This window comes from Hakea prostrata, chromosome 6, assembly GCF_041222555.1.
Source record: "Hakea prostrata isolate BN-2017 chromosome 6, UWA_Hpros_2, whole genome shotgun sequence".
Classification (NCBI taxonomy): Eukaryota; Viridiplantae; Streptophyta; class Magnoliopsida; order Proteales; family Proteaceae; genus Hakea; species Hakea prostrata.
Genome location: NC_142605.1, coordinates 3,206 through 68,569, shown reverse-complemented (window position 1 = coordinate 68,569; position 65,364 = coordinate 3,206). Strand labels below are relative to the sequence as shown.

General features: G+C 39.7%; 3 protein-coding genes and 1 long non-coding RNA gene across 7 annotated transcripts in view; 3 read left to right on the top strand and 1 right to left on the bottom strand.

Moving 5' to 3' along the window:
• The first annotated feature begins 17 nt into the window (after positions 1 to 17).
• Positions 18 to 1,024, top strand: LOC149012061 (uncharacterized). The gene is made up of 2 exons (XM_089158970.1): positions 18 to 887; positions 983 to 1,024. The coding sequence occupies exons 1-2, from the start codon at positions 18 to 20 to the stop codon at positions 1,022 to 1,024; spliced, it is 912 nt and encodes a 303-aa protein (XP_089015096.1).
• A 3,670-nt stretch (positions 1,025 to 4,694) lies between these two features.
• TL29 (ascorbate peroxidase 4) lies at positions 4,695 to 36,074 on the bottom strand. 3 transcript variants are annotated; one of them, XM_089160118.1, is made up of 11 exons: positions 35,868 to 36,074; positions 35,547 to 35,651; positions 32,252 to 32,336; positions 32,139 to 32,173; positions 31,981 to 32,046; positions 31,847 to 31,887; positions 31,245 to 31,375; positions 30,710 to 30,816; positions 24,113 to 24,250; positions 5,562 to 5,696; positions 4,695 to 4,970 (listed from the first exon to the last, which is right to left on the bottom strand). In XM_089160118.1, the coding sequence occupies exons 1-11, from the start codon at positions 35,958 to 35,960 to the stop codon at positions 4,860 to 4,862; spliced, it is 1,047 nt and encodes a 348-aa protein (XP_089016244.1). In that variant the 5' UTR covers positions 35,961 to 36,074; the 3' UTR covers positions 4,695 to 4,859. The 3 variants fall into 3 exon arrangements, with proteins under 3 accessions (XP_089016244.1, XP_089016243.1, XP_089016245.1); XM_089160117.1 differs by having other exon boundaries at positions 35,547 to 35,657; positions 35,868 to 36,073; XM_089160119.1 differs by lacking the exon at positions 35,868 to 36,074 and having other exon boundaries at positions 32,252 to 32,359; positions 35,547 to 35,624.
• A 19,356-nt stretch (positions 36,075 to 55,430) lies between these two features.
• On the top strand, positions 55,431 to 64,965 carry LOC149012059 (pentatricopeptide repeat-containing protein At1g56690, mitochondrial-like). 2 transcript variants are annotated; one of them, XR_016174012.1, is made up of 4 exons: positions 55,431 to 55,889; positions 56,053 to 56,113; positions 59,842 to 64,473; positions 64,832 to 64,965. XR_016174012.1 is itself a non-coding variant. In XM_089159047.1 (3 exons), exon 3 carries the CDS (start codon positions 60,216 to 60,218, stop codon positions 62,325 to 62,327), a length of 2,112 nt encoding a protein of 703 aa, XP_089015173.1. In that variant the 5' UTR covers positions 55,431 to 55,889; positions 56,053 to 56,113; positions 59,842 to 60,215; the 3' UTR covers positions 62,328 to 64,700. The 2 variants fall into 2 exon arrangements, 1 of the variants encoding a protein (XP_089015173.1); XM_089159047.1 differs by lacking the exon at positions 64,832 to 64,965 and having other exon boundaries at positions 59,842 to 64,700.
• A 38-nt stretch (positions 64,966 to 65,003) lies between these two features.
• Positions 65,004 to 65,364, top strand: part of LOC149012058 (uncharacterized) — an 846-nt gene continuing 485 nt past the window's right edge. Inside the window, exons 1-3 of the long non-coding RNA XR_016174013.1 lie at positions 65,004 to 65,088; positions 65,166 to 65,215; positions 65,332 to 65,364. The exon at positions 65,332 to 65,364 is cut by the window's right edge and continues 485 nt beyond it. This is a non-coding gene — a long non-coding RNA (uncharacterized LOC149012058). The remainder of the gene's footprint in view (positions 65,089 to 65,165; positions 65,216 to 65,331) is intronic.

The following is a 65,364-nucleotide window of genomic DNA, read 5'->3' as shown; positions in this document are numbered from 1 at the left end:
TACAACAATTCAGAGATATGGTAGATGGCTGCAATCTAATTGATCTAGGATCCCATGGAGCACAATACACTTGGAGTAATAAGAGATTGGGAAAGGAAAATATAAGGATCAAATTGGATAGAGCCATGGCTAATCCAGAATGGTTGTTGAAGTTCCCTGAAACAGTAGTGTTTGTGGAAGCAGCTATTGCATCAGATCATGCCCCTCTCACCATTGACACAGATGGAAGAGTAACAAAAGGCAAGAGACCCTTCAGATTTGAAGCTATGTGGCTCCATAATCCATCCTGCGAGGCAGTTATACAACAAGCTTGGAATCGAACAGGAGATGAACATGAGCCCCCAATTTTGTTCAAGAAATTAAGCTGGTGTCAAAAAGACATGGAGAAGTGGAATAAGGAATGTTTTGGGCATCTACAAACTAACATTCAAAAATTGCAAAAGAAACTTGCCCAGCTTCAAAATCAAAAGGTAGCAAATGATACACAAGCGGAGGAGAACAGGCTGTCCAAAGAACTTGAAGAGCTCTTGAAATGTGAAGAAACATTATGGAAACAAAAATCTAGAATTGATTGGTTAAATGAAGGGGAAAGCAATACATCTTTCTTTCATGCAAGAACGGTGACCAGAAGGAGATCCAACAGGGTTCTAAAGCTTAAACAAGAAAATGGTACATGGTGTTCTTCAGAGGAGGAGGTCTATGAATTGTTTAAGACTATTACCAAGACCTATTCACATCAAAGGAGGTGGAGGACCATCACATTGAAGCAGCCCTTCAAGGAATTTTTGCAACAGTTACCGAGGAACAGAATATACACCTCATCTCACCACCATTGGAGGAGGAGATCAAGAGAGCCTTGTTCGATATGGGACCCCTTAAAAGCCCAGGTGTGGATGGTTTCCCCCCTCTGTTTTTTTTCAGAAATTTTGGGACCTAACACATGAGGAATTGTGCAAGTTTGTATCAAATTTCTTTACTACAGGTTTCTTCCCACAAGGAAGTAATGATACTCAAGTGTGCCTGATACCAAAGAAAGATACTCCGAGGGGGGTCGAAGATTTTCGCCCAATCAGTCTTTGGTCAGTAGCAGTTAAAGTTGCAACCAAAGTGTTAGCGACAAGGCTACATCTAGTGCTTCCGGACATCATCCCAACTTCACAGTCAGCTTTTGTAAAAGGGAGATTGATCTCGGATAATATCTACAAAGCTCATGAGGCCTTTCACTACCTCAAGGGAAGAAAAAAAGGCCAAAAATGTTTGATGGCACAAGTTAGACATGAAGAGGGCATATGATCGAGTGGAATGGAAATTTGTGGATGCTATTCTCACAAAGTTGAATTTTAGTGTCAAGTTTAGAGATATGGTGCTAAACACATTGTCATCGGTGAAATATTCATTCTTGGTGAACGGAGGGGAAAGATTCGAGATTGTCCCTGAGAGAGGCTTGAGACAGGGTGATCCTCTATCCCCAGCTCTTTTCGTGATCTGTTCCCAATGCCTCATCAACCTCATCAATCAGAAGGAACTTACACAAGAAATCAAAGGGATCAAAATTAGGGGAAGGACATCATCTCTCACCAATCTTATGTTTGCTGACGATTGCATTCTATTTTCAGAGGTGAAGTTGGAAAGTGCTCATACATTGAAGGAATGTGTGGAGGTGTATTGTCATGCATCGGGACAAGCTATCAACTTCACAAAATCTTCACTTTGTTTCAGCCCCAACACACCATCAAGGATCAAGAGATGGTTTTCCAAAATCTTCAAAGTCAAATATGGAGATGGACCGCAAAAGTACCTTGGATTACCCATGGATTTTGGAGTTTCAAAAGTTGAGTTATTCCATTCTTTGAGTGATAATATGGAGAGGAAATTCAATAGTTGGGCAAAGAAATTGTTGAACCAACCTAGTAGGGAAGTCTTACTCAAAGCCATGGCACTACCCTCCACCATCTACACCACTTCACACTTCAAGATTCCCAAAAGCAATCATGACAAAGTGAAAGCAAAGGCATCACGATTTTTTGGGGTGGTAATGAAGACAAAAATCCCATTTTTTGGATGTCTTGGAAGAGGTTGAGCAAAGGAAAGAAGAAAGGTGGCATTGGATTAAGAGATCCTCTCTTACATAACCGTGCTCTACTTTGTAAGGTAGCTTGGCGGTTATTCTCACAACTAGAGGCGGAATGGGCAAAGTTCTTCAAAGCAATCTATTTTCCTCATTGTTCCTTTCTTGAGGCCAACTCAAGAAACAACCCTTCATGGGCATGGAGAAGCATACTAGAAGGAAGAGAGGTTCTTAAACAAGGCTTATTATGGAAGGTGGGCACAGGAACACAAGTGAGTATATGGGATGCAAGATGGGTGCCAGGTTTCGATAACTTTAGAGTTACATCTCCTAAACCTGAGGAATGTGACATCGAGATGGTAGCGGATATCATTCATCCTCATAGCTGAACATGGTTAGAAGAAAAGATAAAGAGGTATTTTTTACCATATGAGGCTGATGCAATACTTAGCATACCATTATCTCTATTTCCGTCCCAAGACACTCACTCAAGTATGGGGTGCTAGCACCGATGGTACATTTTCTGTCGTGAAAACAGCCTATAGATTGCTTGAAAAAATCCAAGAAAGAGAAGAAGAAAGAACTCCATCCTCTTCTAAGGTGCATAACTGGGAAAAGATGAACTCAACAAATTGGATGGATATTTGGGAGTGTAAAACTCTTCCCAAGGTGAAGAACTTCTTGTGGAGAGCATGTAATGACAGTTTAGCCATCTCCAATGAACTAAACAAGAGGGGAATGAAAGTGGACCAACTTTGTGGAGCTTGTGGGATAGAGGAAGAAACCATTACTCATACTCTTCTCCATTGTGAGTTTGCCAAAGCAGTGTGGTTTGGTAGTCCATTATCATGGAGAAGCTCCCAAAGAGAATTCACCACATTGGCCGATTGGATGAAGACTTGGGCAGATTTACAAGTACTTGAGAAGAAGGAAGGAGAAAAAGTGAAAAGTCTGATATCCTTTATCTTATGGTCCTTGTGGAAAGCACAAAATTCAAGGGTAACTGGCGAATCATTGTATTCACCATCTGAAGTAATGCAAATGGCGATCCAAGCACACTCAGAATATTGGACATCGGTCAAGAAGGTGAATCAAAGTGCCACAACTGAAAGTAGAACATTGTAGAGGAAAGAATTGAATGGAAGTGGCCAAATCACCCTTTTGTGAAGGTGAATACCGATGCATCTTGGCAAAAGAAAACAAAGAAGGGAGGCATGGGGATTATCATCAGAGATTGGGAAGGAAAGCCTCTAGTGGCAGCATCCATACCCAAATCATTCTCATCAGTGATTGAGGGGGAGGCCGAGGCCATGCGAGCAGGGATGTTAGAAGCTATAGCTAATGGCTTTGAATTTGTGGAGATAGAAACTGACTCTCAGCTTCTAGTGAGTTTCTTATCCGAAACAGCCTTACCTCCCACTTTTATACTACCTGTAATTGAAGACATCAAATTTATAGGTAGTAGATTTTTGGGCTTTAAGCCCATTTATGTTTCTAGAAGATCCAACTGTGTTGCGGATCATCTAGCACGGAAGGCCCACTCGGTTCACGGCCCGAGTTATTGGCCATGTTCCTCTGATTGGTTACTGAGTTTATGTTCAGTTTCATTTCCTGCCCCTTCATATTAATGAAAGCTTGATTACCAAAAAAAAAAGATATATCAAAAACACGCAGTGGTACTTGCGTGTATCTTCTACAAAGACTAAGCACTAGATAGAAAGCATATAGTCCAGTGTCATCGAGTCACACATTTGACACCGGAGACTCACTCTCAACATTCTTTTAGTGGGTAATCTCCTAGTCGAATTTGGTCCTCAGAAGGCCCTAGTTACGATCCAACTTAGGAGGTTGACAACATCTCTATCCTCCCTCAAATGCCAAACCAAGCATTCAACCTTGAATTTACCATCTATATTTGCAGTATATTGCAACGGTTCGAGGCTGCGGGCTGACATAAACAAGAAATATGTCTTAGGATGAGCACTGGAACTAAGACAATGGTGATGGTTACAGGGACTTTTTCTTTAGATTTGAATCATCACTAGTCGTTTTGAAAGACTGTTTTAATGATCATTCAGGATAGGTTGGTTTGGCAACAAAAGAAATACGAGAGGTGAAAATCCAAGTATATCGTTGGCCATAGGTTGAGATACTTGATGTTGCAGATAAAGAAGCACAAACAAGAACGAAAAAGAATGCAAGAAAAACGCACACGAGGAATTTAACGTGGTTCGGCAGAATCTTGCCCATGTCCACTAGAGAAAAAAAAAGTTATACCATTTCCAGGAAACCTCACACCACTCTCATACCTCACAAAGTGTTACCCCTTTACTTGACCTAATCCCTATCCCCAGGGTGGGTTCTCCAATCACCCCGTACATTCGTCTAAATTATCCCACAGAGACTATTTATAGAGAAACCTAAAATCTTAATCCCTATATAGTTAAAATTTTATCCTTGTATAAGTAATTGTCCCAAAATCCTGATCCAATTACAAATACAACTTAATTATAAGTATATGGACTAGCAAAATACAAGACACCAAAATCCAACACTTGAGATAGCCATTGAATATAATTGGAAGAGGGATTTGAAGAGTCAGATTGGCCGACCTCATTTCTCCATATTGCAAGATCAAACCATTTCACCAATATATTTAAATTATGACTTTAATTATGCAAAAATGAAAGCAATAAATACAGTGAACACGAGCCAGAAGTCAAATGACTTGTTACAGATAGCTCGTTACTGAAGTCAACTCAAGTGGATTTGGAAGTCCTGATCATAAATTCTATAACTTCAATTTTGTTAAATCAACCTTTGGGACAGGATACGTGTAGGCTTCATAGTTAATTTGTTGTCCCAAGCAACTAAGTTTTGTGAGGGTAGTTATAAGATCAACCTGCCGCAAGATGCCACAAGAAAACTGTTGTTAGTTGTCACTGAAAGAGAAAGGGGAAAAAAAATAAAGTAAACCCCCCACCCCCCCCCCCAAAAAAAAAAAAAAAAAGTGATTTCTTTCCATTTCCACAAAAAAACATGCAGTAATCAGTGCTACTGCCTAGAAATCTCAGTTAATGAAAATTAATCTGGCAAGACATGAACAAATGGCTGGTCGTTTACCACTTTGAATTAACAGCTCAAGTTAAGCTTTTTAATCAGTACCCAATTTTTGCGTGCCTTAGGTTGGATTTGGGCTTCACAAACAAATTTGTTGCTTCACCTTTGCAAGCATACAGTATATTAGCAGGCCCATGCATCCAAGCTCCAGAATCTAGACTGGCAAAAACAATTGGGTCTGATCTATTTTAATGGAGCATCCTGATTTCTCCCAAGGAAAGTTCGGTCAAAAGATTTTCTTCAAGGGACTAAATGGTGTGAGGCCATCAGCATTCAGGTACATCGAGTTATCTAATTGATGGTAACTTGAAAATATAAACTTCTTCCATTTGTCCTTGCAGTATGTGGAAAAGAAGAGACAAATTATGCTCACCTCATAGTCTGTCTGAGAAACTGTTTCACGGCTACGTTGGTATTTCTGAACCCATGGAAAAACATCTGGGTCAGAAGCTAATAAACTTTCAGTTGCCATCTGATCAGGACCTAGGAATGCCGACATAACAGCTAGCTGCCCACAAAAAGAGGGGGGGGGGGGGAGAGGAAAAAAAAGAGAAAATATCAGTCCCATAAACAACAGTCAAGATAAAGGCCACGCAGCATATATATGAACAAAGCAAAAGCAATTCTCATGAAAATCTGAATGGTGGAAGGTAGTCTGGTTCATAAATAATGTCCCAACTCCATTGCTTGTGAAAGAAACAGTAAGTCCTCCTATATAGCTGGGGAGTGGAATATGCATTCAGTGGAAGACTAAGCTGCCTAGAGCTTGCTCCAAGTTAAAGCCTCCCTCAGATATGGTTGCATTGCACTGATGGGGCTGTGACCAACTCGCCAGCAACTTATGGAGGCTTGATTCGACATAATGGAGGAATCCCTATTCTGTCTTTTGTGAGAAAGGGAGAACAGCTATTTCTGTACAAATAATGGAGATGAAATTTATGAAGGCTTAAAGCTCTGCATTTTGAGAGGTTTGCTGGCTGTGTCAATCCGATCTAATTCCACGTTGGCAATTGATATTATTAATGAGAGGATCCAGGGGCCTTGGAAAGTTGAGTCTTTGAAAGGAGAAATTAGACAGGAAGCAGCTATCCTTCATGAAAAGTAATTTGTGCATGTATAGAGGGAACAAAATTAGCTGGCTGACTTCATGAGTGGCATTCAGCTAGGGCAAGGACAGGTAGAGTGGGGGCCTATGGATTTTGCAGAAGGTATAACAGGAATTTATTCAGAAGGATGTAGAAGGACATGCTTATTTCAGATTGTAATTGCTTTTGTTTGGGGCAATGGTTAACAGGGAATGTCCTTTGATGAAATCTCCATCCCCTTTTTCGGGTTATAGGAAATTGCCTATTCTGTTTCTTATCTTTTTCAAATACAAAGATCACTTATTAAAAAAAAAAAAAAAAAAAGAGTTCAGGTCATGGTTCAAAATCTGAGTTTCGAGCCTGGTTTTGACAAAGTGATAGACCCCTCATCATCTCACGAGTCTATACTCGCAGGCAAGGAAAGAAAGATACAAGATCAGCTACAAGATCTGCTGCACAGCAGCCAGGAATAGAAGGAAATACTTGAGAAATATTTACTGTTTTATAGGAATAAATGTGGGGTGATTCTGTTGAGATACAGGATGCCTTTTAGGATTGATTTGGAGTGATTTGGTTAAGGGATTATGTTAGGAAAGTAATTACTATTAGTAGGGGAAGGGAGAATAGGAGATCATGCGTTTTGAGTTGTTAGGAAAGTACGGGAGAGGACTATTGCTCTCGGGTAGTGTAGGATCACCTACTGCTGTAGTGTGTTCTGTTCTGATGGTTATTTGATTTAAGTCCATTGTCGTATTGCTGCTGTGTGTCACTTTTATCATTGTTATTCTACTGGATTCGGGGTCTTATCAATTTGGCATCAGAGCCATCGATTCCAGGGGAATGGTAAAGAGTCGAATGGAGCAGAGGGTAGAGGAATTGGAAAGTATCGTGAAAGAGAGCCAAGGCCAAGTAGGGTTCTTAGCACAACAAATAGAAAAAGGAGAAAAGGCTATTGACGACTTCAGAGAGGAATTAAGGTTTATGTTGTTGAAAGGAAAATCAGCGGATGTGCATACCTTAACGCCGGAGGTGACTGAGACTGATGGAACTCCAGAATACAGTGAGCGAATGATCGAAGCAGAAAAATCGAGAGATTTCCTTCCTAGGCAACTTGAGATGCCGATTTTCATGGGGGAAGATTCAATGGGGTGGCTGTCTCAAGAAGAAATCAAGGAGAAAATGGACAGGGGAGTATGTTTCTGGTGCGATGCCCCTTACACTAAAGGCCATCGATGTTCCCTGAAGCCACTATGGTTGCTGCTGTTACACGAAGACGATGAACCAGATATTGCAGCTACGGTGGGAGTGACCGACGGTGGTGGTGACGATGTCGAAATCGAACCTCTGCTAGAAACGGAGCTTTCACACACGTCTTTGGTAGGTATCGACTCTCCACATACCTTGAAATTGAAAGGGCAGATCCACGGCATCGACATTGTCATTCTGGTTGATTGTGGTGCAACACATAACTTCGTGGCAAAAGAGCTGGTGGAGCCGTTAGGACTGATGGTACAAAAGCAGGACTTTTAGGTAGCATTGGGAGATGGCACGATTAATAGAGGGACTAGAGTGTGTCAAAATGTTCCGCTTCACATGGGTGGTGAGACCTTTGTACAGAATTTTTACCCATTCAATTTGGGTAGTATTGATGCTATCCTGGGTATCGAATGGCTACAGACATTAGGGGAGGTGAGAAGTAATTGGCGTTTGAGAACCATGAATTTTGAGTGGCAAGGGCGACAAGTAAAATTGTGTGGCGATCCAACTTTACTGCGACTGGAAACGACATTGAAAAGCATGTTACAGTCCGTCCAGGCAGGCGGTGATGGATACTGGCTACAATCTCAACATCCCGAATATGAAGAGATAGAAGGACATAAGAGTGTCGCAGTATCCGGTTTATTAACAGAATTCGCACAATTATTCGAGGAACCCACAGGATTGCCGCCAAGGAGGAAACAAGACCACCAGATACGGCTAGCCGAGGGAAGTACACTACCTAACATTCGGCCCTATCGTTATCCACACTCTCAAAAGAACGAGGTCGAAAGGTTAGTACATAAAATGTTAACTGCAGGACTGATATGACCTAGTGTGAGTCCTTACTCCAGTCCAATCTTGTTGGTCCGGAAGAAGGATGATGGGTGGCGTTTCTGCGTGGATTACCGTGCCCTGAATAAACTTACAGTTCCTAACAAGTTTCCTATTCCCGCAATTGACGAACTGTTGGATGAGTTAGGAGGAGCCACAATGTTCACCAAACTTGATTTGAAAGCAGGCTACCACCAGATCAGAATGACGGAAGATGATGAGGAATATATGGCTTTTCATACCCATAACGGGCATTACGAATTCCTAGTGATGCCATTTGGGCTCTCGAATGCTCCGGCCACATTCCAATCACTCATGAATGAGGTATTTCGTAAACATTTGCGAAGATTTATTTTGGTGTTCTTTGACGATATTTTGGTGTATAGCAGGACCATAGAGGAACATGTGGGTCATTTACGCACCACCTTCACACTCCTCACACAGCACAACCTCGTTGTCAATCGAAAAAAAGGCATGTTTGGGGTTGTTACGCTAGAATATTTAGGACACATCATATCTGAAAATGGAGTAGCACCAGATCCGCGGAAGATCAAGTGCATGGTGGAGTGGCCCCAACCCCAAAATCTTAAAGCCCTACGAGGGTTTTTAGGGTTAACGAGATATTATCGCAGATTTGTCAAAGATTTTGGTAATTGCCGCTCCGCTCACTAACTTATTGAAGAAAGATGCATTTCAATGGCATATCGAGGCGACAACGGCGTTTAACGCCCTCGACACAGCCATGACGACCGTCCCTGTGTTGGTTATGCCCGATTTCACAAAGGAGTTTTGGGTGGAGATTAATGCTTCAGGTTTTGGGTCAGGTGCGGTTTTGATACAAGATGGCCATCCAATTGCTTACTGGAGCCAGGTGTTGTCATCTCGCGCACAAACCAAGTCCGTATATGAAAAAGAACTAATGGCAATTGTGCTTGCCATTCAGAAATGGCGTCACTACTTGATGGGGAGACATTTCAAAGTACGAACTGATAAAAAAAGTCTGAAATATTTGTTGGATCAGCGTATTGTGGCTAATGATCAACAGAAGTGGGTCATGAAGTTATTGGGGTTTGATTTTGAGATTTTGTATCGTCCGGGCTAATGATCAAAGCCGTCGACGCTCTCTCGCGCCGGTCAGAGGGTGATATGCAGCTTCTCTCAATGACAACAGCAACCTGGCAAGAAAGTGAGGGGTTATACGCGGAAATACATGCCTCAGAGCACTACCAAAAGATTATTCAAGCCTTTGATGAAAGGATCCCACGACTATCCTAGCTATCAGCTCAAACAAGGAACATTACTTTATAAAAACAGGTTAGTCATCCCTGAAGGATCCCCACTTGTGAAACCCGGCCCTAACCTTAACCCGGATACTCTTTTGTCTGTAGGTCCGAAGACCCGAAGTAGAAGTGAAAGTCAACTATGGGCCATATTAGTAGAAGATATAGTGTTCGACTCCGAACCTATGGAGATTGAAGATGATGCCCCCATATTTGAAGACAGTGTTGGATATAGAGAAGAGACTACGCCTTGATGAAGAGAATATTGGTTGATGACCATAAAGCTTGGTGGGATATGATTTAAAGCCATTTTTCCATGCTAGGTAAGTTATAGTATATGTGTTTAAAGTTTCGTTTGATTCCGAGTAGTGGAAGACCCTCAATTCCCTGACTTTGGCTTTGCTGTCTGCCTGGGTTGACTGGGCCAGGCTACCTAGCCAATCGACCCAGAGATGCTGAACTCGAGCAGAATCTTCTGTTTAGGTTATATTGCTATATATACCCCATGACTTCGTGATTTTAGTATCCCTAGCCTCCAAAGCACTTAGAGAACGAAGGGAACTCATCTCCAAGCCTCCAAAAGTGTAAAAGAAGACCTAATCTTGCAAACTTGCTAGTTCTCTCTCTTGTTCTTCAATCAAAGGTTAGTATTCAATCTTTTGTATTATTGATTCATTCTTTCCATGATCACTCTCATCTCTGAACTGAGATTACAATGAAGATGTTGCAACCTTGTAGTCATATCTTTACAATCTCTTTTCATTCTCTTATGCCATGATCATCTTATTCATTCTTAATATGATTCTTATGATTTCTTCTTAAACTATGATCATATTCTTATTTTGATTTATTCTAGCATTGTAGATGCCTCTCCATGATTATTCATACCTCTGATTTACTGTGTTCTTGTACTAGAATGAGACCTTATCATCTCTAGTTCATCTCTTTCATTCATAGCATGTTTCAAATGAAAACCATGATTTTTACCAAAATAGAAACTATGATTTTAAATTAGTAAGTGTTAGAAAACAAGCTTTAAACAATCAAAATAGCAGTTGAACTTGAACAAAGAAAAAGAGAGAAGAAGAAGAAAAGAAGAGAGATGAAGAACTAGTAGAAAAGACCAGTGATTCTTAGCTAAAGAGTCTAGAATCACAGAGCACTTTTATTTATAGCTTCTAATGAATCTAATACAACTTGAGAGACAAGTAATTGTCCTCTAGAAGAAGGAAACAAAATATTACAGCTTTAGTAACTTCCTAACTCCTAAAATAGAAAGTTCTGAAAATAGAAACTACCACCAAAATAGAAACTATGCTTTCTAAAAAACTCCCAAAACTTATGTAGCAAGATTCCCACATTAGAAATAGAAAATATAATCAAAACAACATCAAAATACTGTTCACGTGAACAGTAAAACTCCAAATTTACGTTTACTTCAACACTCCCCCTCAAGTCTGGAGCATACAAATCTCCCATGGCTTGCAACACTGCCCGAAAACTTGGTTTGAATAAAACTTTGGTGAACAAATCAGCTAGTTGGTCAGTAGAGCTCACAAAAGGAGTTGTTATAAGCTTCTTCTTCACTGCATCACGCACAAAGTGACAATCTACCTCTATATGCTTCGTTCTCTCATGGAACACTGGATTACTAGCAATGTAAGTGGCTGCACGATTATCACAAAACATTTTCATAGGGGCAGAAATTGGAAATCCTATTTCCTCTAACAATGAACGAAGCCACATCAATTCAGCAAGTGGTGTGGGCCATAGCCCTATACTCAGCTTCAGCACTAGATCGAGCAATGGTGGACTGTTTCTTACTCTTCCAAGTCACAAGATTTCCACCAAGAAAAGTACAATAACCTGTGGTTAACCGGCGATCAATGACGGATCCAACCCAATCTGCATCAGAAAAGGCAACCAAGTCCATACTCCGATTTGGTCGATAGATGAGCCCTTTTTCGGGCGCACTCTTGAGGTACCGAAGCACTCTCATTGCTGCATCCCAATGAGCCTTCCTAAGAGACTGCATAAACTGACTCAACACACCAACAAAATAAGAAATATCAGGACGAGTAACAGTAAGATAAATAAGTTTCCCAATAAGACTCCTGTAACAATGGACATCATCTAACAAGTCACCATCATCACGTCCTAACTTCAACTGAGGATCCATGGGAATGTCACTAGGTTTAGAAGCAAGCATGCCAGTCTCAGTCAAAAGATCTAACACATACTTTCTTTGTGACAAACTTACTCCTTTTTTACTACGGATCACTTTAATCCCCAAGAAATATTGTAGATCACCTAAATCTTTGGTTTGGAAAGATTTTTGTAAGTGTGCCTTAACTGTATGGATTGCATTAACATCATTGCCTGAAAGGACAATATCATCAACATAAACTGCCATAATGACAATACAATCACCCTGCCGTCTAATAAACATAGAGTGATCAAAATAACACTGTACAAAACCAAAAGACTCCACAGTCTTGCTAAATTTCTCAAACCAAGCCCCTGGAGACTGTTTGAGTCCATAAATCGCTTTATGAAGCCTGCAAACACGAACACTGTCCTCCCCCTGAGCAACATACCCTGGAGGTTGCTCCATGTAAAGTTCTTCATGAAGATCACCATATAAGAATGCATTTTTTATGTCAAGCTGAAAAAGAGTCCAATCATATTTCATAGCCAAAGATATCAAGACACGGACAAAATTAAGTCTTGCCACAGGAGAAAAAGTCTCAAAATAATCTACACCATATGTTTGTGTATGGGCCTTAGCCACCAAGCGGGCCTTAAGCCTTTCAACCGTACCATCAGAATGGTACTTAATTGTATACACCCACCGACAGCGAACCACATCTTTCCCAGGAGGTAAGTTCACTAAAGACCATGTATGACGAGAATGTAAAGCATCCATTTCCACATCCATAGCGGCTTTTCAACCAAGAATTTTAAGAGCTTCGGTATGATGGGTTGGAATATGAACGGCAGACATAGACAAAGCAAGGCAATGAAAGCTAGGAGGGAGATGAGAGGTAGAAACAAAATTGGAAACAGGATAAACAATGTTAGAGTGTAAAGTGCAAGTACGAGTACCTTTCCTTAAAGCAATTGGTAAGTCATCTGAAAGCAGAGTGGGATCCCCACTAGAAGAATCCGCCGGTGGAAAGGATGAAGAAGAAACATCCGTAGGGCCAGCTTCAGGCTCCACTAAAGGAGAGCTGCTAATATTGTTAGGAGGAACTCTACTATCCACAATATGTTCTGGCAACTTATGTCTTCGCTGATAAACCTGTAGAGGAACATTGCTAGTGGAAGAAACTAAAGAGGGAATAGGAGGAGTATCATCCAAAACATTTTCAACGGATTACAGATTGACTTGGATAATAAGGAGTGTCTTCGAGAAAGGTCACATCCGCACTTGTAAATTGTTTGCGAAGAACTGGATCATAACAACGAAAACCTTTTTGAGTGCGTGAGTACCCAAGAAAAATACACTTAATAGAACGGGGGGAAAGTTTATCCAAAGGATGTGGTATGTGAACAAAACACACACAACCAAAAATTTTGGGTGGAACTAAAAACGGTTCTCTATTAGGAAAAACAATTGAAAAAGGAGATTTTTCAGAAAGCAAAGGCATAGGCATGCGGTTAATTAAATGACCAGCAGTCAAAATTGCATCACACCGGTAACTCTTTGGAACATTCATCCGAATCAAAATAGCGCGTGCAACCTCCAAGAGGTGACGATTTTTGCGTTCAGCCACTCCATTTTGTTGGGGAGTGAATGAACAACTAGTTTGATGAATCATTCCAAGAGAATCACACAAGTTAGATATATCATGTTGCACATATTCTAAAGCATTATCAGACCGAAAAATTTTAATAGGAAGAGAAAATTGAGTCCGAATTTCATGAATAAAACTTTTAAATGTAGTTAAGAACTCTGTCCGATCCTTTAAAAGATACAACCATGTAAGACGGGAGAAATCATCCACAAAAGTAACAAAATATCGAAAACCATGCCTATTACTAATTCTACAAGGGCCCCAAAATATCGGAATGAACAAGAGAAAATAAGGACTCACTACGAGAGATAGAGCGTGGAGGATAGGTGGCACGATGATGCTTCCCTAACTCACACGCTTCACAATTTAATCTAGACACTGAGTAAAAATAAGGAAATAAAATTTTTAATCTAGGTAAACACGAGATGGCCTAAACGACGGTGCCCACGGAGAGCATCTACACAATCATCAGAAAGAGCCGCAATAGGGGTAGCATAGTCCAGATAGTAGAGTCCATTCCTTTCACACCCTCCACCAATCGTCTTCCTCGTGTGAAGGTCCTGGAAAACACAATAAGTGGGAGTAAAAGTCACAGAGTAGTTTAGTGCTTTAGTTAATTGACTAACAGATAATAAGTTAAAAGGAAAGTTAGCAACATGAAGTACGGATGATAAAGTAAGAGAAGGTGTAGGAGAAACACTTCCAGAGCCTAGAATAGGTGTGGAAGTCCCATTAGCTATGACAACAGAATTTTTAGTGGTAGATTTAGAAAAAGAGCTAAAAAGTGATGACTTACCGATCATATGGGAAGAGGCCCCTGAATCGATGATCCAAGGGGTGGGAGTAGAAGTGAGAAGTGCTGTGTTACTGCGTGAGAGAAAGTGTGGCAGCGAAGTACTAGTGGATGTGGAAGCGCCAGTTTCAATATTTTGCAATCGGCGAAGGATTTGGCTTACATCATCTCTTAGAGTCTTAGACAAGTCCCTTGAAGAAGATCCAGAACCACTATCGTTGTTTGCTACAGTATCAGTACCACCATCGGAAACGGCATGATTGGCAAGGTGCTTGGCCCACTCTGGTTTTCCATGTTTGGCCCAACAAGCTTCCATTAAGTGCCCTGTTTTACCGCAATGAGTACAAAGTCGAGATGTCTTATCAGACAATTGAACACCACGACCTCCAAAAGACCTACTAACTCCCCCTGAACCACTACCACGTCCCCTTCCATAAGAGGTAGTGAAGGCTGAATTTTCTCCTTTAGAACTTTTGTTTGGAGAACTCCCTTCAGGTAAGGCAATACGTTGAAGTCTAGAATATGCTTCACTAAGATTAGGGACATGCTCACCAGCAAGAAGATGTCCTTTGACAGATTTCAGTTCAGGGTTCAATCCTGAAAGAAACTTAGACACAAAAAATTCATTCCGTTGGGCCTTTAGCTTCTCTATATCAGTGGTGAGAGGTTGAAAGACATTCAACTCCTCCATCATGCCTTTAAAGGAGTTGTAATAATCCTGCAGAGACTTGTCAACTTGCTGAAATTGAAATAGCTTTTCATAGATACTAAAAATTCGAGTCATATTTTTAGCTTGGGAATAAGTCTCTTGCAAATCATCCCATATTCCCTTTGCAGTCTTATGGAACATAACATTCGCTGCAATATCAGGTGCCATACTATTCCACATCCAAATTTTGATGATTGCATCATCTTGGATCCAACTAAAATAGGATTTGTCAGTCTCAGCAGGAGGTTCATCCTTAATGAACTTAAGCTTACCTTTTGCAAGTATGTACACCCGAACCACTTGTGACCACAACAAGTAATTAGAACTACCTTTGAGCTTGATAGATGTAATTTGAACATTTACATGATCTCCTTGAGATCCTTTTGATTCAGCCGTACTCATGATTGAGTCATGTGTAAGTGAAGACATTAAACTGAGGTAGATAGCACTCAAATCAGTTTTCCAAAACTTGAAGTAGAATGAGCAGAAGAAAAAATTTCTGCAACCTTAGGACAAAATAGGAGAAAAAGAAAAAAAAAGAGAGGTAACAAAGGTATCCAAGTTCTAGAACGTGTAAGAGTAAGGTAATAGGTAGAGAAGATCAATTCACATGAATATCTGATCTAACAGTCCATAATATACAGCATTAGGTGGCTGCACACCAAGGAAACAGAAAAAAAAGAATTTCAGAAGAGAATATTGAGAACAATACTATTTTGATTAAAAAAAGCTCTGATGCCATGTTAGAAAACAAGCTTTAACCAATCAAAATAGCAGTTGAACTTGAACAAAGAAAAGAGAGAAGAAGAAGAAGAAGAGAAGAAGAGAAGAGAGATGAAGAACTAGTAGAAAAGACATGTGATTCTTAGCTAAAGAGTCTAGAATCACAGAGCACTTTTATTTATAGCTTCTAATGAATCTAATACAACTTGAGAGACAAGTAATTGTCCTCTAGAAGAAGGAAACAAAATATTACAGCTTTAGTAACTTCCTAACTCCTAAAATAGAAAGTTCTGAAAATAGAAACTACCACCAAAATAGAAACTATGCTTTCTAAAAAACTCCCAAAACTTATGTAGCAAGATTCCCACATTAGAAATAGAAAATATAATCAAAACAACATCAAAATAGTGTTCACGTGAACAGTAAAAGCTGTTTTTACTGTTCACGTGAACAGTAAACTCCAAATTTACGTATACTTCAACAGTAAGTAATGGTTTTAATCGTTGTTTGATGTCTAAATTATGCTTTTTAGTCTTAGACTACTGTGTTAGACATTCTCTCCAAGTTTCGTAGCATTCCGGATTGTATAACATAGGTTTCGGATCAAGATTCTATTTTTGAATTCGGATTTGCTCTTGGGCTGTCTGGGTCGACTGAACCAGTCCACCCAGCCAATCAACCCGCAGTGACAGAATTGGATTTCTTCGTCCGTTTCGATTCGATTGATGCTCATTCTTTTAGGACTACTTCCTAATGATTGTATGATGTTATTCTAGGGTTTGTTTGCTAACTTTGGATTCATCCTCTTGTCCGTCCGGAATATATTCGAATCTATTTAAGGTAAGGAAAGTTGTTACCATATTAACATAGATTGCATAGATTTAGTTTCTAATTTGGGAATTACTTAGATTTGTTACTGTTATGTTAGTTTCTATTATGATATGAATGCTGTAAGTACAGTAGGATCTTATTTCCTTATTTACTTTATGTACTTTGGATTATGTATTTATTCATATATGTTGCTCATTATTTCGATATTGTCTTATTATACTCTTTCATATGATGAGATGTCTGTCGTGGATGATATGATTGATTTATGATTGTGATTGTTTAGGTATGATTTGGGATTGGGGAATGTCCTTTTGACATTTCTGTCCTTGGACCTCATTGGGAGTAGTATGGGATATTCCCAATGTTGCCCTTTGACACTTTCCCGGATTATTGGTTGTCATACCTAGGACTTGTCTAGCAGTGTTTGGCTACGGTATTCCCAGTTATATCAGACCCAATTCGGAAGGGTATTGAGACCGAACGACCCGTGGTAGCAATGGGGATTTATGGGCGCTCAAGACCGGTAACCAACTCGTGAGGGGACATGAATCACATTGTGGGGGCCATTTATGGGTAGAGTTGCATATGGATAGACTTGGGCTCATGGGCGTTCAAGACCGGTAACCAACCCGTGAGAGGACATGAGAGCTTCCCGTTTACTATATGTGGATGACCTATAGGGTTGATGAGTCCGTATTTGAGAGAGTCGAATATGCTGACTTTAGTGTGAAGGATACCGGAAAGGATCCCGAGAGGGGAGGAATGGACATATCTGGAACTGAATTTATGTAACTAAGTAGATGACTTGCATTTGGCTAGGCTTTACCTTGACATGCGCCAGTACTTAGACCAAATGGTGATGTGAGAGAGAGGTGACTTAACCCCCAGCCACGGATTGTCCGAGAGGGATGAAGGACCCTTTGCCAACCGAGGATGAGTGAATTGAGACCTACCCAAAGAAGTATGGTGCTATGACTTAAAGCATGTCTGCCTATAGAGACCAGCATACATAAAGTTAGATTCATACATGCATTGTCTGATTCATATCATATCACATTATGCTTTGCTTATGTTATCATGTTATTTATGCTACTATGGAATTACTTGCCTTACTGGGTTTCTTTTGAAACTCACTCCTTTTGTACAACATCTTTTGTTAGATTATTCTGCAGGCATTGATGACTATGAAGGCCAATACGAAGAAGCGCAAGATGAAGAAGCATACCATACGCAAGGTGTTGGCAACTATGAAGATTACGTTGAGGATTCCTCGAGTGGTCTTACTTGTTACCAAGATTAACCTTACTGTGGAGTGGGAGCGTCTGAGCGTGATTGATGAAGTCTATGTTTATGAAGACAATCTTTATAAAATAAAATAGACTCTAGCTTAGTTAGATTATATCTTTCTTTCTTGTCTTTAGAACCAGTTGTAATCTTCTTTGACTTTCGATCTACATTCCGCTGTACTCGTGGAGTGAGATTCCGCCTCACTCTACATTTTTGATTATATATATCTATTGGTATCATTTCCGCACTCTGATGATTATCTTGTTACTTTACTTTGATACATTTAAATAATATTGTTAACCTTGATTTAGTCTTGTTCTTAATTATATTATTTTGAATGTGGGAGGTTGATTTACTCGATACTGGATCTTGTGGACTGTGGATCACACACTCGGGTATGCCAGATAGGGTACCGGCTGGGTGGATGTGACACCACTAATCCCCAAATTATTGTCTGAGTATCACTCCACCCCATTTGGTGGACATTCAGGATTTTTGCGGACCTACAAGCGATTGGCGGCTGTGGTCTATTGGGTGGGAATGAAGGCTGCTATTCGTGACTTTGTGGCTAGTTGTGATGATTGTTAGCGCAGAAAATACTTGGCTATGAAACCCGCAGGTCTCCTTCAACCGCTGCCTATTCTAAAACGTATTTGGGAGGATATTAGTATGGATTTTATTGGCGGGTTACCCAAGACTAAAGGTGGGGATACAGTGCTGGTAGTAGTTGATCGTCTCTCAAAATACGCCCATTTCCTTGCTCTTTCACACCCTTACTCCGCGAAGGATGTGGCTGTCTCTTCACTAAGGAAGTTATCAGCTTGTATGGATTTCCGCAATCCATTGTTTTTTATTGAGATCGTGTTTTCCTTAGTCACTTTTGGATGGAGTTATTCAAACTAGCAGGTACCCACCTGAAGTATAGCAGCGCCTATCATCCACAAACCGATGGCCAAACAGAAGTGGTGAATCGTAGCCTTGAAGTTTACTTACGCTGTTTCTGCGCTCGCCAACCAAAGGATTGGGTTAATTGGTTACCTTGGGGGGAGTATTGGTACAACACGACATTTCCTTCAGCCACTAAAATGTCTCCATTCCAGATTGTGTATGGCCGTGAACCGCCTTCGCTTTTGTGTTGGGAGGATGGCCGGTCCAAGGTCAATGATGTTGATGTGTTCCTTCGTGAGCGCAATCGAGTACTGGATGATCTCAAATCTAAATTCCGGGTGACCCAAGAACGGATGCGCGCTTCCGCGGATCCCAATCGTTGGGAAGTGTGCTACTAGGTGGGGGATGAGGTTTTCCTTAAGCTCCAGCCTTATCGTTTCTAGAAGCTTGCCAAATGCCCAAATGAAAAGCTAAGTCATCGTTTCTACGGGCCGTACCAGATCATAGAGCAAGTGGGCCCAGCTGCCTATCGGTTACATTTACGAGGGGACTCGCATCCACCCTGTGTTCCACGTTTCGCAGTTGAAGCCAAGGTTGATCAACACATGGTTCCCCAGCCTCTTCCCTCCTATTTGCGAGAGAATGGCGAGTTATAACTCACACCAGAACATTTGATCAGCATTCGTTTCTCTGTTCAGGGGGTATTGGAAGTTCTGATTCAATGGAAAGGACTTCCCTCTTGTGAGAATACATGGGAAGATTTTGATGCGCTGCAATCCAATTTTCCAGACTTTCACCTTGAGGACAAGGTGAAACTTTTGGAGGGGAGTATTGATAGACCCCTCATCTCACGAGTCTATACTCGCAGGCAAGGAAAGAAAGATACAAGATCAGCTACAAGATCTGCTGCACAGCAGCCAGGAATAGAAGGAAATACTTGGAGAAATATTTACTGTTCTATAGGAATAAATGTGTGGTGATTCTATTGAGATACAGGATGCCTTTTAGGATTGGATTTGGAGTGATTTGGTTAAGGGATTATGTTAGGAAAGTAATTACTATTATTAGGGGAAGGGAGAATAGGAGATCATGCGTTTTGAGTTGTTAGGGAATTAAGGGAGAGGGCTATTGCTCTCGGGTAGTTTAGGATCACCTACTGCTGTAGCTTGTTCTGTTCTGATGGTTATTTGATTTAAGTCCATTGTTGTATTGCTGCTGTGTCACTTTTATCATACTTATTCTAATGGATTCGGGGTCTTATCAACCAGCCGAAAACTGAGATTTGGCCGAGAATTCACGAAACCTGGACATACAACAACAATAACAATAACAAGCCTTGTCCCAACTAAATGGGGTCGGCTACATGGATTCTTGCCTTCCAATCAACTCTGTTTGAGGCCATATTAGATACCGATAGCTTTATTTTCTATAGATCAATTTCACTAAATGTCAGAGTGGAGTTATCTTATTTCGATTCAACTGAATATACGTTCACTCCTTTCTAGCAAGTCTAGAAAGATTTCACTAGTATGTCCACTTTAAGTACAATAGGTATGGACAACACCTTTTCACAAAATCGTTGCTTCCAAGCAAGAGAACCCAATTGAATCCTTGATTCAGGGCAAGAGCACCCAATCAAATCCTTGATTCCAGACAAGATCACCCAATTACAATAAATGTAAATGAAAAGAAAATCAAACGCTCACAACTGTATAGAGGGGTGGTACTTCCCCTTTAGAATGAATGTATGCAAGTGTGAATAAGCCTCTACCAGTCCAAGTCTACCTTGAGATCTACTCTCAACCTTCTTATATAAGAGGGACAGGATCTTCAAAAGGGATTTGGGTCAAAGGGAGGCTAAAAGGCTATTAGAATGACACAATAATGATTGATAATAAATGTAACAGGGGGACGGAATAGAGAAGAAAGAATGATAAAGAAGATAGGGGGAAGAAGGGGAAATCTGAAAATAACAAAGAGAAGAACACTCTTAAGAGAAGAGAAAGGGGGGGGGGGGGGAGGGAGAGAGAGAGAGAGAGAGAAGGGGGCTGCAAACCCGCACAGCTAAAGCTTCAATTCATTTTTTCCTATTCCATAAGTCTTCTTCTCTTTTGCAATGTAGGGACTTATTTATAGCTTGGCTAAAGCTTTACAATAAATAAAAATTTAGTAGACTAAAAATAGAAACTAATATCCTAATAACTAGTGGCAATAGAATCTTATGGATTACCCAAAAAAGACAGTAGAATATTGGGGAAATAAAAATTGATTAAAATTAGAAACTACTAGGCTTTATATCAGCCACACGAATAAATAGCTAAAATAGAAAACAGACTAAGGTCCTAAATCTCCCAAAATAAAATCTCCATAAAATCTTACCTTGGGCCCCACAAATCTTCTATGAAGCAATCCCAATATACCAAACAAAGGGTTGTGACTTTGTCCACGTGAACAGTGTTTTTTGGCCATATTTCTTTATGTTTTCTCCTATTGTTGCAATCCTGGTTAACTGGTCAAAATTGTGGAGCAAGGGGACCTTCTATTTTGACAAGTTGGCTGGTTAAATTGGCATCCAATGCTGGTTTGAATTGGTCCTAGCAGGTTGTCCTGCATCAAAATTCCTTGGATTCATGTTACAGAGTGTCAGAAAGACATTTATTTATAGCAAAAAGATTGGTCCAAATATGGTTCCAACGGTTATCAAACAATCGTGTTTTTGTATATACAGTCAACCTAGTTAATCTTCCAATCAACCAATTCAATAGTCATTAGAGACTAGCCAATATAAGCCAACTGTTAGGTCCTGTCTATAGCCGGTCGGCTGGTCCTGTGACCAGTTGGGCTTAAGATATAATTAGGTCGACCAATAGGTATCTGGTATGTCCCATAGGTTTAACTTTGATACACTCGGTGGCACAGGCCTAAGGACAAGCTAGTTGACCAACACATAGTTTGAGTGCCAAATCTAAGGTTCCCAAGGGCCTTTGCAAAAATTGAATTATACCCCCAAGGACTAAATCAAATTTTCTTTTTGCCCATATAATCAGTTCCCTAAAATGTTTAACTTCATTTTTCTATGATTTTAAATATGGAATTTTAAAGAAATTTCTACATCAATCTTAAGTCTTCAAGATGTACTTGCACGTGGTGAAATCCAGTTTCTTGGTCTTTAATGCCTTTGGTCCTTTTGGAACGTTACTTTGTAGTTCAAGACAGCCTTCATGCAATGTACGCTCTCTACTTGGATCGTGAGTATAGCTTGACTACACCTCTTATAATCACACAGGTAGATGGTTAGCACATGGTAATATGTGTTTGTTATCATCAAAAGACTTTATGGGTAGATGGGTCAATTCCTAAGTCAATACACTAGGGGTAGTTAGGTCCCCAACACCCTTCTTATCACTCATGCAAGGGCAAGAGCATAAACTCAAAGCAAGCTTCATTAATTAATTCATTAACATATGGGGGATGAAGAACAACCTTACGTATTTATAGAGCAAATGCTTGCTCAACAAAATGAGAAGCTCCTAAATACTAAAGTAGGAACCAGCTCCATAGCAGCTTAGGAAACAACAACAATAGAAACTAAATAAAATCTAATGAAGTCTTCACTCTTTCAAAGTTGCAGCAGCAAGTGTGTCCCATCAAATCTCCAAATAGTATTCTCACTAAAACCCAAAAATGGCCTATGACACTATTCACTTACCGTTCACTTGAACAATGTTTTTGCCTCTTTTTGGTCCAATTGGTCTAATGGAAGCTGGTTGGTTGTGCCCAAGTTCTACATCACTACTTAGCTAACAAATCCCACTGATACAAAGACCATGAACCAAAATGGACCTTAAACTGAGACATAGATGCAAGGTTCAAATTATCAGTATCCAGTATCGTACATGGTTTGAGATCTCGAGGGATCTCGGCGAGATCTTGCAAGATATCTCACTTTTTTCAAATGGCAAGACAAGATGAAGGATGAGACGAGATAAATGGAGAGATTTCTACAACTCGCTCAAGATCTCGCCTATCTCACCAGACCTCTCACCATATCTCACCAAAACTCTCATTTTTTGCTAGATTTTCACTTGCAACTACTCTTAGCACATCTACAACACTAAAGGAAGATCAATCATTCTATGGTTGTCTTATGAACTTATGAGTTATGACTTACATAGAACTTCTAATGGTTGTATAATTTTATTATTCTATTCTCGAGAATCGAGATTGTGATACTCATGTGGATGGAATTCTAATGACATTTAAGTTATTTGATGTATTTGATACACTTGTTTTTCATTTGCATGCCTTAGAGGTTCTTTATTACTTGTTGTATAACATTGCATTCCCCAATCCTGCAACATTTCGGTTTCACACTTAGGGTCAACTAAGAACTCATACGTAAGGTTGTTTTCTCACAAATTCAAGGCTGCCAGTGTGTTTGAAGGCCTAAATTAGGTTGACTATCAAGTTTGAGCCCAACCTGGACCCTGAAACCCACCAAGATAGGCCATCAAGTTGCCCTACGAAAAAGACCATATCTTGACTGAGATCACACCAACTTAGTCAAGATCTCGGTTTTTTGAAGGGGTGAGATCCCTGGAGAGAGCAAGTTCTTGAACCATGGTAACGTATTGGTCAAGTGATTCTCATAGACATTGTCTCGTACTAGCCAATGCATTTTAGTGCAATCTAATAAAGAGACATATCTATATGTATTGTGTCGGTCCAATATGGATATGTATCGCAGTATCATATTGTGGGATACTTTAAAGCTCACATAGATGTAGACTTTAACACCTATAAGACAATAGTGCTAAACCTTGAAAGAAAAGCTAAACTGGATCTATATGGGTACTCCTTGAGGAGATATTGGACCTTTTCTCATGCTACATTTCAAAAGAGACCATGTAAGGGCAAATCTTACAGCACACCATAACAACACCTAGCTGAGACAGGATAATAGCATGTAATAGTCAAGGGTCATTCTGTAAATGTCACAAGGTGGACGATAAATGCAGGAGGGAAGCTTTGATGCTATTCTCAGCTTGTAAGGAACATTTACCAATTGATCTATCAGATGTATATCGATTTATAATGGAAAGAATGTAGACCAATTAAGCAACTGAGGAGCTGGCAAGCCAATGGATAGTTATCCTTAACGTGTTACTCAGATAGTATCTTTTCAAAAAAGGCTGCATTACTGTTTGCTTGTAACAGGAATGGGCCAGATTATTTGGTTACAATCCCTCCAAAAGGGGAGCACCCTAAGTGCTACTATGTAGTGCTATTACTCCTTTGTCTATAAGTAAGACACCCCACCCCCTCCAAATAGGAAGGGAAAAAGAAAAGAAAAAAAAGAAGAGAAGCAAAGATGTTAAAGTTATATCGGAGCAGAATTTTACTGAGCAACTATGATGATAAAAGTTACCAGTCAGAATACCTGGCGAGGGCCAAAGCCAACAGCAGAGAACTTATCTTTCATTTCCTGAACGGATGCCTCCTTCCATTGTGGTACCCTTCCATCTGGATCTGGTTCGTTTGCATCTGTCCTTCCAAATTGTCTATCAAACAGTCCCCACTGTTCATACAAGACAACATTTCTGATTATATATTTGGTAAAAAAAGGAATGTTTAGAAAGAAAAAAAATTCAGAAAAGCATAGAGACACATAAGTTGCTCTGATTTTTTTTTTTTTTTTTTAATATTTGAGCATCTATATTTTTCAAATGTTGATGATATGTAGTCACTAACTGGTACTGATAACTCGTAAATCTATGTATTGGAGATCCATCTGGCCACTAAGTTTAAAACTAAAGATTTAGAAACTCTCTGCTATTTGCTGGGAATTGGGGTAGCCCAATTTAATAGGGGCATCTTCATTTCTTGTTGGTTGAGTTCTACTAGGAGTTCTCTATTAGAGTTTTTGTTCATATAAATTTCTATTTCTTGTAGGGGTATTTATGTAATAGTGCTCTTTCCAATTTATTATAAATAAAGGGCTTGAGATCACACTTTCAATTCAAGCCATTCTACCAAAATCTTGTTTCTCAACATGGCATCAGAGCCTAAGTTCAATTAGGGGAAGAGGAAGAAGAAAAAGAAGAGAAAAGAAAAATCTCTCTCTCTCGCTGAGGAAGACCTACCTCCACCGCCACTGCAACTACTCCATTGCAGAAGCTCGCGGCAACCAACATCATCTGAAACCTCCCACTGCAACCTGTCCTAGAAGCCATCACAAAGACCTATCACAGAAGCCCAACATCATCTGAAACTCTCGCTGAAACCTATTGCAGAAGCCATTGCCGAAACCTATTGCAGAAACCAACACTTCTCAAGAAACTGTTCTAAATATTTTGGAGGAGATAGGGATGCAGGTTACTTCATCTCCAAAATCTAGGTTTCTAGAGGAGTTCGGGATGCTAGGATGCCATGTCATACCATGATTTGGATGCTAGGGTCACTCCGTTTCTTAAATAACTATGAACTTGATATATGACACAGCTACAAAAATAATTGTAACCCTAGCATCAAATCTTCAAAAGATCCAAATGTTAGGGTTACTACATAGCATACTTGCACCCCAACATCCTGATCTGGCAACCCCACCATATGTAGTTGTTGGGTTCAATAATGCTCCATCACAGTGCAAAGAGATCAGATTTGAAGAAGTCCTAAACCAGGAACAAGCTTTCAGGATCCTAGTCTTCCAAACCACATCAATGTTCCACTTCTCAGTTATATAAGCAACTGGGGCAGTCTGTTCACTAGCAAAACACAAAGTAGCATGTTTTCCCTTCACAGCATCCACAAGACTGCATTTAATCGTGCTTCTGTCCCACTTTATTCATGAAAATCCAGTAGTTCTCTAAGTCCATAGGTGTTGAATAGTTGCACATAGTGCCAACTTCACAACTACTCAAATGCTCTCCATCATCTCCACCTGCTTCCTCACACAAACAGGAGCCTCATTAATACTCGCCATTGCTCTCCAATCAGTTGATAACATTTACATATGCCTCTCCACCACACCAAGGAGCTGAAGTGACATCGAAAGAATAGATGGTTTCTACTTTCTACTCCAAAAACAACAACTGGAGTGCACCAAGATCTTCCTTTTTAACATATTTTCTATAGTCAGTAAGGCATCTCCAAGCTGTGGGTGTATGGGAATACCACAACAACAACAACAACAACAAGCCTTGTCCCCAAATACTGGGGTTGGCTACATGGATTCTTGCCTTCCAATCAACTTTGTTTCAAGACATACTAGATAAAAGGCCTAAGTAATGCATATGTTTTCTTGGCACTTCTCTTAAGGTTATCTTAGGTCTGTCCCTAGCTCTTCTAATTCCTTTAAATTGGATTAATCACTTCCCTATACAGGGGCATTTATAGGTCTCCATTGAACATGGCTATGCCACCTCAAACGACTTTCTCGTAGCTTATCACTTATCAGAACTACTCCCAGACCAGCTCTAATATGACCATTCTTTATATTATCCTTCTTAGTTTGTCACTCATCCATCTTAGCATCCTCATTTCTGTTGCACTGAGCTTATCTACATGATGCTATTTAACTGCCCAACACTCTGCACCATACATCATAGCTGGTCGAACGACAGCCCTATAAAATTTTCCTTTGAGATTTAAAGGAATATGTCAATCACATAAGAAACCGGGCGCACCTCTCCACTTCATCCACCCTACTTTAATTCTTTAGGAAACATCATCCTCTATATCACCTTTTTTATTTATGATTGAACCAAAGTACCTACAACAATCACTATGAAGAATCTCCTTCTTGTCAAGTTTCACCACCTCATCGGCCACCTGATCATGACCTAAGTTACAAAGTAGATATTTAGTCTTTGTCCACTTAGTTTAAAGCCTTTTGATTCCAAAGTTGTTGTCCATGATTCTAACTTTGTATTAATCCCTACTTGTGTCTCATCTATCAACCTAATATCATCAACAAAAAGCATACACTAAGGAACCTCATCTTGAATGTCTTTGGTCAATTCATCCATTATAAGTGCAAGGCTTAAAGTTGATACTTGATGTAGCCCAACTATAACTAGAAATCACCATCTTAACCTCCCCCACTGTTCTTATACTTGTCACTGAACCATCATAGACATCCTTTAAATATGTCCACATATTTACTTCCCACATTTTTTTCTTTAGTATTCCAAAATTAAATGCTCTAAGGACTCTATCATAAGTTTTTTTTTTAAAGATCAATAGACCATCTGAATATCTTTCCTACACTCTCTATAGCTTTCCATAAGTTTCCTAATTAGGTAAATAGCTTCCATTGTAGATCTTCCCGGCATAAAACCAAATTGGTTCTCCGTAATTGTGGTTACTTGTCTCAATCAGGTTTCAATCACTCTCTCCAATAATTTTATAGTATGACTCGTCAGCTTGATGCCTCTATAGTTAGTACAGCTTCGAATATCTCTTTTATTTTTGTAAATTGGAACCACGATGCTTCTCCTCCATTCATTTGGTATTTCCCGTGTGCTTATAATCTTATTAGACAACTTGGTTAGCCAAGCTAGCCCACAGGTTCCTAAGCTCTTCCATACTTCTATTGAAATTTCATCAAGAACTCGTGCTTTGCTTACTTTCATCCTTATTAGAGATTCTTTTACTTCGGACACCAAAACTCTCTGTATATATGTTCAAAAATTGGTGCCATGATAAATGGTGTAATCATCTGAATCACAAATACTTGAAGTATGCTCGTTTAGTAGATTAGAGAAATAGATTTTCAGTCTCTTCTTAATGTCCTTATCACGTACTAGTACTTCACCATATTCACTTTTAATACATCTAACACAGTCTAGATCTTTACTCTTCTTGTCTCTAGATCTCTACTCTTTCTGTCCCTTATTTAGCTATCTTATAAAGGTATCTAGGAATATTATCCACAAACCACACCACTTCCATCAACTCACTTCATGTGCTAAGCTTACTTGAGGAGAATAAATTTGTAGCAATCCCTTCCACACCACATGTCCAACATAGTATAATCAATCCTTTCTACTAGTTGTATGTCTCTCCAAACATCCATCAAAGTTGTTGATCTTCCTGTACAACTTTTCCCTTCCTTCAATAGGAAACTTGCCCACTACCTCCATTCGCTAAGACCTCACGTCAAGCTGGATTGTGTCCCCCTACCTATTGATCAACACACCTTTAGGGTGCCAATTATCCAGCCACATATAAATCCCTTTTCCATTCCCAAAGAGGGTGGAGTACTTAGGTGTCAGAATTTGCATGGTATGCAAAAGATGCTTGTTTGCTTCCCCCATTTCCATACCTACCTCCTCCACGTGAATTTGTTGGATATCCATGCAACTTCCTACACTTGTCCTTTCTATGACACTCTTTACCACAATACTCGCATTCACTAGGGTGCAAGAGTCACCTGAACTAGACTTATTGCTGCCAGAACCAGCCACCAATGCAAACCTGTTAGATGTCTGAGTATGTATTATAGCTGTCCTACGACTGTCCTCAATGTCAACCATAGCATAGGCTTGTTCTAGAGAGGGAAAAGACTCCCGTGAAAGAATCTATGCACGGATCTGATCATACTCAATATTAACGCTCACCAGGAAATCATATACGCGAAGCTTGTCCTCCCATTTCTGATAAGCAACAACGTTAATAGCATAAGATAGAGTAAATCGCTCGTAGAAGTCAAAAGGTCTAATAGTAGCTTCTAAGACTCATATAATATTGAGACAGTTTAAGCTCCTTTTGTTGCAATTGATGAATCTTACGTCAAATCTTAAAGCATTGTGCATCATTCCCAACTTTGGAACAACTCTCTTTGGCAATCCCATAACCAAGCACTCATCTGTCTCCTACTTGTCTTGAGTTGTACCAGGTGAGAGGGCTTGCTAGAAGTTCAATGAAGATGGACAATCAAACCATGAGCACCAACCGTAAGAGAAACAGAACGAGACTAGCGAAAATAACTGGTCCCATTGAGCTTAACCGCGGTCATCTAGGAGAAAAATCACGATCCTGAGAAACAGAATAAACGAGAGGATCCTCCATACCAAATGTACCAAAAGAGGCAGAGGTAACTGTATCAGCCATTATAGGAGCAAAAAAATAGGATTATGTACTAAGGAAAAAATAGATTGGGTAGTAGAAAAATGCACACCACTAGAAACAAGGCATGAAAGATTTTCTTAGGAATGGAAAATTTTTCATAACTTAGCAAAAGAAAGGGCCGATGACCGTAGAGGCTCTCGCAAAGTGGTGTGGTGGCTCTAGGACCAGTCACAAAGGCCAGAGGGACTAGGCAACAAGCATAGATGGATGGCAGAAAGCTTGCGACCTCTCTAGGACCTACCGCTGGGTCTGAGAGGTCTTGGTAGGAGAGGCGATAGGAAGGATGGGCTTGGGAAGGTCCTACGGCACCCCTAATAGAATCGTAAAGGCTAAGCGATACTCCTAAGGTAGATCTCAAGCTTAAAGGGAGTCAAAAGGCAAGGGCGACAGCCTAGAACAATCACGGTAAGAGGCAATAGCTCTAGAGGCTACCTTAGGATTTTTTCGGCTAGGAGGGAAGTCGTTGCATGAAAGAAAGCCAAAAAAGGGAGTTTGACACTCCTAGGGTATAGCAAGTGGAGGGTGACACACCTAAGAGGTGTCGTTGGAGGTTTGGGTGGTTGCGCTAGGTTGAAAAAAGGGTGAAGGTGGTTTGCAATTGGAAAGAAGAGGAAGAAGGTGGCGGCAAGTAGTGGTGGCTCCCAGATGGTGAAGAAAGCTGGTGGTGCTCCTACGATGAGAATAGGAAGGTGCCTCGGATCATATTTCGCTGTTGAAAGACTTGTGAATATTCTAAACTTGTGTCTAAAGGACATAGTAGGAGCTTTATTTATACTACTAACCTTCCAAAAATAGAATAAATCAAATCTTCCTAATGTGAGAATATTACAAGAGAAAGTAAAAAATCCTAAAAGATTCTAACAGAGATCCAAATAAATTTATGCTCAATAACAAAGTAAATATAGCACTATTATTGCCTTACAAAAGGGTGTAAGCTAATTGAAACAAAGGGAAACCGATGGACAAGACCATCTATCTAAGATTAGTCAAGAAGCTGATTTATTTGTCTCATACTAGACTGTTAGTTTAGCAAGTCAATATATGCATGATCCTTACATCACACATCTACATACAATCTACCGGATCCTAAGATATCTAAAGGAAGCCCCACAAAAAGGAATTCTGGTTTCTCCTCATGGACACTAGAACATTGAGGCATATACAAATGTCGATTGGGTAGGATGCCCGGATGATAGGAAGTCTACCTCTAGGTACTGCACCCATATGTGAGGAAACTTAGTGACTTGAAGGAGTAAGAAATAGGCAGTGGTTTCTAGGTCCAGTACTGAAGCAGAATTTAGAGCAATGGCAAAGGGTATTTGTGAAGTGTTGTGGTTAAAGGGGCTACTTTAAGATCTGAGTGCATAGTCAAAAGCCCTTATGCAGTTTTTCAGATGTCAAATCAGCAATCAACGTAGCCCATAATCCAGCTCAGCATGATGCAACCAAGCATGTAGAGATTGACAGGCACTTCATTAAGGAGAAGGTTGAACCTGGGTTGATTAACATTTCCTTTGTTTCGTCTAACAACCAAAAGGCTGATATCTTCACTAAGACTCTTGAGTACCAACATTACCAGCAAGTTAGGCATGATAGATATATATACACCAACTTAAGGGGAGTGTTGTAATTCTAAGAACAAAAGGTTGAATTGTCTCTAGGATATTATTTTGTAATAAAATCCCACATCGAGAATTTTCTTTTATTTTGTACTCTTCTCTTATTATAAATAAAGGCTGGTTGTGTCTCTCTAACAAGTTAGAAGTTCTCAGACCATTCAACAGCAATACACACTAAGTTCAGGGAAGAAAAAAACTATGCATCTGTTTGTTCCCTAGTATTGGGGATTATACTGTAGAAGGAACAATGATGTTTTAAAGACGTAAACTAAACTAAGAAAACTAACCTGGCCATTCGAACCATATGCTGTATATAACAAGGCTCCTTTCTCTGCATTCCCACCACATTTGCGAATTGCAGAAGCAAGAAAAGTACTTTTTATTGCACTCTGTGCTGCACTAATAAAGAAAATAAAAGTGATGGCCATTTGAATGGGCTTTTACCTAGTAAACAAAACCATAAGCTTTACTAAAACAGATTGGACCTTCCTGGAGAATAAAGCAAAATATGAGACTGAAAAGAAGACAGAAAGAAATAATGGTGGGTGGACACCAATATATACTGTCAGTTAGTATATCAATCACATATTTCTTTGACATGACAGCTGGCAAAATGTTTCTAATGGAAAGAGCTTTGTTATGTAAGGAATGATGTTTTTTACAAACTTTGACCTCATTAACTATTTTGTCCAAAATATTCCTTTTAGGATACATATATTAATGCTTCAAAATATGATCTTAACTGTAAAATGTAGATAATTGTATAACAGTGTATCAGTATAGTCAATGAAAAGAAATATCATTATAACTCTCAAGTCTTACCTGCACATTGTATGAGATCTGAAAAAGAAATGGGTCCACCCTTTGAGTAAGAATCAATTTCAGATTTGGCTCCCTCTAAGAGTTTCAAAGCATCAGAAAGCCCTTTATTTTCTGGTCTGCTTATCTCTGAACTTTAAGCAGGCAAAAAGAAGAATAAAAAAAGGTCAAGTTAATTGCACAATCAGATTTGGAATTAACCTACTCAAGGTTGTTAGTTATTGGATGGTCTTGAGCATGAAACAATGATGGTAGACATTTGATCTGGTTGGGTTTGCAGTCTCTGAGACATGAGAAGTCCTTCTGTTATACAGCCATTTAAAATGCAGATGGTCATTCATCTGTGTGAGGTGTGCATTGGGTTTGAGAAGTCCTTCTGTTATAGAACCGTATAAAATGCAGATGGCCATTCCTCTGTTTTTAAGTTGTGCTTGAGAAATGGTCATTCCTAGAGTGAAGGTAAATTTCATCCTACTAAATATAGTGTCTTCTTAAAATCTTACTTTATAAATGTAAACTACAGTGGTCATGGACACATAGCTTCAGAGTCTGGAACTTGAGCACTGGGTACCCCCCAACAAAAGCAATTCTGAATGTAACATTACCTGAACCGAATGGATCCATTAGGGCCCCCAGATTTTGTAGCCTATAAACTTAAAGTAGAATTGAATTAGTCTTTGTTTCCTATTGGCCACAGAAAACAATAAAAAAAGCTAGAAAAAAATATATCTAGTCTGACCTTGTCATAAGTCACAGCATCATTCAATGCTAGAGTTAGGATGGATGGAATGAGCTCCAGATTTCTCTGGAAGCAATGTCACCAGAGAAAAATACAACATTTCAAGTTTACAGAGTAAGCACATACAATCCATCAATAAGAATGCGAATGGAGTTTACCTCTAGGGATTTGTTTAGTGTACTCTTAATACTTGCTGCAAGAACAGTAAGAGCAGCATGGTTAATGTTGAGACAGGTTTAGCATAAAAGTAAATAGGATCCACTGTGCTTACAGAAAAATTCAGAACGTTGTCTTCGTTGGATCAGATCAGCAGCATTGACCATTTCAACAAATGAACCCGAGCAAGCAATTAGTTCCTAGATGAATGACAAGTTGACAACTGATAGAAAATCATCATCATATTGTTCTTTAATGGAAATTATATACAAGTATCATTGCATATTTAACAGTACTGGTAAACAAACTAAACAGTGCCTATGGTTGCACCAGAGAGGAAGAAGAAAAAGAAAATGGAGAAAATATGGCAGACCAAGTGGGAGAAAAGAAGTTTTTCCCACTGGCTGCAGGCACCTTTACTTAAAACAAATTATGATTAGGTAATTATATGAAAATCCTTATGTGTATTTACACAGCCCTTAAATAGGAAAATAATACTACAGAATACTCAAACTTGAAATCTTAAAAACTCCCCCTCAAGCCAGAGTATAAACTATAGATACACCATTGCCCAGCTAGGAAAAACCTTGAAGAAATACATTCTGAAACAAAGCCTTGGTAAACATATCACCAAGTTAGTTTGTGAAACCAACAAAACAAGTAGAGATAGCTTATGCATCTGATCATCCCAAACAATTGACAACCAACCTCTATATACTTGGTCCTCTGATGGAACACTAAATTACTATCAATATAGTTAGCAGCTTGACCATCATAAAACATATCAACAGGTTAATTGATATGAAATTAAATTTCTTGGATAAGAGGATTTAGCCACATAAACTCAATTGCAATATGAGCCAAAGCTTTGTACTGAACTTGTACGTTACATCTGGCCACAGTAGTATGTTACTTATTCTTAATGCTAGTCGCAAAAGGGCAAAAGAGGGAGAGAACATCAATCATTTTTTTGTGTGTGAAAATGTAATCAACATACTCTTAGAATTTTGGGATTGAAACCCCTAGACACTTCCATGAAACCAACTTAAAGTAAATACAAAGATGGAACCATTCTTGACGATCCAGGGAAGTATAAAAGGCTTGTTGGGAAGCTAAATTATCTGATTGTGGTTTGAACCAACATTGCCTTTCCTATCAATGTTATGAGCCAGCTTTTATCTGCCCTAAGAACAACACATTGGATGTAGTTATTCGAATTCTATGATATCTTAAGAAAGCACCAAAACGTGGACTTCTTCACACTAATCATGGTCATAGGGATGTTGTAAGATCTCTAATACTGATTAGGCTAGGTCACCTATTGATAGAAGATCAACTACAGGCTATTGTATATTTGTTAAAGGGGACCTTGTGTCATGGAGGAGCAAGAAGCAAACTGTGCTAGCAAGGTCAAGCGTTGAATTGGAATATCGTGCTATGTCACATGTCACATGTGAGATGGTATGGATAAAACAATTATTCCAACACTTAGGATTCGTTAATGACACTCTTTAATAAAGTTGTGGTGTGATAACCAAGCTTCTGTTCATATAGCATCCAATCCAATCTTTCATGAACGTACCAAGCATATTGAAATTGATTGTCACTTTGTTCATGAAAAGTTACAAAAGGCTTAATATTCCCCAACCACATGCATTCTAAAGAGTAACTTGTAGATTTGTTTACGAAAGCTTTAAGGAGTTCAAGGGTTAACTATATTTGTCAAAAGTTGCATAAGTAATGTATATGCTCTAGCTTGAGGGGGAATGTTAGGAAGGACAAAATTGGAAAGTAGTTAGGGCCCTCGCGAGTTAGCGCTACAAGCTAACTCACAACTGAGAAAGGGGGAAGTCTGAGAATTCTAGATTGAAATAGCTTAGGTGTTGTATTCCTATTTGAGTTTTTATGTTGATTCCTTGTAAATCGACTGTAAAGAAGTTTATAAATAAGAGATTTGGAAAGGGGAGAGCTCACAATCTTCACCGTGAACCACCACAGCAACCTGCAACTTCTTCTCTTTTTCTTTTTTCTTCACATTTCTTCTCTAAATTTCAATGACCATCAGTGACCAGCTATAATGTATAGTGCAGAGTGTTGGGCTATTAAGAAGCATTATACAAATAAACTCAGTATAGCATAAATGAGGATGCTAAGATGGATGAGTGGCAAAACTAGGAAGGATAAAATAAGGATGATCATACTTGAGTTGGTTCGGAAGGAGCTCCGATAAATGATAAGCTATGAGAAAGTCAATGAGGTGGTATAGCCATGTCCGATAGAGGCCTTTAATCCCCCTATAGGGAGAAGTGATTTAATCTAAATTGAAGGAATTAGAAGAACTAAGGGGAGATCTAAGATAACTAGGAGATTAGTGAGAAAAGATATGCATAGCTTAGGCCTTGTATCTACTATAGCTGTAGATAGAGTTGATTGGAAGGCAAGGATCCACATAGCCGGACCCACTTAGTTGGGATGAGGCTTGTTACTATTGTTGTATAGATCGATCAGCAATTTCTAGAATACACAAAATTGTGCTCCAATCATTAAGTATTAATCCTTTTCTTTGCAAAGGTTAGTAGCAAAAAAAATCAATTTTGTAAGAGAATGTAATCCAAGTCATGGAAGTCAGGCTGGGGCTTTGAGATCTAACATATAAAAATTTAAATGCAAATGAATGTACCCCTTTACTGTAAGGAAAAATGATGCACCCTCATCTTCAAATATTGCACAAATCTTCTACAAATACAGTAAATCATCTGTTTTGATGTTTTGTATTACAGCCCAGCAACTTGTTAGATAGTTGTACAGGAATATCCTGACCAAATAAATCCCTAAAACCACGCTAGCATAATCATATAGTCAAAACCACTTGTACATTTTAAACTACAAGAATGTATTGTTTGGTTAAAACATGCCTGAAAAACTGCATTCTACGTGTGTTGCATATGTTAACATGAATCAAGAATCAAAAAGATTTTGCCAATCTTTGATGAAATCTTGAAGTCTAAATTACTGATCCTGAAATAGAGAAGTTCTAAAAGTCCGTCTTATATATAGTTTGGCCACCAACAGCCAACATATGAATGAAATTAAGAGGACTGGAGTGTGTCATTGATAAGAAGGGTGTGATAGAACAAAGGCCTGCCACGAGAAACTCTATATCAGGTGGCCTCAATGAGAAGTCGGAGTCGTCCTTGAACCATGTCTAGACATGAGGTACAACAAAAGAACTATCATATAAGAACCATGATTCGTGACAATGATTTATTGCTGACTGTGCATCTTTCATTATTCACGTTCAGTTCAATGCTATTGCTGGAAAAGCTACTGAGATACCACAACTAGAAATAATTGTGAGCATACTAATTATTAATACTAATAAATGGATCAAGTCTGATGTGTTAATATACCATGCCAACGGTAGTTCCTACAAACATAAGGACCTCTCTTCTGCGAATTCCATCTTCACGAGAAACTGTAGCCTCAACCTTTTGACAGCAAATTGAAATTCCATCCTGATACTAATTTAGAATCAATAATTAGTTCGTATTCCAAATTCTACTTCTTATAAAGACCACTGTGCTTCAACAAAAGAAAAGAATAGATGCAACAGTTCGAAAAAGAAAAATGGCGTGTCTGGTGCAGAGGTATTAGAAACAGTTGATTTTCTTTAAGCCACATTTCATCAAACAAGAAGATGACATTATAAAAGATTCAAATTGACTACTTACATTAAAGCTTCTAGTTGCAGCTGTGGCTGATGGCTGGCGGTACGATGGAAGCAAAGATGGGACGGTTGACAGGAAAGAAAGCGAAACCACCATCTCTTTCTCCTTCTATGCTGTCCTGTCTCTAATCTAAGCGGAAGGGAGAGAGGAGCAAGGGAGTGGGAGGCGCGAGAGGGAGAGGTATGAACATTTTCAGATTTCCCCCTAGACATGTGGAGGCCAGTGCAGTATCACGTGGCTTATCTGCATGAATTCGCGATAAAAAGTGTTATCCAAGACTGGATAAATTTTTTTTTTTTTTTTGGTAGAGGATAAAATTAATTTTCTTAATATGCTTCTTAGGTGCAAAAAAACAGCGGGAAGCTTTCAACCCTTACAATGATCCCTGGCCGGACCGGTTGCGTACCAAGTAACCAAATTATGATACACGTTTGTTCATGTATCGACTTCCTTTCTCTCTTTTTTTTTTGGGCCCAAAAATATTGAATTCCTTCAGGTAATGTGAATTAATTGCTGATGGAGAGTGTTAAGGGTGTCAATAAGTATGGTATCAGAAAATTCTACTATATCGAATTTCAATACTGAAAATCAAAATTGAAACCGTACCTAATTCTATGCGGTGCGGTACAAAAATGATATGAGAAAAAGAGTACAGTATGATTTAAGTACATAATTGATACAAAATAACGGTGTGATGCGTCTAGAAAATGTCAAGCCTCCAGGTTCCTTGACGATGGCCTGCAAAACAGAGTTAGATGTGGCCCAACCGTGGGGGTTGGGAGGCCACCTCCGAAGCTTAAATCAGTTACTGAACTAATCACCAAAGCTCTGGTAAGTTGTAAAGCATAATAATGAATACGTAAATTGGAAACGATTCAGATTCCTTTGGAGTGAGTGGATCACTTGTTTATATAGACTTTACCTCCAATTCTCGACCGTTGAGTGAAGTCTCGATCTCTGTTAGTAGCCGTCCTATTGTAGGGTTTCCTTCTAAATGTTCGGGAACGCAAGTAGTTATCAAACTTGGCACATAACTGACTTAAACTTCGGAGGTGGCCTCCCGACCCCCACGGTCAGGCCACATCTAACTCTGTTTTGCAGGCCATCGTCAAGGAACCTGGAGGCTTGACATTTTTTGGACGCATCATTTGGCGCCATCTGTGGGAAATGCTTCAAGAGGTCATGGTAACTAGATCGGCAGCAGTAGTAGTGGCTCAGCGGATAGCAAACATCCCACCACTCCTTGGGGAGAATGATCTGTCAAATGTTCCCCAAGGAAGCCAACCCCCAGAAGCACGTAGAGACGGAGTTAATGGACTCAAACATCAAAACCATCCGAATCCATTTCAGCAACAAGTGGACCAAATGCAGGTCCAACTCCTAGAGATGCAGGATATGATCCGCACTTTGGTTAGACAGGTAGTGGCTCCTCAGGCTCTTGATCAGGTAGAAGCCTGGAGATGTGCAGGAGGAGCAAATGAGCAAATACCACACATTAGGGTGATTTTTGTCGAAAGGGAAGGACAATCAGCTGAAGGCCAGAATTTTGGCCCAAACGCTCAAAGGGACCTTCTACTACGAGCCCGAGATTTGAGAACTGGCAAATTTCCAATAAGGGACGATCGGCATGACAGGCCGCAGGCCAGCCGAATTGATTCCCGGACGAGATTGCCGAGAGGAGTGTGTACTCACTCTCCAACATCCAAGTGTTTGGAAAGAGTAACTGTTCAGACAGAGGATGGATGCTCGTTGCATATCAGCCAAGAGCTTGCCAACATAAACCAAAGGTTGGGCCAACTCTCCCGAGGGCGAAAAAATGATGATATTTATTCAGTAATCCGGAAGACTCCTTTTGCTAATGCTAATGCCCTGTTCGTGTTTCCGCATAATTTTAGACTCCCAACTTTTACAGCGTTTGACGGTTCGAGAGACCCTACTGCCCATATTAGCTATTATCAGCAAACCATGGCGGTAGCTGGAAACTTTGACGAAATTCTTTGCAGGGTATTCGCCTTGTCCCTAACTGGGGCAGCCCAGAAGTGGTTTTCGAACTTTCCTTCGAGAAGAATCAATGACTTCGAAAACCTTGCTTGCAAGTTCATTGGACGTTTCCAGAGTGGTATCCAAATCAAGAAAACGGAGGAAACACTCTTTACAATCAAACAGGGAGGGAATGAATCGATTCAGGAATACCTGAAAAGATTTAACAAAGTCACCATGGAAATAGAGAATCTAGATGAACAGGTGGCAAAAACCGCTCTCTTTACGGGGTTAACCAACCAAAAGTTATTGGAATATCTACTTCACGATATGCCATCCACCTATGCTGAATTAGTGCAAAGATGTCAAAAGCAAGCGGAAGTAGCAGAGATACTCGATGCACGGCAAGGAGAGTCAAAGATTGCAACCAAGGAGCAAAAGGTCCCTGAGAGAAGCCAAAAACAAAAGCAGCCAACTCAAGATCGTGATCGCGCCAGAAAGCCACATCTAGCTTAGAGACGACGATCACCTGATCAAGACGAGTATACACCATTAAATACTCCCCGATCAGAGATATTGATGCAGATCAAAAATCAAGATATTTTGAAATGGCCATCTAAGATAGTTGGGAAGACGGGAGAAAATAATATGGAGAAATATTGTCTATTCCACAAAGATTTTGGGCACTACACTAATGACTGTAGGCACCTCAATGCAGATATCGAAAGATTAATCAATCAGGGGCATCTCACAAGTTTTTTGAAAGTTCGGGAGAACGAGAAGAGAACAATGAATGAAAAAAAGGATCGTTCAGCAAGCAGGGAGCGCCGAGTCGAGGTTCCAAAATCTAAAAAAGGCAAGGAATTGGTAGGACCTAGAGATCCCCAATCCTCACTATATTCGGAGGACCGGACCTGAGTCCCTGAGGAAGCTAAAGGCAAAATCAAGATTTGTGGGATTAGAAGAATCCCAGAAAAGAAAGAAAGTGGAAGAAGTTCCCATCACGTTCGGTGAAGAAGATGAGCGAGGCGTGAGCATGCCTCATGATGATGCAATAGTTATCAAAGTAGAAATCGGGCGAAGGGAGATACACAGGGTCCTGGTAGACACTGGATCTTCAGCTGATCTTCTTTCTTATGAAGCTTTTCAAAAGCTAAATTTTTAGGAAGATCTAATGAAGCCATCTTCAACACACCTTTATGGATTCGCTGGTTCGTCTGACGTAGCCGAGGGATCAGTTCAGTTAGATCTTTCAATAGGAAATTTCCCGAAAGAATCTATCATTCGAGTTAACTTTCTGGTGGTTCAGGATCTTCCTACCTACAACATGATCCTCGATAGGCCTTCGTTGACAAAGCTAGGCGCTATAGTTTCGCCAAAACATATGAAGATAGAGTTTCCTACTAACACTGGAATCAGGCAAGTAGTTTCAGATCAAAAACTCTCCCAACAGTGTTATGTGGCTTATCTAAAGGATAAGGAAGGACCAAAAAAAGCCACAGCCTTACCGATCGAGGTAAGGGATGATCGGGATGAAGATACCATGCAAAGGCTCAGGCCAGTGGAGAAATTAGAACGAATATGCTTACAGCGAGGAGATGAGACAAAATCCACATATATTGGGTCTGAGCAACCAGAACCCTTCAAGGAAGAACTACAAACTTTTCTTCAAAAAAGTATAGATGTTTTTGCCTGGTCAGAGAACGATATGCCTGGAATTGATCAAGCTGTGGCCGAGCACAAACTTTGGATCAATTCAGAGGTCAAGCCTGTAATTCAGAGGAGACAGAACTTCTCAATTGAGAAACACCGAGGCTATCAGAGGGGAGGTCGAGAAACTAAAGAAGTCTGGTTTTATTGAAGCCATCGAGTTCCCAATGTGGTTGGCTAATGTCGTAATGGTAAAAAAGTCAAACGGGAAGTGGAGGATGTGTACTGACTACACATACCTTAACAAAGCATGCTTGAAGGATTGCTACCCTTAACCGCGCATAGATCTTTTGATTGACGCAACGGCCGGGTATGAAACATTGAGTTTCATGGATGCTTATTCGAGATATAATCAAATCTTGATGAATGAGAAAGATGAGAGATTCATAGCTTTCATGACCAATTGGGAAAGCTATTTTCACAAAGTTATGCCATTCAGTTTGAAGAATGTGGGAGCCACATATCAGAGAGCTGTAAACAAGATCTTCAATGATCTGATTGGGAAAAATATGGAGGTATACGTCGACGACATGCTAGTAAAAAGTCTCCAAAGGACGGGACACATTGCAGATCTTAGGGAAGTATTCTCTGTTTTGAGAAGATACTAGATGAAGCTGAATCCGGAAAAATGTGCCTTCGGGTATCTTTGGGAAATTCCTGGGATTTATGGTTTCCTAAAGAGGAATTGAGGCAAACCCAGTCAAAATACAAGCCTTGATTGATATGGATCCCCCAAAGACTATTCACGATATTCAATGTTTGACCGGACGGATAGCAGCCTTAACCCGGTTCATTTCACAATCGGGGGAAGTAAAGAGGCTCCGTGGACAGACGAATGTCAAAAGGCATTTGAGGAACTAAAGAAAAGACTTGGGCAACCACCATTGCTTTCTCGGCCTGAGTGCTATCCTCGTTCGTGAAAAAGAGAAGACAGTGGCCCATTTACTATGTCAGCCATGTGCTCTTGGATCCTGAAACAAGATATTCGACGATTGAGAAGCAGGCGTTGGCACTTATGGTAGCAGCTCGAAAGTTGAGACCATACTTCTAGGCTCATCTGATCGAGGTACTGACTAATTTCCCTTTGAAAAAGGTCCTGTTCAAACCTGATCTGTCGGGAAGAATGGTAGCAGGGTCGGTCGAGTTAGGGGAGTTCCAAGTGGATTTTAAGCCCCGAACAGCTATAAAAGCACAGGCTTTGGCCGATCTTATGGTGGAATCCATAGCCCCGATCGAGGAAGAAAAAGAACCTATCCTACCAAGTATGTGGCATATATACGTTGATGGTTCTAGCAATAAATTCGGTTCAAGAGCGGGCATTTTGTTAAAAAGTCCATGAGGTTTTCTGATTAGGTATGCACTGAGGTTGGGGTTCAAGGCAAGTAACAATGAGGCGGAGTATGAAGCTTTCATCGCAGGGCTCAGGCTTGCCAAAGCTTTGGCGTAAGCTGAAGCAACAGTATACAGTGATTCTCAACTTATCGTCAACCAAGTAGAATGAGAATACGGAATAAAAGAACCTCACTTACAGAAATACCAAGAGCTGATCAGAAATCTAAGGAAGGAATTCAAAGAAATAAAGGTATGTCAAATACCCCAAAAGGAGAATTTAGTAGCGGGTGAACTCTCTATGTAATATCCACTGTTGTATTCAGGTCCGAAGACCCGAAGCAGTGGAAGAAGAGATTTATGGACCATTCTGATTGATGATCATGATTCGGAGACTGAGCCCATGGACATTGACTGTGAAATCCAGCCCAAACCTTGTTAGGACACCCTATCTGTTTCGGGTGAAGAAAGGTTAGTTTAATGTTACACCTTGAGTTGGACCTTGATTTCAATGTTCTATCTCCTTATTCTCTCTTTTCTTCTTCTTATGTTCTATCTTGATGTTTTGATTATGGAGAAGGTGTTACACTACTATAGCTACCTATTCTCTAATCTCTTTATGTCTTAGAGTGAACCCCCAATCACTCTATGCATTCCTTGAAACCACATGGTGAAGCTCCTCAATTCTTCATTGATTTTGATTGAATTTTGGACAGCATGATCATTCTACTATAGCTTCTTTTCTAATTAATGTTTAACATGTTTGATCTTAGCCTTTGCTGTTGTTCCAATGTATTTCATCTCCTTGAATCAATTCCCCTTTCTTTCTAGCCATTTTAGCCTTCTATGTTGACCATTGATATAAGCATTCTAGTAAGTTTCTATTTTTGATTCCTCTCATTCTAGGATTAGTATTCTTTTGATTTTCTATTTAGTTATTCTTGCCTCTGATAGGTTCTTGATATTCCATTAGAGAGAAGCCTTGTTCTCTCTAATTCTTCCCTTGAATCCATGGTGAGTTTGCTATGAGAACCATGTTGTTCCCAATTTAGAAACTCATGTTCCCAAATTATAAAGTACTGATTTTTGGACCATGGATGATGCCCAATTCATGCTAGATAGTCTTATTATGTTTGTGTGAAGTTCCCTTTCGAATTTCGGATCAATCGGACTTCAAACGAAGAAGTTATGACCAAAACAGTGCAATCTGTACCTTGCTGTCTCCATTGGTCGACTGATTGGTCGATCGGGCCACGATAGACCAATCCAATCGACCAATGAGATCTGTTTTCCAGATTTAGGTCTTTGTTGCTCTATTTAAGTCCAATCTCTGGATTAGTTCGTCTCCTCTGCCTCCTAAGCCTCTGGAACGAGTTAGAACTCCATTCTAATCAATTTCCTTGCATCCTTGGTTGATCCCTCGCAAGAACTCAAGTAATCTTCTTCCTCTTGCATCAAAGGTATGTCTACACTCTCTTCTTCTTCTCCATCTCTGTTCTTCTTTCCTTTTTGGGCTGACATAGTAGAGAAGATGCTGCATTCTCTGTTGCAAACATCTCTCTACTCATCCCTCATGATCTTCCTAAGGATTAATGGCTAATGCGATGATCTTAACCATGATCATTGCAAGCTTTTGAAGGAATCATGATCTAAATCATGATCTTGTCTTTGTTCATCTTTTGATTCAAATTATGATATTCTTAGATCTGTTTTATTGATCATATTAGTAGTCAATCGCTGTGTTTTCTTTACAAGAGTTGTAACCTATCAATCTCTAGTTCTTTCTTCTTGATCATACCATGCTTTCTCCAAGAACCATGACTAATAAATTTATGGTAAGTTTTGTTTCCTTATTTAGATTCATGTTCTTCAGTCTTAGATCTATTTTTCTTGAAGATCTATTTTCATGATTTCTTTATCACAATCAATGATCCATCATTCTATCGTTCTTGTCCATGATTGTTACTATGAATTCTTCAAGAACCATGATTGATCTAATTATGGTAACTTTTGTTTCCTAATTTGTAACTTGAAGACTTGATTTGATTAGTGTTTTGAAGTCCTCTATATACTAGGATACTTTCATAGTAGTTTCCCCCTTGTTTGGTACCCTTTTGAACCACCAAATTCGGATTTTATATCTTAAAACTCTGTTTTTTTAGGCTACTGTCTGCATTGGTCGACTGATTGGTCGACTGGACCAGTCGACCAATCCACTCGACCAATGAGTACAGCAACTCCAGAATTGGTCTGTGTTGAATGTTTTGGTATCTTTTCTGTCAGGGATCTTTCCTAATATGTTGTATACACTTGTTTAGGACCTTCTTCTCAAGTTTGTCAAGATCTTACTTGATTTCTTAGGATTCCTTTGCGAGTTATAAAAGGTAAGGATGGTTACTTCTTTAACAACATAAATTGCATATCTTAGTTTCTATATTTGAATCTTGTTAAGTTATTTCTTTAATTTGATTCTCATAATGTTATACTACTGTGGTACTGTCTTGATATCAGTAGCATTACTTATTTATATTGAATTGACTCATGTATGATTTACTTACCAGTTATATACAAAGTGATTGTAATTATTGATTTCTTTCCATATATGAAGTTACCATATATGTGATGATATGAATTGATGCATGTGTATGCTTAAGTATGGTTTGGAAAGGAGAAGTGTCCTTTTGACACTTCTGTCCTTGGACTATTACGGGAATATTATGGGATGTTTCCGGAGATGCCCTCTGGACACCTTCCTAAACTGTTGGATGACATATCTAGGAGTCTAGTAGTGTTGGGCTAGGATGTTCCGTTATGTCAGACCCTAATCGGAGGGGTATTGAGACCGAACGACCCGTGGTAGCAATGGGGATTCATGGGCGCTCAAGACCGGTAACCAACCCGTGAGAGGATAGGAATCACATTGTGGGGGCCATTTATTGGTAGGGTTGCATATGGATAGACTTGGGCTCACGGGCGCTTAAGACCGGTAACCAACCTGTGAGAGGACGTGAGAGCTTCCCGTTTACCATATGTGGATAACCAATAGGGTTGATGAGTCCGTAGTCAGGGACTATGAGGACTCTAGTGTGAAGGATACCGGAAAGGATCGCCAGGGGCGAGGAATGGACGTTTTTGGATCTGACTTGATGTAACTGAGTAGAAGACTTGCATTTGGCTAGGCTTTTACCCTGACATGCGCCGGTACTTAGACCAATGGTGATGTGAGAGAGTGGTGACCTATACCCCAGCCATGGAATGTCCTGAGGGATGAAGGACCCATTACCAACTGATGATGAGTGAATGAGACTTTCCTAAAGAAGTACGGTGCTATGACTTAAAGCATGTCTGCCAATAGAGACCAGCATACATAGAGTTAAATTCATACATTCATTGTTTGTCTCATACCATATTGCATTTATGTTTGTTCTGAAATCCTGCCATTTATGTTATTATGGATTTAACTGCCTTACTGGGTTTCTTTCGAAACTCACTCCTTTTGTACCATATCTTTTGTTAGACTTCTCTGCAGGTTTGAAATATGATGACGGCCCATATAAGGAAAGGCAAGGTGAAGAAGATGAAGACTGAAGATGAAGAAGAGCCGACTGAAGATGTGGATTAGATTTCTCTTGTTTCTTCTAGACTTATCTTTTACTTTACTTGTATTAGCTTAGAGCTTTACTTAGATTTCGATCTACCTTCCGCATATGTTTGTGGAGTATATTTCCGATATACTCTACAGTTGTCTTTTGATTTGGTATCATGTTTTCGCACTCTAATATTCTTAGTGATTCTTTTGAGATCTTTTCTTGACTTTTATTATAAATTACTTGAACATTATGATTTGTTCTTGCTTTTGATTATGTTATTGTGTGAAATGGATATGATCGTTCCTAAACTTGATCTTTGGGCTGTGGATCACACTCTCGGGTATGCTAGTTAGGGTCCCGGCTGGGAGGATGTGACATTGACAATGATACCCCTTGCTTAAATGCATTGTCAGTGTTTAAGGAAAGTCTGCGCATCGGAGAAGATTAATATAGTTGATGTACCAAATGACCTCCTGTGCACAATCCGAAGGTATTCCCCGAAACTAGACTCCTTGATTGAATTGTGGAAGAAGACATCACTTAATTTGACCTTGTATAGCCTTTCAAATCCCTACTTGAAGTTGCTGTTCTAAACCTTAGTTTTCTGCTGGAAATATTTTGGTCGATCCTTTTGGTCGATACCATCGACCAAGGACCATCGACCAAAATATCCCAGTCTGCCAAGTTAACGATTCCATGGAATATTCATTTTCTATTTATTATAACCTCGAGCCTTGAGCCCTTTTGCAATCATTTTCTCACCTGGAAACGTGGGGAGAGCTTCCCAAAGCAGCTCCTTGGCTAGTGTGAAGGGCACCTCATCAAAAACTCTTTGTTTATCATTGATTCTTGTCTTCATCTTCCACACTAAGGTATGAATCATCATTCCACTCTCTACCCTACCATTTTCTACTCTTTTCTATTGCCACCTTGCTGATGAGACATTGGGAATGGTGCTGCAACCTTGCAACCACCACTCCAAGTGTCTACTCATGTTCAATCCATGATTTCCTTAACTATTCATTGATGCTATGCTTCTACCTCATGTCTAGCATATGTGTTCTATGATTTATCTATTAACATCATGCCATTTGGTACCAAACTGAGTTATAGGATGTATTATGTTCATGTTTAACATTGCCATATGATTCCAATCAAATTTCTATTAGTTCCTCTAACTATTACATGCCACTCCTCATCAATGCAATCAATTCCAACTCATGCCATGATGTTTATCACTTTAACTTGATAGCTCAAATTGGGGCTTTTTGTTTAGACCATTGGATTGGGTAAATTTCTTGATTTATAGTGTCCTACTACTATTGTTAAGTATGCCTCCAAGTTCCAAATCGATCCGAACACCGGAAGACTCATTTCGGATGAAAACCCCCAAAATCCACATTTTTGTCTCGAAGGAAATTTTGGTCGATCCTTTTGGTCGATACCATCGACCAAAATGTTGGCAGACAGCAACCTTGGCCAATTTTGATCCAATTAAAATCCGATCTTCCCGACTTCTTTTCTAACTTATTATTGATATTTGTTTAGGGCCTTAACAATTCTATTGGACTATTCTTGGTATTCTCAATTCATCATCAATTCATCCAAGATAAGGATGGTTATCTCCATAAACATATAAGTCATCAAATATTGAATTGTGTTTTATTTAAAGAATGAAATCTCTTAATTTTTCTTTCAATCATTATAAGACTGTTACATATGTGTTAGAACGGTAGCATTTAAACCTTTATACTCTTGTTGTGTTACTTTACCATTTTGATTTGCTTATGTTTATAATGATTCGTTTCAATATCATGATTTGATTACTATCATGAATATGCATTGGATGCATGAGAAATGATGAGATTGGATATGTGATTGCTTAGGTATGACTTGGGGTTGGGGGGTGTCCTACTGACACTCCTGTCCTTGGGCATCGGAGGGAATAGTATGGGATGTTCTCCAATGGTGCCTATCGACACTCTCTCGGGTTATTGGATGACATACATAGGACTGTCTAGTTGGGTGGCTAGGTTTATCCTTGTCATGTCAGACCCGAATCGGAAGGGCATTGAGACCGAACAACCCGTGGTAGTGTATGGTTGGATGGGCGCTCTAGGCCGGTAACCAATCCGGTATGGGACATAAACCATGCTACGGATACCTGAAAGGGGCCATTTATTGGTAGAGTTCCATATGGATAGACTTGGGCTCACGGGCGCTCAAGACCGGTAACCAATCCGTGAGAGGACGTGAGAGCTTCCCGTTTACTATATGTGGATGACCAATAGGGTTGATGAGTCCGAAATCCGGGATTTCGCTGACTCTAGTGTGAAGGATACCAGAAAGGATCGCCGGGGGCGAGGAATGGACTTATCTAAATCTGACTTGACCGACTGAGTAGATGACTTGCATTGGGCTAGGCTTTACTGTGACATGCGCCAGTACTTGACCAAATGGTGATGTGAGAGAGCGGTGACCGATTCCCCTTACCACGGTTTTTTTGATGACTTTACCGATCTTCCCTTGGCATTCCCAAGATATGGAAATGGGAGAGTGACTGACAACTCAGAGAAGTACGGTGCTATGACTTAAAGCATATCTACCCTAGAGACTAGCATTCATAGAGTTAGATTCATATTTGCATCATATGTTCCATATCGCATTGCATTATTATGTTCTGAATGTGTATGATTTCTAATTATGGAATAACTTCCTTGCTGAGTTCTTCGAACTCATTCCTTTTTGTGCAAATGTTTTAGATTATATTCCAGGTACCGAAGACTACAATGGCACCTCCTTTGAGGCGGACTATGATTCCACATACTACCCTCCGGGTAGTGGCGTCGGTGAGGATCCGTATATTGGAGCCGGAGGAGGATTACTATCCGCACCAGGGTTAGCCCCACGGTTGTGCGGGAGCGGCAGCGTTGGGTTTACTTCATCCGTACTGTTGAGGAGACTACCATTAGTATAGAAGAAACCCTAGCATAGTGCCCCATTCCCTTGGTGTATTTATGGAACCGTTGGTCTTGTAACTAACTTATCTTTGAGATTAGCTTTTGACACTTAGACATGTATTTGACGTTATCACACTTCTTTTCCGCTGCTCTGAGAGAGTGGTTATCATGCCTCCTCCACCCTTATGATTATGCTTATACTTTAATGTTATTGTCTTCCGCACTCTGATTTATTTAGTCTTATCTTATTCATGATACTTAGTATTAACTGTTTTTACCATTGATTATTACTGTTCATAATTATGTTACCGTGTATGTGGGAGGCATGGACCTCAGATCATTGATCCTTGGACTATGGATCACATCCGGGTATTCCAAATGGGGTACCGGCTGGGTGGATGTGACACTCTAGGTTGGCAAACGCTAAGGAAAAAAATTTAGAACCATCGGTCTACATTGAGGAGCTGAACTTCCCGAGCGCTAAGGTCGACCTTATTTCATATATAGAAAGCGAAAAATGCTAGATGGACCCCATTATTGAGTATATTCGGGATGATAAACTACCCGAGGATTTAAAAGAAGCACGGTTGGTGAGAGTCCGTGCGGCAAGGTTTACCATTCAACAAGGCAAGCTATATCGAAAGTCTTTTACGGGACCTTTACTCAGATGTGTTGGTCCTGAAGGAGCCAAAACCGCGTTGGTTGAAGTTCATGACGGTACTTGCAGAGCACATATGGGTGGACGAGCCCCAGCGCACAAAATCCTTCGTCTTGGGTTATATTGGCCCAAGTTGGAAGAAGATTCCATGAAATACGTTCGGTCTTGCAATCAAAACCCCATACATTCGAACATGCCAAAGCAGCCTGCTACAATACTCACGTCAATTCTAAACCCCATCCCGTCGCAATGTGGGGAATATACTTGATGGGAAAATTCCCGAAAGCATTAGGAAGAAAGGAATATCTGATTGTAGCAATCGATTACTTCACAAAGTGGGCAGGGGCAGCTCCTCTGGCGTCGATCATAGAGGGGTCCAGCATAGGACCTTCTGTATAGCCTTCCATGTTGCATTATAAATCGTGTTGCTCGTACCTTGATTAATCTCGCCTCCTTCGGATCTTTTGGCAACTTGTCATCTCTAAGATATTCCATGATCGGATCCATCCAGCATCGTTCAGCTTCAATATAGGATATCTCTTTCTCCTGATTGCTAGGGAATGTTACTTCCTCTATATAGACCGAAGGGTCCAAAATCTTTTCCTTGGCATTAGCTAGTCTTGATAGCTCATCTGCCATTATATTTTATTTTCTTGGGATCTGACATACCTTTAGATTCCTGAATTCTTTCTGCAACACTTGCACAATCTCCTGATATTTTTTTAATCGGGGTTCTTTGACACCATACTCCCCTTGTACTTGATTGACAATAAGCTGTGAGTCACTAAAAATAGTTACCTCCGCTATCGCCAATGCTTTTGACAAGCGAAGTCCAGCTATTAGAGCCTCGTACTCCGCTTCATTGTTACTTGCTTCAAATGCGAATCTTAATGCATACCAAATAATAAAACCTACCGGGCTTTTCAAAAGAATTCCTGCCCCTGCTCCTTGTTTATTGCTCGAGCCATCCACGTACACCTCCCACATGGTTGGAATACTAGGTTCAACAATCTCCTCAATTGGTGCAGTAGTTTCTACTATGAAGTCGGCTAATGCTTGGGCCTTAATTGTCGTTCGAGGCTTAAAGCTTACTTGGAATTCGCTTAGCTCGACCGACCAAGACACCATTCTTCCAGAAAAATCAGGTTTACGAAGAACTTTACTAAGAGGAAAAGTAGTAAATACCTCAATTGGATGAGCTTGAAAGTATGGTCGTAGCTTTCTGGCTGCTTTCATATGAGCCAAAGCTTGCTTTTCGATTTGGGAATACCGCGTTTCTGCGTCAAGTAGTACGTGACTAACATAATAGATTGGCCACTGCTTTTTGTCTTTTTCCCGAACAAGCATCGCGCTTATTGCTGAAGGGGATGTTGCCAAATATAGTTGCAAGATTTCTCCCTTTTCCGGTTGGGACAGTAGCGGTGGTCTTCCCAGGGTTTCCTTCAGATCTTCGAATGCCTTTTGACACTCTTCAGTCCATTTCACCTCCTTACTTCCCCTCAAATCCTTGAGTGCTTCGAAAAAGGGTAGGCACTTTTATCCCGACTGTGAGATGAACTGGTTCAACGTGGCTACTCTTCCCGTTAAGCATTGCACATCTCGATTAGTCTTGGGTGCTTCCATATCAATCAAAGCCTGTATTTTGGCCGGATTCGCCTCAATACCTCTTTGTGATACCATAAAGCTAGGAACTTGCCCGATGAGACTCCGAAGGTGCATTTTTCCGGATTCAGCTTCTTCGGTATTTCCGTAGTACCTGAAAATACCTCCGCTAAATCCTCAATGTGTTTTGACCTTGCAGTGCTTTTCACCAGCATATCATCAACATATGCCTCCACGTTTCTCCCGATCAGGTCTTCAAAAATTTTGTTGACAACCCTCTGATAAGTAGCCCCTGCATTTTTCAGGCCGAATGGCATGACTTTGTAGTAGAAGCTTTCACGATCAGTCATGAAAGCAATAAACTTTTCATCCTCCTTGTGCATGAGTATCTGGTTGTATCCTGAGTATGCATCTATTAAACTTAATGTTTCATATCCTGTCGTGGCATCTATCAACAGATCTATCCTGGGCAACGGATAACAATCTTTTGGGCAAGCCTTATTGAGATCTGTGTAATCTGTACACATTCTCCACTTTCCATTTGCCTTTTTGACCATCACCACGTTGACCAACCAGACCGGGCATTCTATGGGTTCAATGAAACCAGAGTTCTTCAAATTTTCAACCTCACCTCGAATGGCTTCGTGCTTTTCAATGGAGAAATTTCTCCTCTTTTGAATTACTAGTTTTACCTTCGGATCTATCCAAATTTTATGCTCTGCAACCTACCAATCAATTCCCGGCATATCCTCTGCAAACCATGTGAACACATCGCTGTTTTGCTGAAGAAAAGACTTCAGTTCCTTCTTGAATTCCTCCAACTGCTCAGACCCGATATAAGTAATTCTTTTTTCATTATCAGGATATAGCTGGATTTGTTCCAACTTCTCGACTAGCTCGGCCCTTTGCATCTCTGCCTCGTCTCGATCGTCTCATATTTCTATTGGTAACGCAGTTACCCTCCTAGGGCCCTCCTTATCCTTCAAATATGCTACATAGCATTGTCGAGAAAATTCTTTGGTCAGAAGAAACCTGACAAATTCCCATTTATGTCGGGAATTTTATCTTCAAGTGCTTTGTTGAAACTATAGCACCTAACTTTGATAAGGATGGCCTTCCAAGTATGACGTTGTAAGCCGGAAGTTCTCGAACCACCAAACAGTTTACCCGAACAGTAGCTTCTTTAGGGAAGCTTTCGATTGACAAATCTAACTGTACTGATCCTCCTGCTATTGCGGACGATCCCGCAAAACCATACAAGTGCATGGATGATGGCTCCATCAAGTCTTCATCCACTTTAAGCTTTTGATAAGCTGCATAAGATAAAAGGTCTGCAGCGGACCCGGTGTCAACTAATACCCTATGTACTTCCTGGCATGCAATCTCTACTTTGATGACTATGGTATCATCATGAGGTAAACTGACGCCTCTTTCATCTTCTTCACCGAAGGTGATCGAACCCTCACCATTCGGCCTTTTCTGCTTTTGTGTTTATCCGGTTCCAACAAACTTGGATTTGGCTTTCAGCTTCCGGAGCGACTCAAGTTCGGGACCTCCAAATATTGTTAGTATGGGTGACCGAGTGGCATTGATCACTTCCTTACCTTTCTTAGATTTAGGAGCTTCTGTCGGTTGTTCTAGACTAACCGAACGTTCTCTCTTGTTACCTGTGTCTCGCGGTTCCGTTCGTCTTCCTCTGACAAAATTGGACAAGTGTCCTTGTGTCCTTGAGATATCAATCTTTCAATATTCGCCTTTAAATGCCTACAGTCATTGGTATAATGACCGTAATCCTTGTGGAAACGGCAATACCTTTCTCTATCTTGCTCCCCAGGCTTCGTGGGAAGCTTTGGTGGCCATTTCAAGATATTCTGTCTCTTGATAATGTTTAAGATATCAGCCCGAGGAGTATTTAATGGAGTATACTCACTTTTGTCGGGAGATCTTTGTCGCCATGCTTGGCGAGGCTTTCCAACTCGATCACGAACATTCTGCTTTGGCCTCTGCTTATTCTCAAGGGCCTTCTGTTCTTTTGTAGAGGCTTTATTGTCCCCCTGGCATGCATCTAGGATCTCCGTCACCTCTACCTACTTCTGACACCTTTGCACCAGTTCAACATAGGTGGTAGGCATGTCTTGAAGTAGTAACTCCAAGAGTCGCCGGTTAGTGAGTCCAGTGAACAAAGCAGTTTTAGCTACCTGTTCGTCTAGATTCTCTATCTCCATTGTGACCCTGTTAAATCTTTTCAGATATTCCCGAATCGATTCACTTTTCCCTTGTCTGATAGTAAACAAGGTCTCCTTGGTCTTTTTAATTTGGATTCCACTTTGGAATCGTCCTATGAATTTGCACGCCAACTCTTCAAAGTCCACGATCCTTCCCGATGGGAGATTTGAAAACCATTTATATGCTGCTCCAGTTAAGGATGAACCAAATACCTTGTAAAGGATTTCATCTGAATTACCCACAACAGCCATAGTTTGCTGGTAGTAATTGATATGAGCGATGGGATCTCCCAAACCATCAAACTTGGAAAAGGTTGGCAACGGGAAATTATGAGGAAATTGATATCCAGCTATGGTCTCGGCAAATGGAGTCTTTCGAATAACCGAATAAATATCATCAGTTATTCTACCTCTCGCCAATTGTCCGAGTTTTTGATTGATATTGGCCAATTCTAGGCCAATAGGTGTTGATTGATCACCAACAACATGATCATTCTCCCGAACCGCGCGCCTGACAGTTGGTGAGTGAGTTCGCACTCCTGCACCCAACCTTGTCGTTGAATCAGTCGTGCTTCCTTGCGGTCCTTCAAACCGCTCATCCCTCCTAGGGAGTTCTCCTAGGTTCTCCGTCTTGCTTCCGGGCGCCTTCTCGGAAATTCTGACCGACATTCTGGTCATTGATCAGTCTTTGCTCCCTTCATGGAGAACTTCTTGGTGGAAGTGAAGTCAATACTTCTTCCCTCTGTTCCACGCGTCTTCCCGTACCACGTTGATCAGGTGCTTGCGGTGCCACTACCTGCCTGGTCAATGTACGGAGCGCCTGACTCACCTCCAAAAGCTGGAGTTTCAGTTGATCTAGTTGATACTGGAGTGGATCAGGAGGATTATTGCCTCCCTGACCACTGTCTTCCCACACTTCAAGAGGTCGACTTCCCTCAGGGATATCCTCTGGATTGTTCCCTTTAAGAAGTTGTACGTCAGCTTCTCGCTGAGCCGCCACAGCCGCTGCTGCTGCCGATGATCTGGTTACCATGGCTTTTTGAAGTGTTTCCCACAGACGGCGCCAAATGATGTGTCCAAAATCTGCTCAGCCCTTAGATCTCCTGTGGATGACCTGCAAAAACGAACGTCAGATGTGGCCCGACTGCTGGGGTCGGGAGTCCACCTTCGAAGGCTAAGTCAGTTGATGAACTGATCATAAACGGCTCTGCTTGAGCACAGAGCTAAAGAATGAATGATGCGAATACGATTCAAATTGTATGTATTTCTATCCCTTTCTACCTTGTGGGTAGATGGTGTCTTATATAGTGAGTACCTTCGAATCTCCTTCATTGGATGTATTTGAGCCTTCTTCAGATAGCCGTCAGATCTTAACGAATAGATCCGTTAATGATAGATCCGTTTGAGGTTTGGCTAACAGATAACTCCTTCGATAATATGATCGTTATATGGTAGTTATCCATATGATAACGATCGGTATCTTATGCAAATGTTGCTAACCGTCTCCTTGATGAGTAGTTCATTCCGATTATAGCGGGTTCGGGCGTATCTGCTGACTGAGTCAGTTTACTTCCTTCGCAGGCTACCTTCTGAACCCGGCCTGTTCGGAAGCGAGTCGATTCCTTTCGTCCCGACCGAGGTCGAGGGTCGAACCAAGGATGAACCCGGTTCGATTATATTTTCTCCGTATCAAATACCAATGAAGGAATTTTGTATGCATATGCCCTCTACGATGATGTTGCGAATGCCATAGATATCTCACTACCAAAGGCAAGGGCAGAACCTGTGGAACCTTGAAGCCGAGCCCTTCGGATATGAACATTTCTTGTTGGTCTTCCATAAACAATGCAACCACCCACCCACCAAAACAAAAAGCAAAAAAACCCACAAAAAAGGGGCCCCAAACACACCCAACACAAAAAAAAAAAAAAAACACACGGGGGAAACACAAAAAAAAAAAAAAACCGCCCATATCCGGTGATGTTCATGCATCTACAACTGACATAAAAGGAACAAATGAACTAGCTCTTCAAGGACAAAATGTATAAATCACGATTTAGAGATACGCATTAAAAGTCTCGGAAAAGCCAACTTCAAATCTTTGACTATTAGTATGAAAGGTAGTAAAAAGTGTGTGAGGGATTTTGGGGCGTAATGACCCTGTTTTGCCATGGGTAATGATGGGATGATGCGATTGTGAATTTTGTGAAGGGATGGGTGGAGAAGGGGGTTTTGGTGATGGTGGACATGGATCAGATGTGTGATTGCAAATGGTGATTCCCTTATTCAATTTACCTGTCTGTGATCACATATGATGATTCTCTTATTTGATTTAGCAAATTGAAATAACAAAAACATAATCTGTTAACCCTAAGCAAGCCCTTTGGTCGTTTATGATTTACTATGAAATTGAAATCAACCTAAGCAAGAAGAAGAACACGAGAGTTTGATTATGGAGTTTGGTTCTTTCGAACCTATGTCTTCGGGACTCTAGATAGAATCCGATCCACTATGATTGTAGAAATTACAGGATAACGGGGGAAAATGAAAGGTATAGAAGTCACCGTATATGGCAACCATATGAGCTCAAATCACAAACGAGTTTCCCTCTTCACGTGATGAATGAAAGCCCTCTAATATCTCATCAAAGAACAGACTATAGAAGGAGATTCATACAACCAGTAACCGAACTAGTCTTCACCGAATCACCCTCAAGAAAGCCATCGAGTGTTCCCCTTCCTTCACTGAGCACCTTACCTTTAGAGTGCTACAAGGCTCAAAGATGAAGAACAAGGAAGAACATCGCCATAGCCAGAATCGCCAGAGCTCGAAACCCCAAACTCCAGAAAACCCCAATTCGTGTTTGCATACGAATGAGAATGAACCAACCCAAAGATATGATATACAAACAAGTGAACCAACCAGTTCAATTGCAAACCAGTTCAATACATGAAATACCCATATTACCCCTTGTAAGGTGGATAGTATGGTGAAGTGGGAGGGGTGGCAGTGATGGTGGGGATGGGTTAGGTGGAGTGCGTGGAGTGTGTGAATGGGGAAAAAGTGGGTAATGAGATGGTGGTGGTGGGTAAGGATAGTAGGGATGGAGCATGTTGTGTCATGGCAAAGATAAATATGTTCTAATCAAAGGTAACATGTCGAAGAGACACTTTTTTTTTTTTTGGTAACAAACTTCATTAATTATGGGCTAAAGCCAAGATTGAGTAATACAACCAAGGAGAGGAAATAGGCCAACTTGTCGAGCCCTGAATCGACAAAGCCTTCCGGGCTAGGACATACCCCTAACAAGTTGGCTAAACAGAATATTCCAACTTGTTTTTGGTAAATTGAGTTACCCTTTGCTTGATTGAGATGCCTTTGAGTCTACCTGCCATTTATTCTTTATTAATCAGATACTAAAGCCTTGAGCACAAAGAATAAATAAGGCAGATGTAATTAGCTATAACTTAATATTCAAATAACTTAAACCCTAAACAGCTAAACTGGGTGACTCGAATCTACCAAAAAAAAAAAAAAACTGGGTAACTCGAAGAGAACAGAGAGCAGCGAGAGTCTCGCCTGAATCCTGATGCAGTGAGCCAGTGATGCCTCTTGTTCTTCCTTCCTTATACTCTGTTTGGTTTTTCTTTTCTACAAATCTCGTTCTTCCTTCCTTCTTACCGTCTGGGTAAGGACTACGGGTAACTGGGTAAGCACATCGCCTCTCGTTCATCCTTCTTCCAAGTTCCATCTGGCTGGGTAAGGCCGTAACGTAAGCTGCAAGCAATCCTGCAACTGCAAGCCTGCAACTGCATCGCCTCTTGAGGCTCTCATTCTTCGTTCTTCCTTCTTCCGTCTGAGCAAGTCTGCAACTGCTCTGTTCGTCGAACTCCGGTGGAAGGCCCGTCAGGCGTCAGGTGTTCAACTCCCAATAAAGCTTCTTTCTTCGATTAATCGGTTCAACTCACAAGGTACTTTCTAGTTTCTATCACCACAGCTTCATATTCGATATGGATTCCTGAAATATACAAATTGAGATATACAAATCATTCTATTTGGTAGCAAACGTTGGAAGAGGTGTGTGGAACTTTGATTTTAGATGGACTTATTTTGATTTTCTTTGAATTGTTTAAGGTTTTGAGCTGAAGCAAAGAACCTGTGAATCCTTCAAGCATTTCTCCCAATCTTTACCTAGGTAAGATTTGTAAATTGCTCCCTCTCCTAAATTAGGAATTTGAGTTCACTAATTAGAACCATTAGTTGTCTGATTCTTTGCATAATTTGGATTTATCATTGCACTTGACATTCTTGTCTGCTAAATTATTTGATTAAGGACAAAAGTGAATAAAAAACGTGCTTTCACATGGGAGTACGGAGAAGGTAGTGAACCCAGTTCAATTTATAAATTCCTGCCTAAAATTCTCTCTTTCTCAGTTTGGTTTGACATAGAGTTAGAGCTCCACTGTTAATTTATCAGACAACGATATTTTAGACAAGGTTAAACGCCCTCTAAGAGACCTATGAGATCATCACTAAAAAGAGGGGACCAGCTGCAATTGAATATATATAATTTTTTTTAATGCTGAAGCTGATTACCAGATTTGTAATAAGTTTTTCTCGTTCAGATAATTGGTTCCTGCTAAACTAGTCATTGAATATGCTACAAAACCCTGGTAGCTTTGGATTCTCAGGTTTTGGGAACTCTATGTTCTCCTACATGAACAAGCCACAACACACACAATCTGTATTTCCTAGGGCCAAAGAAGAACCCAGAGATGAGATGCTTCTTGAGTCAATGCTATGCTGAGAGGGGAGAAAAAAGAAAAATTAGTCAGTTTATCTTAACTATAAGACGCTGGTTTGTTTGATTATTTAATTTTGTTCGCTGTATATTCCAGTGGGGGAACTTGAATGTTGTAAATTTTTATAGAGATACAGAGAAAGACTCATTTGTTCATTTGTTTTCAAGAAGATGGAAAGGGTAGATGGTTTTTTCACACTGCAAACACCAAGAGGAAGTTCAAAACAGAATCTAATAATCCAAAACATGTTCTTTCTTAATCTTTTTTGTTTGAAATTCTGGTAATGGTGAAGAGGATAAAGAAATAGTTGGAGAGAACAAGATCAGCTAGTGTAGATAAACATGATATTGTAAGTTGATTTAACAATGAAGGTCTTCATTGGCTCATTAGGAAGTAAACTTGTGCGTGGAAGAAGAGATCATTAGAAGATGAACATCTGTAGTTAAAAGTTCTAATTTCTCAGTAGTAACTTGGGGATGTTAGTAACTTGGAATCACAAAGTTTTGCACTAATTTATAGATTGATTTATCTCTAGACTATAACAGTCCTGCAGCATTAGTGTAATTCTAGGGATAGGTATTCTATTGAAAGAATCATAGGTAATCTTCATTTCTAATTTCATGCATTCCAGTGTTCAAGTAATTTCCACTGTATATGTTCCAAGAGACTCCAACTCAGTTGTAGGTTCTCTTGCATGGAAGGCCATAGAGTGATGAAATTCCGGCAATATTTTTAAGAAATGATGTCTGCAGGAAGAAACCTTGAGAACCTGCAAGTGAGTTGGAGACCATAATAACTAAGCACTCCTTCATGATTTTGATATTCCACCAAACAGAAAAATAAATCACCTCAAACTCAACTTTGTGGGATTTTACATTCGTTAAGAGATTCAAGACTGATCCTTGTCCAGATAACTGCAATCTGAAATCCTTGAAACCAAATATTTAGTCCAACAAAAGCTCATAGTTAAAGAATAATTAAATTCACAAAACCATATATGGAAGGCATAAGATTATAGAAACAGTTCTAACAAAAACAGCAAGGAAAAAATGGTCCTTTTGTTTCATATAAGAGGGTAATCAACAAGTAAACAACCACCTTACAATGTTCGACTTTTATAATCACCAAAAGATAGAAATAATATGAAGTAAAATACCTCACAGAGCCATTAACTCGGAGGCGAAAACAAAATACAATCAAGCAGACCTCAGCTTTGGGAAAGAAAAGTTTGCCATTGATTTCTTATTTGCCTCCAACGCCAGTAACATTTCTCTTGTCAAATCATTCATTGGAAGGCTTGTCGTTGAATTTTTCTTCCCAACTACATAGTCTACATTCACTGATTCACATTTTCAAACACAAAATACTGAAGTTAATCAACAGAAAATTAATAGATGACTCTTATAGTCTTATGCCAAACTCATACCGATTTTCATACCGTATAGTATAAATTCGGTACGGTACGGTTTCGGTATGAGGTTTTCAAATTCTATACTGTACCGTACCGTACCGAATTACCGATACAAGGTGACAAAAAAGGTTGGATCAAATTTTTTCAATACGACTACTTTTATACTAGTAAATTTCTATTATAAGCTAAAAACGTTCAAGAATCGCATTAAAAAAAAATAATAAATAAAAATTCAAGAATCATAATTATAAAAGATTATTGAAAATAAAAACACAAACATAAGTTCATCTCATCAAGCATCATAACATATGATTATAAACAATATCAAATTATAAGTATGAAAATGAAAGTTGTAATTTTACATTTTTACTTACCTCTATGATAGTGTGATGCCAAATAAATGTCTTATCCATTTAATGATTCATTGATTCCCAATTCCAAAATAACTAATTATTAAGTTTGTATACAGCTTTGTAGAATAAAATTTGACTTTTTAAAAAAAATAAAGAAAAAATATTATCATGTACAAAATGTAAAAAAAGGTGACTGTTTTGGCGTCTAGGTGACAAAGTGGTAGCAATTAGGGGAAAAAGCAGCAAAAAAAGGGCATGTTAACAAAGCGGTTCAAAACAAGGTAGTTGAAAAACCGCCTTGCCGCCTAGGCGGACGCTTTGACAACCATGCTTGTAGTTAACTGGAATCACCAGAAGAGGGATGTTGGTGTAATCCTTAACACAAAAACCCCAGGGAAAGAATTCAACAGAGCAAGAATTGTCAATTGGGAGTCGTGAATAGAAATCAAGTTCTTTGAAAGTTGGGGAACAACTAGATCATCATTAAGCAATAAAGGAGTTTTTGAAGAAATTAAACCTGATGAACTAATGTGAGTAATAAGGAGTGTCTTACCATCTCCAACAACAGCCTGGTCTTCTCCATTATAGTTTTTACTGGACTGCCGATTTGATGGATAAAAGGTCATATGATTGGTGGCTTCTGAGTCTGGAATCCACTGAGCATCATTGTTTGGTGGAGAATAGGGTGGTTGAGGTTGCATGCAAAGTCTGGCATAAGGGGTAGGAGGAAGTTGAGTGGCGCCATTTTGGTGTTGAGTGTAGCCGAAATAGCACTTGTAAACTTTTACGGTAAAGAATTGGATGAATATAGTGATTCATCAAATTTCAGTTAGGGTTGTTTGGCTGTAAAATGTGGAGTATTCATTCATTAGTGTTGTCATGACTGTTGTAATCCACAAATAGAACGAAGAAAAACAGAGGAGAAGAAGAATATCAGCAGAAATGGTCGGTGGTAGTGAGTGTGAAGAAGAACAGAGGAGAAGGTGTAGGAGTATATTGGAAGAAGAAGAGCAGCAGGGAGTTCAATTTTTCTTTTTCTAACTTATAAGAAGATTCAGTAAGGGCAAATTTGTATTTTTTTTATTCAAAACTAATGGTGTTAGGCACAGGGATGTTTGTAATAAAATAAATTACTGGGGGTGTATACTTAATAGTTTGCAAAACCAGGGCTGTATTTGTAATTTGGTCAATTTTTAATTAATTTTCTGCACATATCTTTAGCCTGACATTTATTACTATTTTTAAGAGATGCAGGATTGGCTCTCAAACCTAGAGTACTATGAAAACTGAATTTATGTTTGTGTTTTTGACTAATATATATGTGAATTCTGAGTTGTTAAAATTTCCTTTTCTGCAGTGGATCAACAACAAAATCCGGGCTAATTGACTGGCTGATTGTGCCATATGAATGAGAGTTGGATGTTTAGAAATAATTTTCTTCTTGGCCTGGTTAATGGTTTTCTAGTTAAATGGAAAGTAGAGGATGTACATACCAAATGCAACATGTTCCGCCACCTTCCACCTCTCCACCAGTGTACTGAACTAAACGATTTAAGTTTGTGCTTTTCAATTTTTATTGGGTTAGGATAATAGGGTATTAGCACTCTCAAGCTTGAGTTGTTTCGATTCTAATAAGTAATCGTTATGATTCTACAAGTCCTCTTTGGAATCAGCCCACACTGGAAGATAGCTCCTTGTCTTGCATCTCGGTATCTTGCTTTTGGTCGCTAGATGTTGTTCTCATTAACCCGCTGTCGACCTTATTGCACTGATGCAGTACTCTCAGCCAATTATCAGATTTCTCTCCATGCACGACTTGGCCACATTGAAAATGCCCGAAGAGTTTTCAATGAAATGCCTTACAAAAGCATTATTTCCTGGAACTCTATCATTGCTGCATATTTCCAAAACAAGATACCGCAAGAAGCCCAGAGTCTATTTGAAAGAATGCCTGACAGGAATATGACTTCATGGAATGGTATGATTTCTGGGTATGTGAAATGTCGAATGATTAAGGAAGCACGTAGATTTTTTGATGCAATGCCTGAACGCAACGTTGTTTCCTGGACTTCTATGGTTAGAGGGTATGTGCAGGAAGGTGTAATTTCAGAGGCTGAATCCCTTTTTTGGCAAATGCCCGAAAAGAATGTCGTCTCTTGGACTGTCATGTTGGGTGGGCTGATTCAAGATCACAGGATTGATGATGCTCGTCAGCTTTTTGATGAAATGCCAATGAAGGATGTGGTCACTTGGACTACTATGATTTCAGGGTATTGCCAAGAAGGCCTTTTAGCTGAAGCTCGTGAGCTCTTTGATGTCATGCCACGTCGAAATGTAATCACCTGGACAACTATGATATCTGGCTATGCGCATAATCTTCAGGTAGATATCGCAAGAAAGCTTTTTGAAGTAATGCCAGAAAAGAATGAGGTTTCTTGGACAGCGATGCTTACTGGTTACATCCAATCTGGAAGGATTGAAGCAGCAGCAGAAATTTTTGAAACTATGCCGGAGAAGTCACTAATTTCTTGCAATGCAATGATCCTTGGCTTTGGCCAGAGTGGGAATGTTGCTGAGGCAAATTATGTATTTGATGGAATGAGGGAAAAAGATGATGGGACCTGGAGTGCAATGATTAAGGCTTATGAAAGAAATGGATTTGAATTGGAAGCACTAAATACATTTGCTCAAATGCAAAATGCAGGAATTATGCCAAATTACCCTTCTTTGATCAGTGTTCTTTCTGTGTGTGCCAGCCTGGCAATTCTTGATCATGGCAGACAAATTCATGCTGAGTTGGTAAAATCACAGTTTGACTTGGATGTATTTGTTGCTTCAGCCTTGATCACGATGTATGTCAAGTGTGGTGACCTTCTTAAGGCAAAACAAGTTTTTAATAGGTGTTCTCTAAAGGATGTCGTTATTTGGAATTCTATGATCACTGGTTATGCTCAACATGGCTTGGGAGAGGAAGCTCTACAGGTGTTTCATGAAATGTGTTCTGTAGACATGGCACCTGATGATGTTACATTTGTTGGAGTCCTTTCTGCATGTAGTTACAGTGGGAGGGTCAAGGAAGGGTTGGAACTTTTTGAGTCGATGAGATTGAATTATTTTGTTAAGCCAACTGCTGAACATTATGCTTGCATGGTTGATCTACTTGGTCGAGCTGGCCATATAAATGAGGCAATGGATTTGATCGAAAAGATGCCAATCGAAGCTGATTCAGTTGTTTGGGGTGCTTTATTAGGTGCATGTAGGACACACAAGAACTTGGAGTTGGCTGAGGTAGCAGCAAAGAAACTGTTGTTGCTTGAGCCCAAGAATGCGGGACCTTATATTTTGCTGTCCAATATTTATGCTTCCAAGGGTAGATGGGAAGATGTTGTGGATCTGAGAAAAGTGATGAAGAGGAGGAACATAAGCAAGTCACCTGGCTGTAGCTGGATTGAGGCTGAGAACAAAGTGCATATGTTCACTGGAGGAGAGTGTGTGGAGCATCCTGATCATGTGGCTATAGTGGGAATGTTGGAGAAGTTGAATTTATTACTTAGGGCAGCTGGGTATTGTCCAGATGGTAGCTTTGTGTTGCATGATGTAGATGAGGAACAGAAGATGCATAACTTAGGTTATCACAGTGAGAGGCTTGCTGTGGCATTTGGACTATTGAAGGTGCCTGAAGGAATGCCAATCCGCGTCATGAAGAACCTGCGTGTGTGTGGAGATTGTCATTCAGCAATTAAATTGATAGCTAAAATTACAGGGCGAGAGATCATCCTGAGGGATGCCAATAGATTCCATCATTTTAAAGGTGGTTTGTGTTCTTGCAGAGATTATTGGTGAGGTCAAACTACATCTTCTAACTGAAGTTTGGGAAGTTTGTCTTCTAGTTGAAGTAATGTTATAGATCCTTCATCTTTCATAAAGCTTCAGTATCAGAGCATAAATCAAGGCCGCAATAGAAAATGGAATACACTGCTGAAAATCAAGAAGAACAGTGCCTGATTATTTTAGCAACTGAATTACCCATTGGATTTTGTTTTTCTTAATTTTTTTTTTTTTTTGTTCAATTCATTTATTAAATGAGTTTAATAACAAGAAAGTCGTTTAAGATGGAACGACCATGTTCAAGGAGATGTACATACCTTTGTATGAAGAAGCAATTCAATCTAGATTGAAGAAATTCGAAGAACTAAAAGATAGATCTAAGATAACTTAAATGAAAGTTAGTGACAAATGATATGCATAACTCGAGCCTTGTATATAGTATGACCTCAAACAGAGTTGATGAGAAACATGAATCAACTGACAAGATTTTTTGTTATTTTTTTTATCGAGTTGAACCGAGTTTAATCGCTTTTTAAAATCACTTAGATCAACATTACTTGAGAATTGAATTAAACAAAATAAATAAACTACTACTCTAAAATCCCTCAAAGTGGTTAATAGTTATTCTTTTAGGCAAAGCAACATTGTATGATGAGGTCATTAATTAATCATCATCTTCTCACTCATTAAAGTGACACTACAACCAAATACACTTGAGAACCAGTGTTGAAGAAAAGTGGCATTCTTAAGCTAAAGTCTTATTATACAAGTTTACCAAAAAAGGAAAGTGTTATTTACAAATGTAATTTGTACTTTGTATTCTTCTTCCATAATTATGTTAGGATTTTCATGGCCCATACCAAGTGCAACTGTCAGTTTCTTCTCAAGTTTAACTCACAAGCTCTCAAATTATCTTTTTGAGTGTCCATATCATATCATCTTCTTTGCTTCTTCGTTGTTTGCATTGAACTTTAATATTGTCCTCCAAAGTTGCATGTAAAGTTTTCCAAAATCTAAACCTAAACCTAAACCTGAGGGTTCTTGTAAAGTTTTCCAAAAGAGTAGGGGTGTAAATTTTCAGATCGAATTGAATTGGTCCATTAAGACTTGATTTGGACCAACCAATTCAAAGACTAATTGGATAAGGTATCTCACCATCCTCATCTTTGCTTCAGTTTATTTATATGACAATTCTATATTGCTTAACATGTTATACCATAAGTCATAGCTGGTATTATCCTATGAAATATTCCTTTTAAGTTTTATAGCAATACGCGACCATACAACACTTTGGATGCACATCTCCCCTTCACCCACCTTTGACAGGACAACATTATCCTCTCTTTCACCTTTTTTATTTTATGATTGAGCCTAGATATCTAAAATAATTACTTTGTGGAATCTCTTTCTCATCAAAATCATACAAATCTCCATCCATGTGTGGCTAAAGTTACAAACTATATTTTGCGTCCAAATTGTACTTATCTTCTGATCTATTCCGAAGTTGCTCTTCATAGTTCCAGCTTGGCATTACTCTGTTTTTATCTCACTCAATATCTTCCCCAAAAGCATGCACCAAAGAACCTTAACTTGTATGCCTGTGGCTAGGTGTCCAATATAAGTGTAAACATATAATATAAGGGCTTAATAATGATTGTGCTTTATATACTATAGCATACTTCAGACTGTAGATGAAAATAATGGTATCTTACAAATTCATGGCTGGAAACAAGATGTTTATGTAAGAATACTTCTAAAGTGATTGGTCCAAATGACACCAAGTTTGAACATAAAATGTGCCCAGATTCCCAAGATTTGAGAAAATGGAATTTCTTTGTTATGTAGGTGACGTGCTCTCTTATATCAATGCATGATAATGAACATGTTTCATGAGCTGTATTGGTGATGTAGTCATTGCCTGGTTTTGATGCATTATTTGTAAAGTCATTATGCTGTTTATCCAAGTTTTGCTGCCAATTGGCCCCTAGCTAGATTATTTGTTGATCATGTGCATTATGATTTTCTGACTACTACTTAGGATGTCAGTTCAGAGTTCATGTAGAGAGGAGAAGATGTGGACATGTCTTAACAACTTGGAAGAGTCTTTGGATGTGGACCAGAGACTTTTCCAACATATAGAAGGCTGTCAAGATTCATGGAGGTAAAACACTTGGTCGTTCATAGTTTCATCTTACGAAGACTTGTGTGTTTTGGTGTTAACAATTAACTTATTTTACCAAGGGATTAAAAAAGATGATCATGAATCTTTTATATATTTACATTGTATCAGCACCTAAACATCATTGACTTCCCTTTAAAGTAACAATCCCTGTAAAATTGGTATGCTTATACTTTAGCTTTGTGGGTCCTTCCATGTTTGGAAGGTGTTAAGAGGCATAGGCAACATGGATTCAAGAAGAGATGTCTGATTCTATTTCAGCGGCTCCAAGCATATTCTCAGCCAAGCAGACTTCCCTTTTCAAAATAAAAAAAGTATTGTTTTCTGGGTTTGTTTACAGTTCCAAAGATGATGACAGCAATGCAACAATCTTGCTGGAAAAGAAAACGAAGAAAAAGAAAGGGGCAAGTCAGGTAAAGACTCTTGCTAACTAGAGTAATCTTGTAAATTTGTAATGCTATAGTAGAGTATGTATTACTTTATATTCCTCACCATGATTGAATCTCCTTGTATTGTTTGCAAGATTGTAAACTTAAATGTGAAGAAAAAAAATCAACATTGAGCAAATCACAGAAAAGAAAGCTGAAGAAGTTGGAGGTATGGATCTCTGAACTTGTTCTATTGGGCAACCTAGCCCATTAGATCTTGGAATGAATTATTTTCTCTATGTGCAGGAGGAGAAAGAGAAAGCAGCCTTGTTCTCTACCAGCATGAAAATCTCGGAGTAGGAAAATATTGTTCAATTTCTTTCTAAAAATATCATTTGTTGGATTTGTATGCTTTTTTCGAAGAGATAGTACAGAATGTATGGTTAATAATGGTAAAGAATTTCATTTTCAGGAAGTACAAGATCCAAGAGAATGCATATTCACT

Bases quoted from the DNA above. Each gene is read 5' to 3' on its own strand.
- LOC149012061 (XM_089158970.1), top strand. From the start codon at position 18: ATGGTAGATGGCTGCAATCTAATTGATCTAGGATCCCATGGAGCACAA. The intron at 888-982 runs GTGTGGATGGTT...TCTTTACTACAG, and splicing joins GGGACCCCTTAAAAGCCCAG to GTTTCTTCCCACAAGGAAGT.
- TL29 (XM_089160117.1), bottom strand. From the start codon at position 35,960: ATGGTGGTTTCGCTTTCTTTCCTGTCAACCGTCCCATCTTTGCTTCCA. The intron at 30,817-31,244 runs GTAAGACTTGAG...TTATTAGTGCAG, and splicing joins AGATCTCATACAATGTGCAG to CACAGAGTGCAATAAAAAGT. The intron at 24,251-30,709 runs GTTAGTTTTCTT...TTGTATGAACAG, and splicing joins CATATGGTTCGAATGGCCAG to TGGGGACTGTTTGATAGACA.
- LOC149012059 (XM_089159047.1), top strand. From the start codon at position 60,216: ATGTTGTTCTCATTAACCCGCTGTCGACCTTATTGCACTGATGCAGTA.